The 72089-nt window shown below is 32.9% G+C and overlaps 2 protein-coding genes and 1 long non-coding RNA gene across 3 annotated transcripts; all 3 read right to left on the reverse strand.

The window, feature by feature from the left end:
* Positions 1-9558: 9558 nt before the first annotated feature.
* Positions 9559-12443, reverse strand: LOC141707105 (uncharacterized). The gene is made up of 2 exons (XM_074510099.1): positions 10793-12443; positions 9559-10166 (listed from the first exon to the last, which is right to left on the reverse strand). The coding sequence occupies exons 1-2, from the start codon at positions 12441-12443 to the stop codon at positions 9559-9561; spliced, it is 2259 nt and encodes a 752-aa protein (XP_074366200.1).
* Positions 12444-28658: 16215 nt separating this feature from the next.
* LOC141720900 (uncharacterized) lies at positions 28659-29645 on the reverse strand. Its single transcript, XR_012574586.1, has 3 exons — positions 29559-29645; positions 28955-29039; positions 28659-28878 (listed from the first exon to the last, which is right to left on the reverse strand). It is a non-coding gene; the product is annotated as an uncharacterized LOC141720900 (long non-coding RNA).
* Positions 29646-32455: 2810 nt separating this feature from the next.
* LOC141707117 (secreted RxLR effector protein 161-like) lies at positions 32456-33208 on the reverse strand. Its single transcript, XM_074510115.1, has one exon. It carries the CDS (start codon positions 33206-33208, stop codon positions 32456-32458), a length of 753 nt encoding a protein of 250 aa, XP_074366216.1.
* Between the last annotated feature and the right edge of the window lie 38881 nt (positions 33209-72089).

Genomic DNA, 72089 nt, shown 5'->3' on the forward strand with positions numbered 1-72089 from the left:
ATCATTATTATGACTTATATCTGTAAGTTAGTATATAGATTATGTGCTGCTTTATGTTGTTATGAGTAATATTCGTAAGTTAACGCAATTAACGTCTGTATGAAGTCTACAAAACCAACAAATAGATATTACGAGTTATATTTTTAACTTAATCTACATGTTATGTCCTCATCAATGTGATAATCTAGTTGACGCTATTAATATTCGTGTAACGTCTAATCCGAATAGGTAAAAGAATTCAAAAAATCTATGAAAAAGATGATTTCAAATCTTAATAAACACAAATTAATCTGGTGTAAGTTATCGGTTACTCGTATAAATTAATAAACGCTGGGATGTAATTATTCCGAAATTTTTTTAAAACTAGTAAAAGTATAGACAACGGTTTTTTCTAAAATCATGTTGTGGTAAGTTACTTTACATAAGTGTTTTTTCGGAAATACCGTTGTTGGAATTCTACAACGGTTTTTTCTTTAAGATTGTTGTAGTATTATAAATTTTACAACAGATTATAAATCTCGATAACGGTTGTCTGAATGTTACAAGTGTTTTATTTTAAAAATACTTGTATAAGGTAGATTAATACAACATACTTTTTTGAAAAATACTTGTGTGAATTAAACAATTAACAATGTAAATTTGAAGTGTAATTATTAGGTATATTTGTAAGTTAGCACACATATGTTAGGCCAAATAATATTATAACGAGTTATATCTGAAAAGTAGCACTATTAACATTCGTAGATAATGTCAACTAAATCCTAATATCGTTATTATGACTTATATCTGTAAGTTAGTATATAGATTATGTGTTGCTTTATGTTATTATGAGTAATATTCGTAAGTTAACGCTATTAACGTCCGTACGAAGTCCACAAAACCAACAAATAAATATTATGAGTTATATTTTTAACTTAATCTACACGTTATGTCCTCATCAATGTGATTATCTGTTGACGCTATTAGTATTCGTCTAACGTCTAAAACTAATAGGTAAAAGAATTCAAAATTCTATGAAAAAGGTGATTTCAAATCTTAATAAACACAAATTAATTTGGTGTAAGTTATTGGTTACTCGTATAAATTAATAAACGGTGGCATATAATTATTCCGAAAAAAATAAAAACTAGTAAAAGTATAGACAACGGTTTTTCCTAAAATCTTGTTATGGTAAGTTACTTTACATAAGCGTTTTTTAGGAAATACCGTTGTTGGAATTCTACAACGATTTTTTCTTTAAGATTGTTGCAGTATTATAAATTTTACAACAGATTATAAATATCGATAACGGTTGTCTGACTGTTACAAGTGTTTTATTTTAAAAAAACTAGTATAAGGTAGATTAATACAACGTGTTTAGTCGAAAAACACTTGTTTGAATTGAACAATTAACAATATAAATTTGAAGTACTTGTGATTATTTTTTTTGTTAATTATAAAGTAGATAATTAAACTATTTTGAAATATAAAATTTAAATATTTAATCTGGAGGAAAGTGGATTTAATTAGAATTTGTAGTTTTAAAAAAATTTAAAATTAATTGTTTGGAATTGTTTACTATTTTTACTATAATAAATCAGACTACGGTTTATTTGAACATTTTGTTATGCCACGTGTTTTTAAATTTGGTAAGAAAGACAACTGTTTTAAGAATTTGACCATTGTCTGATATAGGTGGTATACAATATAGGTAAAACACTTGTCTATGAGGTATCATTTAGACAACACCTAATTTGTACATTTTGCGATTCAAGCTTAAATAACCAATAGTAAAAACACTTGTCTCATTTCCACAACTGTTAAACTAGACGTTATCTCAATCATTTTCAGACAATGCATTCTAAAACTCGTTGTGCAAACTTTCTCATTTGCACAACATCACTTTAGAAAGGATTGTTTGTCTCCATCAACTAGATAATGGATTTTAAAGCGTTGTATTAATGCTAAAGCCTTCCCATTCGCACAACACCTTGATTTCGAAAACACTTGTCTGATTTGTTTTACTAGACAACATTTTTTAATTGCTTGTAGTAATCAACGCGAGACAACACCAGGTTTTTGGTTGCAGAACAACCGTTGTATGAAAAATTCGGGCAACACTTTTTTGGTCGAGTGTTGTCTGATCGGTGTTGTCTGATTGCGTTTTTCTTGTAGTGATATAAAAGAATTTACTTAAATATTATCATTTCCAAAAAAATAAAAACCCTTCATGTATTTTAATTTTTGTGGTAAAAAAAAAGACTTCATTAATTTTTTGGGAGATGGACCTATACTCTATATTCTATTTAAATTACTCATAATAAACAAATATATAGTATAATTTATATATTTTTTAAAATTCTAGTATATGATATATTCAAAATTTCTTGTATGTGAAACACTAACACTAGTGTATTCAATTAAGATTTTAAAAGATTATCTTGGATTCTTGAAATCAAGAGGTATTCAATTTAGATTTTAAGAAGTTCTTTGAAATCTATGGTATTAAATAAAGATTTGAAAAACTTTTTTAAAATCTTAGTGTATTCAATTTTGATTAGTAAAAGTATACTGAAATCAAATCACGTATTCAATTTGGATTTTTAAAAGTTCATGAAAATGTGATGGTATTCAAAAGTCATGAATTTTTTTTTATTTGAAAAAGTTGTCGATTTTAATGGATTTGCTACTTATTTTTAATCTTTTGAAATCTATTTAAAATTCACTAGATTTTGATGAATTTTTGAAAAATTTAACAAAATCAGCAACACTGTGCAAGATTTTTTTTCATCAACTCGGTTAAAAATTCACTAACAATTAAAATCAACTAAAATCTAAGATTCTATATTTTCAAAACTTCTAAAGATACCTGATGGAGAGAGGGAGTAGTGGCAAAAATAATTGATAGAGTCGAGTAACATAGACATTGATAGCTTCTTATACCTTTCTTAAAAATGCAAATGTGTAAGCCTATCAGCTATCTTTAGTCTAACTCATTTCCCCACATCAGCAATCCCAGTGAAATATTTATAACCTATCACGTGGTGCCACCTCCTGGTGCCCATTAAAATTCTAAAATAACTATTTGAGACAAAGCAATGCTGGAACCTTATCAATGATCTGGAATCTCTAGTAGCTAGAGAACTCAAAGCTAGGTATTATCCCAATTGTCATTTTCTTCAAGCTAGTTGAAAAGGAGGATTGAGCTACACTTGGTCTGGCGTCTGGGAAGCTAAAGAAAACATGAAGCCTGGGGTTTAATGTGGGTTCTTGGGGATGGCCAATCGATTAACATTAAATCTGATAGATGTTTAAGAAGCAAGGCTGACTTACCTGTGAATCAGGAACAAACAAGTGTGAACAATAACACAAAGGTCAGTGATTTTTTTCCAAAACAACATGAACAAATGGGATGAGGAAAAAGTGAGATTGCAGTACAACAGTGAAGATGCAAATGCTATTCTTAACACTCATATACCAAATTTGTGCATTAAAGACAGGATTGTCTGGTCCCATTCTCACAATGGGCAATACACAGTAAAGTCGGGATATCAGGAGTGGCATAAAAATCATATTCTGGTAACTGGACTACATTAATCTAGAGGATGGAGCAAGATATGGTCTCTCGAAATTCTTCACAAAATAAGTATCTTTTTGTGGAGAGTCTGTCGAAACAATCTTCCTGTTAGGAATTTGCTCAGAGATAAAGGAATCATAATCCCACACTATTGCCGGATGTGCACTAGGGACATTGAGCACCCATTACACTTGTCTTTTGAATGCAATTTTGCCAAGGAATGTTGGAAGAGTATAGGGTTGACTTTTGATATGAGGGAAGTAGAAAGTGCAGCTGACTGGTTGCTTCAGAAGCTCAGTGCTGAATCAAGTGAGAATCTGGTAAAAATTGTAATAGTCTTATGGGCAGTTTGGTTTGCGAGAAACAAGAAATTTTTTGAAGATAGATTCATGACACAAGCTTTTATTATGGACTGAAGTAGAAAGCAAGTACAGGAATGGAGAGAAGCACATAAAAACCACTAAGCATCTCCAAGACAGAACTCAACAGTCCTACAGCAGAATAGTAAATGGCAACCTCCGAGCCAGGGCTCGTTCAAGATAAATGTAGATGCTGCAGTGAAGGTCAAGATTCGTTTGCAGTTGGTATGGTAGAAATAGTCAGGGTCAGTTTTTAGAAGAAAGAAAAATGAGGTTTGCAGGTAGCAGGCATATAGTGGAGGAAGAAATGGTAGGGATTGTCGAGGCTCTTTCATGGTTGGATTATCTTCCAGTTTCCAGTGTCAACAGTAACCATTGAGAACGATTCACAACTATATGTCAAAGCAATAAGAGGAGAAAACACTAATTTGCTCAAGCTGGGTAACCTGGTGTAACAGTAAATCTATGCTTAATAGTAGGGGAGGAGTGTTGGTAGATTTTGTTAGAAAGCAAGCAAAAATAGGGTGGCACATGAGATTGCAAAATTCCATGTACACTTAATTGCTTCTTGGATTTTAGGTCTCCTCCATCATTTTTGTTGGAGACAATATTGTGGCATAAATTGCTGATTTAATGTAGAACAACTTTTACTAGAGGGTTAATTGCATAGTGCACCCCTTTGGTTTGAACCATTATCACTTTGGTATCAATAGTTTCAATAATTGCACTTCACACCCAGACAAGTTTGGGCGCTGCACTTTGCACCTCTTCCGTCAATTTCCGCCGTTACCGTTAAATAGGTCAGGGGTAAAAAAGTAATTTGACAATGTTTAATTGCATTTTGACCCCTAAACTTCAACATATTTTTCATATTAACCCCTGAACAATTTTTTTTAACAATTTCGACATTTAACTATAAAAATATCCATTTTAACCCTTTTATTAAAAAAAATTATACTACTTTTGAAATATAATTGAATAAAAATACAAAATAAAAAAAATACAGATTTTTATTATCGAATAAATACAATTTTTTATTATCGAAAAAATACGAAAAATATGTTTTTTTTTAAAAATATTATCGTAATAATTTTCCGTTGAGTGTGTCATTACAATTCCATTTTTAATGAGGCTAATCGTTTCATAAACGATAATTTTATTATCTAGCACTTTGATTTTTTACAAATTTTCAGAAAATATCATTTAAGGGGGTTATTGTCAAAACAAATAAAAAATTTCAAATTAATTTCGAAAACAAAAAAAATTCAAATTTTCAAAAAACAAAAAATACTATCAAATTATTTTTTTTCAAATTATTTTTTTCGAAATTTCGAAAAAAAAAATTCAGAAAAAAAAATTTCGAAAAAAATATTATCCAATTAATTTTCAGAAAATAATTTTTTTAATAAAATGATTAAAATATATATTTTTTATAGTTGAATATCGAAATTGTTAAAAAAAATGTTCAAGGGTTAATATGAAAAATCTGTTAAACTTTAGGGGTCAAAATACAATTAAACATCGTTAAATTACTTTTTTTACCCCTGACCTATTTGACGGTAACGGCGGAAATTGACAGAAGGGGTGCAAAGTGCAGCGTCCAAACTTGTCTGGGGTGCGAAGTGCAATTATTCAAACTATTGGTACCAAAGTGACAATGGTCCAAATAAAAGGGGTGTACTATGGAATTAACCCTTTACTAAAAAAAATTACCGATGAGGTGATACCATATAGACAACTATTTTCGTCCGGTATTTGATGTTTGGTAAGACAACCTTTATAAAAAACAGTTGTTTGAATTATAAACAACATAATGTACAAAATTGTTGTCTCAAGTCACTATAAGTTAACATAGTAACAACGATTTTTAAGCGTTGTGTTAATGATTTAAAACAACAATGCACTTTAAAAACTGTTGTACGACATGATAAACATGATAAGGTGAAACCACGTAGACAAGCGTTTGAAAAAAGATAAATAACAGTTGTCTGTTGTGGAGCTCACACAAAAGTATTTGTTATTGGTATGATGTATTAATGGTATTGGTAATACTTGTGATTATCAATCGATACAAAAAGTATTATATGATTGAGGGGAAAAGTATAAGATTTGTTCGGGTCTTCCTCTAAATCCTAAGATTTTAGAGTCATTGATAACTTAACAAGAACAAAGATGATGAATTAGACCTCGGTGTTTGGAGGGAATACACGAACAATCTCCTCACATACTCTTAATGCCTCAGTTGTAACTTTGTAATAACGGTCACGAACAACTAATAAAGTAGGAAAGGAGGATCATAAAATATACTTCTTGTGTCCCTCCATTTGGTTTACATTTTTTCTTTTAGGTATGTCTCTTCCAATTGTTTATATTATAAAAAATTTCAAAAATAATAAAGTTTTATAATTTTTAAAATAACTACATCCATTAATTTTCCTCACTATACCCACTTTGTACATATAATATTAATCGGTCCCACTATTTTACTCACTTTTTTAAATTTCCTCCACTGCTTTATCATTTTTCTTAAACTCCGTGCCAAACCCAAATATAAACATTTAAAAGGGACGGAGTATGATCAAACACTATAGCTATGGCAAACACGTCACTACATTCGGGAGAGATGGAGGAAGTATGATCAAGCACAACAGTCTGGCAAATACGTCATAATAACCAGTTTCTTTTATAAATAATTGATGAAGAGATATGATATTTACATGAGATTAGCTTAGATTTGGAAGAAGATTATGCATGTTCTATGTGACTGTGACATTATCACATCATTTTATTCAGTGGGGACAACCAGCTTTATATTTAGCATAAAAATATAAATTTACAAAAAAGGCATCATTTTTTAAGTTCGCTTAGGATGCTCAAATTTTTAGGGCCGATCCTAACTACATGTATCATATTGCAGATATAATCTTCATTCTATAAATGCAACTCTTACCATTAGAAATGGAAAAAAAATGTAGCATAAATGATGACATGTTCCCTGGGATAAGATGATGTTAGCATGAGATCCGCCAGATCATTCTCTTAATAACTAAAGGCAATTTTCGAAAATTTATGGTCCTAACCTTGCCTTGTATAAAAAATAATGGCAGGCAATTATAGGAATTGGGTGTTAATGATTAACTAATTTTAATCAAACTACAGATAATTCATAAATTATAACCTAACTTGTGGGAAAATTATGGCACATAAGTTTGAAAACTTTTTGGGGGAAGGAGGTTACTTCTAGTATTTTATATTAATAATCAAACACTTAATATAAGATCCAGAAAAGGCTCGTCTAACAGTTATTTAATATAAGATATTCATGGGAAGGCACATAAGTTTGAGAATAAGATAGTTTACAATTTGAAATTGAATCCAAACTTAATATTTAAGTAATCATAAACATAATAAGGAAAAGTTTAAATATACCTCAATGGGTAAAACACGGTAAGAAAATTTGAAGCTAACACTAATCTTGTCAATATAAGAGCCTCAAGCTTCAAAGCTGAGGTAGAGGACTTGTCCTGGTAAAGATAACAGAAAAAATAACAAGCTAAGAAGTTGGATAATATAAAAATTTGCAAGCTGAAGGTAGATTAGTAAAACGTGGAATAATACTTACACACAAGGCATTTTGTATCTCTGGAAGGAGAATTTTAAAATTGTCTGCCACGCAGTCCGACAAGACAACCGCAAGTTCTTTCAAAACTGAAAGTGCGGCACTGTTGGAAACGTAGATGGGCTTTACACAAAAAATATTTCAATAATATTTTTACACCTTGTTGGAAACGTAGATGGGCTTTACACAAAAAATATTTCAATAATATTTTTACACCAGCACAATAATAACAGATTACTTTTATTTCTTAATAATAGAAATACAACTTATACATATATATAAGTGTTTACACACTGCAATCTTTTTCCTCTCACAAGAGCTTCAGCTCTTTTCTTTCTCTCTGTGAACCTCACTATTGGTGTTGTATACAAGAATGCAGGAATGCCTTATTTATAGGCTCTGAGATGATGACCTAATTGCTTAAGTAATATTGTTGCTGACCTAATTGCTTACATAGACATACATTTAATACAAGCATATCAAATTTCAATATCTAGGTTCCTGCATCTGTGTTTTGTGCAATCTTCAACTCAGCCTACCTTATTTGCAGGGCTTCATTTAAGATCTTACAGATGACAAGCAGCTTCCATCCTTCTAGACAATATGAATAGTTTGACATCTTGCTGGACTCTTCCTCATTCAACTCTTATCCTGAAAATATATAGTTATGCTGCTGCAATTACATTTCACGTACTCTTCCTTATTATCTGGTACACACAGTTGGATACTTATTTAATAGCTGACTTTTTATTTTGCAAATTCTAGATGCCAGCTTTTACTTATACATATGAGGGTTTGAATTCTAACACTCCCCCTCAAACCCGATTCTGCATTCTGAGTTTCTTTTTCATTTTCAGAAATATCTCTGGCTTCAATGGCTTTGTGAAAATATCGGCTAAATTTTCTTCTGTTCCGCAGTGCACCAATTCCACAATTTTATCGTTTACCTTTTCTCGAAGAAAATGATATTTAATATTAATGTGCTTGCTTCGACTGTGGGATACTGGATTTTTCGCGAGTGAAATAGCGGATTTATTATCCACATAAATAGTAACCGGATCAACCTTTGCAAGATTTAACTCGCCCAATATGTAGCCTAGCCACATAGCTTGACATGCGCATGCTGCTGCTGCCATATACTCCGCCTCACATGTTGAGAGAGCAACTGTTTGTTGCTTCTTTGATGACCATGAAAATATTGCTGAACCAATATGAAAAGCATAACCTGAAGTGCTTTTCCCGTCATCCAAATCTCCACCATAATCACAGTCTGAGTAGCCAACTAATTTTGAATCTTGAGAATGAGTGTAAAATAAACCATGATCAAGTGTACCTTTAATGTATCTCAAAATTCTTTTAGCTGCCATGAAGTGATCTTGCTTCGGCTTCTCCATGTATCTACTAACCAGTCCAACCGCATACATGATATCCGGACGAGTAAAAGTTAGGTACCTCAGACTTCCGACCAAACTTTTGAACAATGTCGGATTTACCGACTCCCTCGTTGAATCAATTCTGAGCTTTATGCTTGCTTCTGCTGGTGTGCTCACCGGCTTGCATTCCTCCATTTTGAACTTCTTTAAAATTTGCTCCGCATATTTTTTCTGAGACATAAAAATCCCATCTTTCTTTTGCTTCACCTCGACTCCAAGAAAGTATGACATTTGACCAATATCTGTCATCTCAAATTCGTTAGTCATAACTTTCTTAAAATCATCAAACATACCAGGGTTGTTTCCTGTAAAGATGATGTCATCCACGTACAAGCACACGATCATAATATCTCCCCCTGAATTTGTCTTTGTATAGAGGGCATGCTCATATGGACTCTTCACGAAACCTTTTTTCTGAAAATATTCATCAACCCTTGTATTCCATGCTCGCGGAGCTTGCTTCAAACCATATAATGCTTTTCTCAGCCGATAGACTTTATCTTCCTTGCCTTTATGAACATATCCGGGAGGCTGCTCAATATAGACTTCTTCTTCAAGATAACCATTCAGAAATGCCGACTTCACGTCCATCTAAAAAATCTTCCATTGATTTTGAGCTGCAATTGCTGTAAGCAGTCTTATGGTATCAACTCTTGCAACTGGAGCAAATACCTCATCATAGTCAATGCCATATCGCTGCTTGTAGCCTTTAGCCACTAGCCTCGCCTTGTGCTTTTCCACTTCACCATCCTGATTTGTCTTTGTCTTGTAGACCCACTTGACACCAATTGCTTTGTGTCCTTCTGGAAGATCTGTGAGCTCCCATGTATCATTTTTCTTGATTGCGCCAATTTCTTCATCCATGGCTTTATTCCATTTGCTTTCTTCAGAAGCTTCCTCAAATGTAACTGGATCACACTCAGCCATTAAGCAAAACAATGAATAATCAAAGGTAGTTTGTACCGGACTTGTTGCTTCATATATATTATCCAAACTCCGCATTTTCCTTGGCGCTCCCCCTGAACTGCTGCTTCCTCCCATGGATGGTGTTGATCCAAAAGTTTGTTGATTTGGACTTGGTGGAGGAGTTTGATCATCGTCTCCGTCATCTTCAATGTTCCGGTTATCACCGTCATCGTCATCACCATTGAAAAATAAACCAGCAACTTTTCTTTCATCCTCGCTCCATCTCCAGTAATCTGATTCATCGAACTCGACATCTCGAGAAATGATTAATTTCTTCGTCAGGGGATTGTAGAGTCTGTACGCCTTGCTTCTTTTGTCATATCCGGTAAAAATACACTATTCGCCTTTGTCATCCAGCTTCTTTCTTTTCTGATCAGGAACGTGGCCATAAGCAATACACCCAAAAATTTTGAGATGTCCAACTGATGGTTTGCTCCCGCTCCATGCTTCATTTGGAGTTTTATTTCTGACACTTTTTGTTGGACAGCGATTCAACAAATAAACTGCACATAGAACAGCTTCGGCCCAAAAAGTTCTCGGTATGTGCTTTGCTTTCACCATGCTCCTTGCCATGTCAAGAATAGTGCGATTTTTTCTTTCTGCAACGCCATTTTGTTGAGGAGTATAGGCTGTTGTCAACTGATGATTGATTCCATGTATTTTACAAAAACTTCTGAACAGATTAGAAGTATACTCGCCTCCTCTATCTGATCTGAGTACCTTCAAATAATGACCACTTTGCTTTTCTGCCAGTGCTTTGAACTCCTTGAATTTATCAAGAGCTTCTGACTTTTCTTTGATGATATACACCCAATTTTCCTGCTAAAATCATCAATAAAAGTTAGGTAATACCTATTACCTTCAAGTGATGGGATATCAAATGGACCAGCTATATCTGTGTGAACTATCTCCAATGGCCTCCTGGCTCTCCATGATTTTCCAACGGGAAAACTTTGTCTGTGTTGCTTCCCCTTAACACATGCTTCACACAAATTTTCTGGTTCATTGATTTCTGGCAAGCCGTCCACCATCTTCGTCTTTGACAATAATTTTAAACCAGAAAAACCAAGATGACCATATCTTAAATGCCATAACCACAAGTCATTTTTAATTACCGTCTTCAAACACCTCTGCATCTTCGTCTGTATATCAAGTGTAAACAAACGATTCTTTGACATCTCCACATCTGCAATTAATTCTTGATCCCGATTCCTGATGACGAGAGAATTATCCTGCATCTGTATATAATATCCTTTCTCCACAAGTTGGCCAAGACTGATGATGTTACTTTTCAAAGCAGGTATATGGTATACATCATTAATAAACTTTTTCTCACCATTCTTCAATACAATCGTAATTGTACCTTTACCTTTGACTGGAATCTTCGATGAATCACCAAACGTAACTTCTCCGCTGATGGTCTCGTCTATCTCCGTAAATAAATCCTTGTGGCCCGTCATGTGGTTGCTCGCACCAGAGTCAAGATACCAAACATTTTTCTTGCTCTCCTCGTCGCCTTTATAAGTGAGGAACATAGCAGTGCCAATATCTTTGTCTTCTTTTGCTGCTGCAAAATGACTTCTTTCTTCCACTTTCGGTGATCTACATTCATAACTGAAATGGCCAAATTTATTGCAATTATAGCACTGAAATTGAGACTTGTCACCTCGTTGAAATCCTCCTCGTCCTCGTCCTCTAAAATTCTGACCATGGCCAGATGGACAATAACCTTCAGTGTTCTGGCTTCTGTTGAAGGACTGTCTTCCACGTCCTCTTCCACCACGGTAGCCACCTCTGAAGCCACCTCTTCCACGACCAGAACTGCTACTGCTTGAACTTTCACCAATGGACACCTTACTTTGCAACGCCTTTTCTAAATGGCTTGTATCATCATACTGGTTCATCCGCTGCTCATGCGCTTGAAGTGAACTAACTAGCTCATCAATGGAAATTGTGGAGAAATCTTTTGACTCCTCGATAGAAGTAACCACGTAATCAAATTTTCTCATCAATGAACGGAGTAATTTTTCCATGACCCGAACATCATCGAGACTTTCTCCATTTCTCTTCATCTCATTTGTCACTGTTTTTAAACGAGTAACATATTCACCAATATTTTCTGAGGCCTTCATTTTAATATTTTCGAACTCGCCACGAAGAACTTGGAGCCGCACCTTTTTTACTTTCTCCACGCCTTGGAATGATTTCTGCAAAATCTCCCACGCATCTTTTGCTGTTTTTGCTTCTGAAATTTTTTCAAAGGTAGATTCATCAACACCTTGAAAAATTGTGTACAACGCCTTTTTGTCCTTTTTACGGGACTCCTTTAACGCCGTCTTCTCGGCATTTGGAAGTGCTGCTTCAGCGGTTGCATCTGCGGGCTCATTAAACCCACTTTCGACAATATCCCAATTGTCGTAGGAACCGAGTAACACCTTCATTTGGATACTCCAATTCCCGTAATTTGTCGCCGTCAACTTCGGAATGTTGGGCTGCACCATATTCGCCATTTTCTTGAACGGAACGCTGGCTCGGATACCACTTGTTGGAAACGTAGATGGGCTTTACACAAAAAATATTTCAATAATATTTTTACACCTTGTTGGAAACGTAGATGGGCTTTACACAAAAAATATTTCAATAATATTTTTACACCAGCACAATAATAACAGATTACTTTTATTTCTTAATAATAGAAATACAACTTATACATATATATAAGTGTTTACACACACTGCAATCTTTTTCCTCTCACAAGAGCTTCAGCTCTTTTCTTTCTCTCTGTGAACCTCACTATTGGTGTTGTATACAAGAATGCAGGAATGCCTTATTTATAGGCTCTGAGATGATGACCTAATTGCTTAAGTAATATTGTTGCTGACCTAATTGCTTACATAGACATACATTTAATACAAGCATATCAAATTTCAATATCTAGGTTCCTGCATCTGTGTTTTGTGCAATCTTCAACTCAGCCTACCTTATTTGCAGGGCTTCATTTAAGATCTTACAGATGACAAGCAGCTTCCATCCTTCTAGACAATATGAATAGTTTGACATCTTGCTGGACTCTTCCTCATTCAACTCTTATCCTGAAAATATATAGTTGTGCTGCTGCAATTACATTTCACGTACTCTTCCTTATTATCTGGTACACACAGCTGGATACTTATTTAATAGCTGACTTTTTATTTTACAAATTCTAGATGCCAGCTTTTACTTATACATATGAGGGTTTGAATTTTAACAGGCACCCTGCAGAAATTTAAGGCATGTTGAAACCCTGATAATTATTGAAAATTAGAGAACTAAGATTTCAGAAGGTTTCGACCTTTGTGTTGACATATATCCCTCGCAGCTGCCTGTGAACCAATTTAACAATCTTTGGTACTTCTTGTTTCAGTAAACATATGGGACTGCTGGACAAATAGAGACAAAAAATTCAATAAGCAATCATATTCATATACCTTAAGTAAGTATATTATTTTCTCAAGGAATGAAGGACAAGAAACTTCTTGAGAGATGCTAGATAGACCCGCTAAGGTGGAGCAAGAAATCGATAATCAGTTAATACATTTGCATCAGACCTGGCGATATGGACAAAAAACTATATAACTGATAAAACAAAACCAAAATAAATAACATGATTCAACTGAAAATCATAAATTTTAAAAAGGTTTGGATTGGTTCCAAAACCACTTATAACCAGCTCTCAAATATGTGATAACCATATTTTGTATATAACTCTAAATTAGCATAACCATACATAAAATATTTTCCCAAAAAACTTCTTGAGTTTAACACTCACCGAAATGTATCTACAGGTTTTAACACACACTGATATGTATTTACCTTGTACACATAATCGGATTTTGAAAGTATTTTAAGATGATAAGGCAAATGATCAGAAATATATAAATACAGTGCAAATTTACATGGGCCCATCTTCATTCTGCCCTTTCCTGGCATTTCCTGTCTGGCATAGTAGCTCAATAAAAGTATTGAACACATCCATCTACATTAGGAAGATCGGAGAATTAGATCAGCTAGTATTCGAGAAAAGAGGAAAAAACATACAGTTTCTCGGTCCTAACCATAACAACTTCTTCTCTTTCTCCGAATCTGTCCATCAATTTCGGGCAAGCCTGCAAGTACAGTAGTTCATAACCATTTAGGGTGACTTACTTTTCTTTTGTTGGAAACACAGCAGGTACAAACTTGCATGCCCTTTCTTTGTACTTTCATATACCTCTGTTTTCTTTTCTATGTTATTACAACCCTCTTGCAACTTGCACATGTTTTTCATGTACCTATTAAGATTAATTACTTTGTAAAATGTCTAAGGCAAAATTATCGACTAATGAGTTAAACATCAACAACAGCTTCTACAAACTCAAAAATAAAATGAAAAATAAGACTTTTAGCACACCGGAGTTTGAAGCCATCTAACAATTGACATTACCTCCACAAACAGCTTTGGGAGCATCTTCGGACGAGAAATAATTAAAGCTGCTAAACATTTTGCAGCAGCCCTCCGGACTTTCCAGCTAACATCCACATCATCTATGTATTCATAATTGCTATCGCTACAAATACTCAAAAGTAGATAAAGTTAAGTAGTAGATATAACACTTCAATATTATTACACAAGAAACACAGGGCATACAGAAAACACCATACTTGTCCTCCTCTTCCTCGTAAATTTCATTGTCAGTATCCTCCTCCATGTCATCCGAAACATCATGATCATATCTGAGAAATTTCAGAGTAAAATGCAAAATTTTCTCGCAGTAGGAAGATACATCCATGGAGCACACAAGTAAGAAGCTCTCCATTTCCTGTACTCAATAAAACAAATACTACCGAACATGTAAGCGTAACGTAAAAAACACGAGGAAAGTGTTCACTACAAATATGTCAGTACTACCTGCAAGATGCATTCACCCGTTCCGCGTGTTGGAAACGTAGATGGACTCAACTATATGATTTTAACTTAAACATGATACATAATAAGGATACACACTTTTATTTCACACAGAAGAGTTTTTACAACTTCAAGCTACAACTTGATTTTCTTTTACTAGGCTTCAGCCTTTTGATTCCTTATCTCTCTAGAGCTACAGCTCTCTTTTTTCTCCTGATTCACTTCTATGTGATCTTATACTAACAAAGCAGCATGCCTATTTATAGGCCTCAACATAGCACCTTACCTCGTGACTTACATCATATATTTTATTATACACTTGGACTTTTACAAGCCTACAAACTCTGACTGTAATAAATATTATGTATGTGGAGTTGCATCCTTCATTTCCGATGCATGTGTACGCAAACTTGGCTCTTTTATCCCACCTTTCTAGACTCTCTTATGCTAAGCTGAAATTATCCATTCCTTCTTTTATGTTATCATATGTGAACTCTAGACTATACCCCAACTTCTGGGCATCCACCACCCTGCATGCATGTAGATATTTTAATATATCATACCCTACCAAATTTTCTGCTTTACTCGAGCCTCCTGCTCTTATTTTCTTACTCTATCTATATTCAACCCAGCTGTTATTACTAATACAAATTCCAACAAGTTTGAAATTCTAACACTCCCCCTCAAACTCGAATTTGTATTTGGAGTTTATCTTTGGCTTTGTGAAATACACCCCACTTTAGTAACTTCATAAATATATCTACCAGAATTTCTTTAATACTATAGTGCAGCTGTTTTAGAATTTTGTGATGTACCAGTTCAGGACTTTTGTTACTTTCTCCGCTTGCTTTTAGACAAAACAACAAGTACTCAAAAATCGTCTGCACCGCACTTGTTGGTTTATAGAAATTATCTCGACTTGTCATTTTTTTGGAGCTTCTCTTTTACCGTTCCTTTTGATCTGATTAGTCACTGTTTTCAAACTACAAACTTGCTGCGCAATATTTCCAGAACACTTCGTTTTGATATTTTCAAACTCGCCACGAATAACTTGGAGCGACATCTTTTTGACTATGTCCACGTCTTGGAACGATTTCTGCATAATCTCCCAAACGTCTTTTGCCTTTTTTTATATCTGCAATTTTATCAAAGGTGGATTCATCGACACCTTGATAAATCATGAAATATGCCTTGCTATTTTTACTCCGGCATTCTTTTAACACCGTCTTCTCAGCATCTGAAAGTGCTGCTTCAGCGGCTGATGTGAGATGTTCATACCCGTTTTCGATAATATCCCAAATTTCGTATGAACTGAGTAGTGTCTTCATTTGGATAGTCCAGTCCTCGTAATTTATGTCCGTCAATATCGGAACCTGGGCATGCATCATATGCACCATTTTTCCACGAATAAAACCTAGCTCTGATACCACTTGTTGGAAACATGATAGACTTTTTATATATTAAGTAATAAAAACTGTGTGGTATAAACTTTGCAAATAAACACACGACTTATATATTTAATAAAACAAACAACTACAATTTTCAACCAGGCTTCTGCCTTTTGTTTTTTCTCACAACACAAAACTTCAGTGCTTTTTTCATTTCTCTTTAACTTATGTATTTTCACTCTTGGTGTTTTTGTTAATGAAATGCAATAGAGCCTTTTTTATAGGCCCCAGATTTTCTTACATCATTCCTTACATAAGATTTATTTATTACAAGCCTACATTTGTTGAATGGACCAGGTGTCTTCTACATTTTCTTCAATTCATACTTGAGTAATTCTTTCTATTTTCACTGCCTACCTTTATTTTCTGCACCTCATTTAGTATCCCAGCTGGCTAGCCACCTTTTCCATTGTAACTTATAAATAGCCAAGACATCTAGGTCTTCATCTTTTACTCCCAGATTCATGCATGTAAATTTGACCTTAGCTGTATTTTACAAACTTCTATATATATATTGCCCACCATAATTCAAGGATGTACTTATTTCATTCTTCCAGAGAGTTTGAATTCTAACACTCCCCCTCAAACTCGACTTCGCATTCCGAGTTTCTCTTTTATTTTATAAAACACATCCGGCTTCAAAGGCTTCGTGAAAATATCTGCAAAATTTTCTTCTGTGTTGCAGTGCATCAACTCCACAATTTTCTCATTCACCTGTTCTCGAATAAAATGATATTTAATGTTGATGTGCTTGCTTTGACTGTGTGACAATGGATTTTTCGCGAGAGAAATAGCGGATTTATTATCCACGTAAATAGTAACCGGATCTTCCTTGATAAAATTTAACTCACTTAATATGTAGCCTAACCACATAGCCTGACATGCACATGCTGCTGCTGCGATGTATTCTGCTTCACATGTTGAAAGTGCCACTGTTGGCTGCTTCTTTGATGACCACGAGAATATTGTTGAACCGATATGAAAAACATAGCCTGAAGTGCTTTTCCCGTCATCCAAGTCACCGCCATAGTCACTGTCTGAGTAGCCAATAATTTTGAATTTTGAGAATGCGTGTAAAACAGACCTTAATCAAGTGTACCTTTTATGTACCTCAAAATCCTTTTAGCTGCCATGAAGTGATCTTGCTTCGGTTTTTCCATGTACCAACTAACCAGTCCAACTGCATACATATTATCTGGACGAGTGAAAGTTAGGTACCTCAGACTACCAACCAAACTTTTGAACAATGTCGGATTTACCAACTCCCTTGTTGAATCAATTCTGAGCTTTATGCTTGCTTCTGCTGGCGTGCTCACTGACCTCCACTCTTCCATTCTGAACTTCTTTAAAATCTGTTTAGCATATTTTTTCTAAGACATAAAAATCACATCTTTCCTTCGCTTCACCTCACCTCGACTCCAAGAAAGTATGATATTTGACCAATATCTGTCATCTCAAATTCATTAGTCATAACTTTCTTAAAATCATCAAACATACCAGGATTGTTTCCGGTAAATATCATGTCATCCACGTATAAGCAAACGATCATAATATCTCCCCCTGAATTTATTTTTGTGTAGAGTGCATGCTCGTATGGACTCTTCACGAAACCATTTCTCTGAAAATATTCATCAACCCTTGTATTACATGCTCGTGGAGCTTGCTTCAAATCATATAAGGCTTTCCTCAGTCTGTAGACTTTGTTTTCCCGGCCTTTCTGAACATATCCGGGAGGCTGCTCAATATAGACTTCTTCTTCAAGATAACCGTTTAGGAATGCTGACTTCACGTCCATCTGAAAAATCTTCCATTGATTTTGAGCTGAAATTGCTGTAAGAAGTCTGATGGTGTCAACTCGTGCAACTGGAGCAAACACCTCATCATAGTCAATGTCATATCGCTGCATGTAGCCTTTAGCCACTAGCCTCGCCTTGTATTTCTCCACTTCTCCATCCTGATTTGTCTTGGTCTTGTAGACCCACTTGACACCAATTGCTTTGTGTCCTTCTGGAAGATTTGTGAGCTCCCAAGTATCATTTTTCTTTATTGCACCAATTTCCTTATCCAAGGCTTTATTCCATTTGCTTTCTTCAGAAGCCTCTTCAAATGTAACTAGATCACATTCAGCCATTAAACAAAATAAAGAATAATCAAAGGTTGTTTGTACCGGACTTGTAGCTTCGTAGATATTATCCAGACTCCGCATCTTTCGTGGTGCTCCCCCTGAGCTGCTGCTTCCTCCCGTGGATGGTGTCGATCCAAGAGTTTGTTGATTTGGACTTGGTGGATGAGTTTGATCATCATCTCCGTCATCTTCAATGTTCTGGTTATCACCGTCATCGTCATCGCCATTGAAAAATAAACCAGCAACTTTTTTTTCATCCTCGCTCCATCTCCAGTAATCTGATTCATCGAACTCAACATCTCGAGAAATGATTAATTTCTTCGTAAGGGGATTGTAAAGTCTGTACGCCTTGCTCATTTTGTCATATCCGGTAAATATGCACTTCTCGCCTTTATCATCCAACTTCTTTCTTTTCTGATCAAGAACATGGGCATATGCAATACACCCAAAAATTCTGAGATGTCCCACTGATGGTTTGCTACCACTCCATGCTTCATTTGGAGTTTTGTTTCTGACACTTTTTGTTGGAAATGTAGATGTAATCAACTATATGATTGTAACTTAAACATAATATATAATAAGGATACACAATTTTATTTCACACAGAAGAGTTTTTACAACTTCAAGCTACAACTTGATTTTCTTTTACTAGGCTTCAGCCTTTTAATTCCTATCTTTCTAGAGTTACAGCTCTCTTTTTTCTCCTGATTCACTTCTTATGTAATCTGATACTAACAAAGCAGCATGCCTATTTATAGGCCTCAACATAGCACCTTACCTCGTGACTTACATCATATATTTTATTATACACTTGGACTTTTACAAGCCTACAAACTGTGACCGTAATAAATATTATGTAGGTAGAGTTGCATCCTTCATTTCCCATGCATGTGCACGCAAACTTGGCTCTTTTATCCGACCTTTCTAGACTCTCTCATGCTAAGCTCAAATTATCCATTCCTTATTTTATGTTATCATATGTGAACTCTAGACTATACCCCAACTTGTGGGCATCCACCACCGCATGCATGTAGATAATTTAATATATCATAGCCTACCATATTTTCTGCTTTACTCGAGCCTCCTGCTCTTATTTTCTTACTCTATCTATATTCAACCCATATTCAACCCAGCTGTTATTACTAATGCAAATTCCAACGAGTTGGAAATTCTAACACCTCCCATTTCTCTGCTACACTCGTATAACTCATTAATAGAGGAATCGTTACTCCAAGATAGGTACCGAAGCGGTCTCCAAGATAACAGCTGGAAAACCAACATTAATAATTAGACAATATAAATAATTTGCAAAAATATATAATTTTTCAATATAAGTGTTGAATGTAAAACTAAAAACCCATAAAAAGTTTTGTAACGAAGCTGTGCAAAGCCGGGTGATTGTATGAAACTATGCAACTGTGCATTTTACATCAATGCTACAACAAATTTATTAATATGTTACTCCTTCATACCATTCATTTTTATCACATTTCCTATTTTTCATTGTGAAAACTGTTGTCTGTATTCAGTTATAGGTAATTGAAGTGTTAATTATGTTAAATTATTTGTGCAATGTGGTTGAATAAAATGTTGAAATTTGATTAGGAAAAATAAGTGGGACAGAGAAGCAGAGCCGTGCTTGAGATTTTACGTTCCCTGTTCATAATCTAAAAAAGTGCCCTACTATTTTTTTTTTTAAAAAAATTACATGAAATAATAAAATCTGAAGTTTATAAACAAAATATAATAATTAAAATATAAAAAGTAATTTTATTACATAATCAAAATTAAATAAAAAACAGTTATACATGTAAATTTTAATATGTTATACTATATTTTAGAAATTAAATATTTATGTTTAATAGATAAGTTATACATGTGACTTATGATATATTATTTTATAAAAAAGTAAGATATAATATTGATAAAAAAAATATTCAAATAAAAATTAATTTATACATAAACTTATAATTTAGATCTCTTCAACCCATTATTTAATTTATTTTATATTAAATTGACTTGTTTCATAAAATATATACATTAAAATTGGATATTTTATGATGAATAATATACCTAAAATTTGAATCATTATTTGAATGCATAATAATAATATATATATTGTTACTAATAAAAAATAACTATATATAAATATATTAGATAACTATAAACTTTTCACTAAATAGCTTTCCTAGTCAAACTAGAGCATTAATGGTGATTTACAATGCAACTTTGGTTTTTAAATAATTTTTATATAAGTATTTTTAGAATTAATATGACTTATTCAAGATAATAATTTAATATTATTTAATTGTATAATATTTTTATAATTATTTTTCATTTATAAATTTTTAAAATTAAAAAAGTTATATTTTTTACTAAACATTCTTTTTCCTATTTTAGTAAACATATATATACATATGTAAATAGAAAAAAAATGTGCCCCTCATATTTTGATGGCCCTGTGCGGTGGCACCACTTGCAGAGAAGTTTATTTTAATGCCAATTAACAACTATCTAGATAGCTAGATTTACTACTAACTATTTTATTAGGGCCAATTTGTTTAAGGCTGTGATAGAAAAGGAATATTATTAAATACATACATTAATTTTCTAATTACAGATTTGATAATTGGGAAAACACACTTTTACTTAATTACAATATTCAGAATAGACAATATTTGGAAAGATAGTTTCTTGCATGGAAACACAAAAGTTCATAACATCTGGATGTTAGTACAAGCAATTTTAGGTTTTACTGTATTTCCCAGAAGCCTAACAACTTCCCGCATAGCTTTTTCCAACATATTGTCTGACAAGTATGTAGCCAAAGAGGCTGGGTAGAATAAGGTAGTTAGTTTTTATAAAATATATCCCACATGTACATAATAATCTACTACATCACAATCATGAACAACTAGGTAAGCTTATATCCATCTCACTAATGCATGAAACAGCCTTATTCCTGACACTGGTATGATTGCAATTTAATCTGTTGGAAAAATAACTTAGAGAAAAAAAAGACATCTACATTTTGCAGAGAACTTGTACTGCTATATTTACTTAATAAGATTACACGCATATATATAAGGTAACTAGGAGATATGGACTCCTAAAAACCAGCAACTACTTACCAAACAGCACTACACTACCTCCATGATCCTGCAAATACTGAAAACTCCTAAAAACCAGCAACTACTTACCAAACAGCACTACACTACCTCCACGATCCTGCAAATACTGAAACTAGTTCTATGACTAAGTCTTTGTTGTTTACATGGGATGACAGCTGAGTTATTCAAATTTAAAACATAAATACTGAACTAAAAAACAAATAATTAATAACTAAATTTAAGATTATTCCAACATTCACCCCGTAATCTTAAATTTACGAAGCACTTTCTCTTCGCCTGTGATGCACTTCTCACCACCATCAATTTTGATGCACTTTCTCATCAAAAACACTTTGGAGCACTTCTCTCCAAAAACACTTTGGAGCACTTTCTCTCCACAACTCTAAAGGAGTGGTTCTCCGTCGATCAATTGTGTCATCCTTTCTTCATCATTCTGAAATATACAATTCTTTGCCAGATGCCCATTTTTTTTTCATTTGTAGCATTGTGGCTTTCCTTTGTACCAGCAGTCTTTTTCATCTTGTCCCATCTTATGACAATGGTTGTATTTAACTTTGTTGCCTGTGCCTTTTGAGGATGAAGCTTTAGCTAATAGCAGTCCCTCATTTTTTCCTCCAATTTCTTTCTCCCTTATTGATCTCCTTTGGTCCACGGCGTGAAGTGAATTGATCAATTCTGAAACAGTTAATTTCGAAAGATCTTTAATATCTTCAAGTGAGGAAATTTTAGTTTCATAACTCTCAGGAAGAGTCACTAAAAGTTTGTCCACAACTCTTTGACTTGAGAAATCTCCACCAAGTAGTTTGATTTCGTTAACAATGGACATCAACCTACTCCCATATTCCTTGACGCCTTCCTTATTTTTCATTCTCATCATCTCAAACTCTCTCTTCAGATTCAGAATTTGCATCAGTTTGGTTTGTTGGTTGCCTTCAAATTCTTCCTTAATTTTTGTCCATGCTTCTTTAGGAGTATCACAACTCATAATAGTTGTAAAGATCTCTTCCGACACAGCCGAATGTAGACATGAAAGTGCGTTTGCTTCTCTTGCCACTTCTTCATCACGTTTTTTGATTTGGGCTGCTGTTGGATTTTATGGAAGATGGGTTGGCTCAACATCACTCTCAATTGCTTCCCACAAACTCATAGCTTTCAAATATGATTTCATTTTGATAGCCCATGAATTATAATGATCTCTTTTGAATAATGGAATAGAGACGGAGAAATTGTTTGATGCCATGAAAAATATTAAGTATAATATATATATATATATATATGTGTTTTTTTATAAGAGTTTTATAAGTCGTGGATCATATGGCTCTGATACCAGTGTTGGAAAAATAACTTAGAGAAAAAAAAAGACACCTACATTTTGCAGAGAACTTGTACTGCTATATTTACTTAATAAGATTACACGCATATATATAAGGTAACTAGGAGATATGGACTCCTAAAAACCAGCAACTACTTACCAAACAGCACTACACTACCTCCACGATCCTGCAAATACCGAAACTACTTCTACGACTAAGTCTTTGCTATTTACTTCGGATGACAACTGAGTTATTCAAATTTAAAACATATATACTGAACTAAAAAAAACAAAGAATTAATAACGAAATTTAAGATTATTCCAACATATAACCAAAGCGGCACATATTTTATGTACTCCAATTCCCACATATAACCAAAGCGGCACATAAAATATCAGACAGACGCACTTCATATCTATATACAAATGAGATAAAGTTGTTGTCACAGAATTCCCAGCATATCATTACCAAGATTCAACTTTCTTATATCTAGACGCACTTCATATTTGACATTATCAATATTAACTCAGGTAGACAATAAAGTTTCGTAATTTTGGTGCAGTGTGAATTAATTCATGTAGATAAAAGAGTTTTGTATTTAAGACATAAGTTTAGACAACTCATCAGTAATCAGTATAACAAACTGCAAGATGCGTAACTTAAAACTCAAAGTCTTGGATTTCATATAAAGTTCTGATCGAACAATATTTAACTTTTGAGGTCAGTATATTGCCACTCATCATCACCGGAACAGTTATTCCCTCTACCAGCTTTTCTTTGAGAGTTGAAAAAATATTTAGTGCTTGGAATAGTCTTGAGCGCGAAACACGCAATATCACGATGTTGCTCCCTATTGTTAATCACTCTGTCACATAGTTGAACTGCCATAAGCCCAACATGTATGTTGACTGATATTCGCTTCATAGGTGGAGAGACACTGAAAAACTCACAGGAAAATCAAAATTAGTAAGGTTAAAGCAGAATAATCATATTTGCAATAAAGGCAAAGAAGAACAATCATATTTGCAAAGCGCTTTGCTTTTAGATTTTACAAAGTTTGAAATATAGAAAAAGGGAACCGGTCTTCTTAGCAAATTAAATTAAAGAACTAATAAATTATTTTTTTTATTTTTGTTATTTTAATCATATATATTAAATAAAATTAATAATTGATATTATTGGGGTTCTACAATTTAAAAATGAGTATAAATAATTTTAGAAACCACTACAAAAAACAAGGCTAAATAAAACCGAACAAATTCAACCACGAGTACATTTGATCGTGTTCGGTCATTTTTATGGGCACGGCTAAATTCAACCAAACACGGTCGCAAAAAATCCGATCGTATTTTTTCGGTTGAATTTTGTATCTATTTACAACCGTATTCGGTTTAATTTAGCCCTGCCCTTAAATAATTGACCGAACACAGTCAAATTTAGCCTCTCAATAAATTGAAGGAAATTTTCCCACCAATGAATTTATTTGGCACTCCCAAATTCACCGAATTTGGTCGGATTTAGTATTGTAAAATGGTGGGAAATTTTTAAAAAAATTCGGTACATAATAGAGGGAAATTTCCCGCCCTTTTGAAAATAATATTTCGATTCCAAGTTTTTATTAAAATATTGAGTTGTAAAAAAGGGTTTGTTCTTACAAAAAAATAATATGATAAAGGAAATTTTCAAATTTCTGTACACATAGTAATTATTGTATTAATAGTTAAATGTAGTGATATATGTTTGACATTATTGTTGTTACATAGACTGATTCAAGGTGATAATTGTGAGATAGGAAGTTATGTTGTAATGGATGTGTTTAATATGTAATAACTTTGTATTAATTTTTAGTAATTTTTACAATATTAATTAGTGATTTTTATAGCACATATTAGTGATTTGTGTAAATAAATTAGTTATTTTAGCATTAACCAGTTTTAGTAGTTTTTAGTAAATAAAATAGTATTTTAGTTCAATCTCAAAAGAGTTGGTGAATATTTTGTGTAAATCGATGATTTATGATAATGTTTTAGTGATAAAAATATGAAGGAGTAGCTGATTAGTTTTGTGTGATTAAAATTTATTTAATTTTTTATTCTATGTACTTTCGTCATGTGTCGTGTACCTATTTCGAAAAACCAAACCCGATATTAGTTATGTTTATATTTTTTTGTGTTTGTGTACTTTCTTATCCGTGTACCAAAATTGTCGGTCGGGTCTAGTTACAATGCACATTATTTATGTGTAATTGAAACCATTCAACTCCTCAAATTTATTTTGACCTCATTGTTTACCCCTCTCTAACTTCACAATTTAAACTAATAAATTTTTATTTTTCATATAATAATAATTTAAAACTAAATGAATTTATTCATTTTCCTTTTTATTTACTTAGAAATCATTATACACCAATAACTAATCATTCACCCAAGAAGGCCTGATTATAAGCCCAAATTGTAACCCAATTTAAAGCTCAGCAAACCCAATGATCAAAACCCTATATTTTCATTCTTATATAACACCCATCTCTCTCTCTCACTCTGTCTCTACACCGAGGTAAGCCATTGCTCCCCGAGCTAAGCCATTTCCTGATTAGTGTGTATATGGGTGTATATATGATCATATGGAAGTAGACACGCTTCATCACTGATAGCATTAGTAGAGCAAATTTCATCAATAGCGCATTCAAAGTGTTTGATGAAATTCTTAGCAGAAAAAGATATGGGTTCGTTGTTTAATAATTGTATTCATCGGATTGTTCGAGCCACCAAAACTGGTTATATTAACATTTTGGTGTTATTCATTTATGTTTTACCGATTTATGTCGTTTAAATTTCCTATGATATTGTAATATATTACCACATCAACGTGCTTTCTCAACATCTCAATACCAAAATCTAGATGGCATGAACGGTGAGCTGGTTTTCATTAATTCAATTGAATACAGTCGAATATAGAATCATATTTTTAACTATATACGGTCGAATTAAGTTACGGGAGGGCCTTTTAAATTTTTTAAGAATATTCAATTTTTTAGGCGGGATTTTCAAATTTCAAGTGAATATTTTGACCGCATTTAGCCAAATTTACCCGGTCAAATTTAAGTGGTTGTATTTATCCGGTCATAATTAACCAGTCGAACTTAGTATAAAAATGACCAAAATCCTAAATATGACTCCCGTAAAAATAACCGTTTCAAAATCGGTCAAATTTAGTTAAAAACGACCATTTTCTGTCGCATTTAGCTAAATACGACCGATCTTTTTCGGTCGAATTTCGCCTTGTTTATTGTAGTGAACATTAAGAAATACTGAAAAAATAATAATATTAAGAAATACTTAAATATGGTGATTTATGCTCAGTTGGTTGAAGAGGTGATAACTATTATTTTGGTCATAGGTGCGTATCCCACGGGAGGAGAATTTATGATTATGGCTCTTGAACCAGAGCCTGTCGCTTAAATACGATTTTCCTTGGTTTATGTGGTTTGCAGTCTATTGCGTGAGACCGCGGGGTTTACCCAGTACACACCCGAATGATAGCGGATGTAGCTTCCCTACGATAAAAAAGAGAGAACAAATACTAATACGAATGCACGTATTCGAAAAACTCTCAGAAATTGTTTGTTATTAATATTATTGTACCATCATAATAGTGTTTAATCAAGGATAAAACCCTCGAAGATAATAAAATAAATTTTAATGAAAAATAAAATAGTACATATAAGTAACATGATCTTGCAGTTTTCAGCATATTCATGCACCACAATCTCAATCCACTGTTTTGGCATGATGAGGGAGCCCGTAAGCATAATAATATTGTTAATTTATTGCTTCTTTTCATACATTCCTTTGTCAAGTTTTTCTTCAATACCCAATACCTCTTGTTCTCCATCAGTTCGTCTCATCTTTAACAAAATTCGACGTCGAATTAACATTTGGATATAAAGGAACGTCATCATGGAAATCATGTAGGTCTTTTACATTGAAAGTTTTTTAAATAATAGTATCTTCAGAAAGATCAACCAAACAAACACTATAATTAATTTATTTCACCATATTTACTTGGATTTAATATTTTGAATATCTCTAAAATAAACCTAGCATTCCTTTGAAAATCATCACAGGGTCCCTTTTTTGAACAATTTTTGACGTCAGTTCAGGGGTAACTACGTAGTGTCACGTGCATTGGTATTATTCACTACAAGAAATTCGTCCGAATTTTTTTGGTCGAATTTAGCAAAATTCGACCGATTTTGGTCTAAAATAACTATTTTCGACCAACCAGTTGTTGGTCGAACAAAAGCTAGTCGAAAATAAGGGGTGCGGTCCAATTTAGCTAAATTCAGCCGAATAAATTCGACTAACTAAATTCGACCAAAATTGGTTAAAAAATTCAGCCCCAATTTTTTTGACAAAAGTTTAAATTTTTCATAAAATTCAAAAATCCCGCCCACAATTACTAATTCGACAAAATCTGGTCGAAATTACTATGCTAAATTCGACCAAATCTGGTCGAAATAAGTATGCCAAATTCTAACAAAGTTGGTAGAAATTAATAAGCTCCATATTTTTAAAAAACAGCAACAAAATGCATTTTGGAATTTATTTACTAGTTTTTCCATAATGTAATTTCATAAGACAATAACGGACACAATAGGGTTTTTTGTTTACTAATATTAAAATTACATAAATAAATAATATAGATTTTAGAATACAACTATTTATATCATTTAGTAACATATCGGAAATCAAATATTATAAGATTAACTCACCCAAATGATAAACAAATATGAAAAAATAAAAAATAAACTTAAATTGGTTCATATAAATGAAATATTTGATACAAGTCTTATTTTACTTCTATGTTTCCGAAAATGAATTTTCCCGAGGTGATGGCATAAACTCTCGTCGGAGGTGATGCAGATGAACTCGCCGTAATTGTTCTGAAATGGTGAACTCGCCGAAATTAGTGTGAATCAGATGAATTCACCGGAATTAGTTTAAATTAATTTGCCATTTGGAAAAATATAATTAGAAGAGATTTAGTATGAGAGATGTGTATGTGTATATTATTGGGAGTATACAAAATATGTATGAGTGTGTATGTAGTTAGAGAGTCAAGTTAGGTATGAGTATAATTTTTTTATAAGAGAATGAAATTGAATGAGGAATATAATGAGAAAGAGATGAGGGTGAAAGATTGAATTGATGGGATGAAAGGATTGAAAAATAAATGAATGATCAAGATTAATTCAAGTTGGCATTCCATGGTCCTACCCTTGCCTTTTATAAAAAATAATGGCAGGAAATTATAGGAATTGGGTGTTAATGATTAACTAATTTTAATCCAACTACAGATAATTTATGAATTATAACCTAACTTGTGGGAAAATTATGGCACATAAGTTTGAAAACTTTTTGGGGGAAGGAGGTTACTTCTAGTATTTTATATTAATAATCAAACACTTAATATAAGATCCCGAAAAGGCTCGTCCAACAGTTATTTAATATAAGATATTCATGGGAAGGCACATAAGTTTGAGAATAAGATAGTTTACAATTTGAAATTGAATCCAAACTTAATATTTAAGTAATCATAAACATAATAAGGAAAAGTTTAAATTTACCTCAATGTAAGGGTAAAAATACACATAATAAGGAAAAGTTTAAATTTACCCCAATGTAAGGGTAAAACACGGTGAGAAAATTTGAAGCTAACACTAATCTTGTCAAGATAAGAGCCTCAAGCTTCAAATCTGACGTAGAGGACTTGTGCGGTAAAGATAACATAAAAAATATCTACCCAAGAAGATAGAGAGTCCCAAATATAACAAGCTAAGAAGTTGGATATTATAAAATTTGCAAGCTGAAGGTAGATTAGTAAAACGTGGAATAATACTTACACACAAGGCATTTTGTATCTCTGGAAGGAGAATTTTAAAATTGTCTGCCACGCAGTCCGGCAAGACAACCGCAAGTTCTTTCAAAACTGAAAGTGCGGCAACCTACAGAAATTTAAGGCATGTTGAAACCCTGATAATTATTGAAAATTAGAGAACTAAGATTTCAGAAGGTTTCGACCTTTGTGTTGACAGATATCCCTCGCAGCTGCCTGTGAACCAATTTAACAATCTTTGGTACTTCTTGTTTCAGTAAACATATGGGACTACTGGACAAATAGAGACAAAAAATTCAATAAGCAATCATATTCATATACCTTAAGTAAGTATATTATTTTCTCAAGGAATGAAGGACAAGAAACTTCTTGAGAGATTCTAGATAGACCCGCTAAGGTGGAGCAAGAAATCGATAATCAGTTAATACATTTGCATCAAACCTGGCAATATGGGCAGAAAACTATATAACTGACAAAACAAAACCAAAATAAATAACATGATTCAACTGAAAATCAAAAAATTTAAAAAGGTTTGGATTGGTTCCAAAACCACTTATAACCAGCTCTCAAATATGTGATAACCATATTTTGTATATAACTCTAAATTAGCATAACCATACATAAAATATTTTCCCAAAAAACTTCTTGAGTTTAACACTCACCGAAATGTATCTACAGGTTTTAACACACACTGATATGTATTTACCTTGTACACATAATCGGATTTTGAAAGTATTTTAAGTTGATAAGGCAAATGATCAGAAATATATAAATACAGTGCAAATTTACCTGGGCCCATCTTCATTCTGCCCCTTCCTGGCATTTCCTGTCTGGCATAGTAGCTCAATAAAAGTATTGAACACATCCATCTACATTAGGAAGATCGGAGAATTAGATCAGCTAGCATTCGAGAAAAGAGGAAAAAATATACAGTTTCTCGGTCCTAACCATAACAACTTCTTCTCTTTCTCCGAATCTGTCCATCAATTTCGGGCAAGCCTGCATGTACAGTAGTTCATAACCATTTAGGGTGACTTACTTTTCTTTTGTTGGAAACACAGCAGGTACAAACTTGCATGCCCTTTCTTTGTACTTTCATATACCTCTGTTTTCTTTTCTATGTTATTACAACCCTCTTGCAACTTGCACATGTTTTTCATGTACCTATTAAGATTAATTACTTTGTAAAATGTCTAAGGCAAAATTATCGACTAATGAGTTAAACATCAACAACAGCTTCTACAAACTCAAAAATAAAATGAAAAATAAGACTTTTAGCACACCAGAGTTTGAAGCCATCTAACAATTGACATTACCTCCACAAACAGCTTTGGGAGCATCTTCAGACGAGAAATAATTAAAGCTGCTAAACATTTTGCAGCAGCCCTCCGGACTTTCCAGCTAACATCCACATCATCTATGTATTCATAATTGCTATCGCTACAAATACTCAAAAGTAGATAAAGTTAAGTAGTAGATATAACACTTCAATATTATTACACAAGAAACGCAGGGCATACAGAAAACACCATACTTGTCCTCCTCTTCCTCGTAAATTTCATTGTTAGTATCCTCCTCCATGTCATCCGAAACATCATGATCATATCTGAGAAATTTCAGAGTAAAATGCAAAATTTTCTCGCAGTAGGAAGATACATCCCTGGAGCACACAAGTAAGAAGCTCTCCATTGCCTGTACTCAATAAAACAAATACTACCGAACATGTAAGCGTAACGTAAACACAAACGTAAAAACACGAGGAAAATGTTGACTACAAATATGTTAGTACTACCTGCAAGACGCATTCACCTGTTCGGCGTGTTGGAAACGTAGATGGACTCAACTATATGATTTTAACTTAAACATAATATATAATAAGGATACACACTTTTATTTCACAGAGAAGAGTTTTTACAACTTCAAGCAGCATGCCTATTAATAGGGCTCAACATAGCACCTTACCTCGTGACTTACATCATTTATTTTATTATACACTTGGACTTTTACAAGCCTACAAACTCTGACTGTAATAAATATTATGTAGGTGGAGTTGCATCCTTCATTTCCCATGCATGTGTACACAAACTTGGCTCTTTTATCCAATCTTTCTAGACTCTCTTATGCTAAGCTGAAATTATCCATTCCTTATTTTATGTTATCATATGTGAACTCTAGACTATACCCCAACGTCTGGGCATCCACCACCCTGCATGCATGTAGATAATTTAATATATCATAGCCTACCATATTTTCTGCTTTACTCGAGCCTCCTGCTCTTATTTTCTTACTCTATCTATATTCAACCCAGTTGTTATTACTAATGCAAATTCCAACGAGTTTGAAATTCTAGCACTCCCCCTCAAACTCGAATTTGTATTTGGAGTTTATCTTTGGCTTTGTGAAACACACCCCACTTTAGCAACTTCATAAATATATCTACCAGAATTTCTTTAATCCTGTAGTGCAGCTGTTTTACAATTTTGTGATGTACCAGTTCGGGACTTTTGCTTTTAGACAAAACAACAAGTACTCAAAAATCGTCTGCACCGCACTTGTTGCTTTATAAAAATTATCTCGACTCGTCATTTTCTTTGGCGCTTCTCTTTCACCGTTCTCTTTGATCTGATTAGTCACTGTTTTCAAAATAGAAACTTGCTGCGCAATATTTCCAGAACACTTCATTTTGATATTTTGAAACTCGCCACGAATAACTTGGAGCGACACCTTTTTGACTATGTCCACGTCCTGGAACGATTTCTACATAATCTCCCAAACGTCTTTTGCCTTTTTTATATCTGCAATTTTATCAAAGGTGGATTCATCGACACCTTGATAAATCATGAAATATGCCTTGCTATTTTTACTCCGGCATTCTTTTAACACCGTGTTCTCAGCATCTGAAAGTGCTGCTTCAGCTGCTGATGTGAGATCTTCATACCCGTTTTCGATAATATCCCAAATTTTGTATGAACTGAGTAGTGTCTTCATTTGGATACTCCAGTCCTTGTAATTTATGTCCGTCAATATCGGAACCTGGGCATGCATCATATCCACCATTTTTCCACGAATGAAACCTAGCTCTGATACCACTTGTTGGAAACATGATAGACTTTTTATATATTAAGTAATAAAAACTGTGTGGTATAAACTTTGCAAATAAACACACGACTTATATATTTAATAAAACAAACAACTACAATTTTCAACCAGGCTTCTGCCTTTTGTTTTTTCTCATAACATAAAGCTTCTGTGCTTTTTTCTTTTCTCTCTAACATATTTTCACTCTTGGTGTTGTTGTTAATGAAATGCAATAGAGCCTTTTTTATAGGCCCCAGATTTTCTTACATCATTCCTTACATAAAAATTATTTATTACAAGCCTACATTTGTTGAATGGACCAGGTGTCTTCTACATTTTCTTCAATTCATACTTGAGTAATTCTTTCTATTTTCACTGCCTACCTTTATTTTCTGCACCTCATTTAGTATCCCAGCTGGCTAGCCACCTTTTCCATTGTAACTTATAAATAGTCAAGACATCTAGGTCTTCATCTTTTACACCCAGATTCATGCATGTAAATTTGACCTTAGCTGTATTTTACAAACTTCTATATATATTTTACCCACCATAATTCAAGGATGTACTTATTTCATTCTTCCAGAGAGTTTGAATTCTAACACTCCCCCTCAAACTCGACTTCGCATTCCGAGTTTCTCTTTGATTTTATAAAACACATCCGGCTTCAAAGGCTTCGTGAAAATATCTGCAAAATTTTCTTCTGTGTTGCAGTGCATCAACTTCAAAATTTTCTCATTCACCTGTTCTCGAATAAAATGATATTTAATGTTGATGTGCTTGCTTCGACTGTGTGACAATGGATTTTTCGCGAGAGAAATAGCGGATTTTTTATCCACGTAAATTGTAACCGAATCTTCCTTGATAAGATTTAACTCGCTTAATATGTAGCCTAACCACTTAGCCTGACATGCACATGTTGCTGCTGCGATGTATTCTGCTTCACATGTTGAAAGTGCCACTGTTGGCTGCTTCTTTGATGACCACGAGAATATTGCTGAACCGATATGAAAAACATAGCCTGAAGTGCTTTTCCCGTCATCCAAGTCACCGCCATAGTCACTGTCTGAGTAGCCAACTAATTTTGAATTTTGAGAATGCATGTAAAACAGACCTTGATCAAGTGTACCTTTTATGTACCTCAAAATCCTTTTAGCTGCCATGAAGTGATCTTGCTTCGGTTTTTCCATGTACCTACTAACCATTCCAACTGCATACATATTATCTGGACGAGTGAAAGTTAGGTACCTCAGACTACCAATCAAACTTTTGAACAATGTCGGATTTACCAACTCCCTTGTTGAATCAATTCTGAGCTTTATGCTTGCTTCTGCTGGCGTGCTCACTGACCTGCACTCTTCCATTCTGAACTTCTTTAAAATAGGTTCCGCATATTTTTTCTAAGACATAAAAATCCCATCTTTGCTTTGCTTCACCTCGACTCCAAGAAAGTATGATATTTTACCAATATCTGTCATCTCAAATTCATTAGTCATAACATTCTTAAAATCATCAAACATACCAGGATTATTTCCGGTAAATATCATGTCATCCACGTATAGGTAAACGATCATAATATCTCCCCCTGAATTTATTTTCGTGTAGAGTGCATGCTCGTATGGACTCTTCACGAAACCATTTCACTGAAAATATTCATCAACCCTTGTATTCCATGCTCGCGGAGCTTGCTTCAAACCATATAAGGCTTTCTTCAGTCTGTAGACTTTGTTTTCCCGGCTTTTCTGAATATATCCGAGAGGCTGCTCAATATAGACTTCTTCTTCAAGATAACCGTTTAGGAATGCTGACTTCACGTCCATCTGAAAAATCTTCCATTGATTTTGAGCGGAAATTGCTGTAAGAAGTCTGATGGTGTCAACTCGTGCAACTGGAGCAAACACCTCATCATAGTCAATGCCATATCGCTGCTTGTAGCCTTTAGCCACTAGCCTTACCTTGTATTTCTCCACTTCTCCATCCTGATTCGTCTTGGTCTTGTAGACCCACTTGACACAAATTGCTTTCTGTCCTTCTGGAAGATTTGTGAGCTCCCAAGTATCATTTTTCTTTATTGCACCAATTTCCTCATCCATGGCTTTATTCCATTTGCTTTCTTCAGAAGCCTCTTCAAATGTAACTGGATCACATTCAGCCATTAAACAAAATAAAGAATAATCAAAGGTTGTTTGTACCGGACTTGTAGCTTCGTAGATATTATCCAGACTCCGCATCTTTCGTGGTGCTCCCGCTGAGTTGCTGATTCCTCCCGTGGATGGTGTCGATCCAAGAGTTTATTGATTTGGACTTGGTGGATGAGTTTGATCATCATCTACGTCATCTTCAATGTTCTGGTTATCACAGTCATCGTCATCGCCATTGAAAAATAAACCAGCAAATTTTTTTTCATCCTCGCTCCATCTCCAGTAATCTGATTCATCGAACTCAACATCTCGAGAAATGATTAATTTCTTCGTTAGGGGATTGTCATATCCGATAAATATGCACTTCTCGCCTTTATCATCCAACTTCTTTCTTTTCTGATCAGGAACATGGGCATATGCAATACACCCAAAAATTCTGAGATATACCACTGATGGTTTGCTACCACTCCATGCTTCATTTGGAGTTTTATTTCTAACACTTTTTGTTGGACAGCGATTCAACAAATAAACTGCACATAAAATGGTTTCGGCCCAAAACGTTCTCGGCAAGTGCTTTGCTTTCACCATGCTCCTTGCCATGTCAAGAATAGTGCGATTCTTTCTTTCTGCAACGCCATTTTGTTGAGGAGTATAGGCTGTTGTCAACTGATGATTGATTCCATGTGCTCTACAAAAGCTTCTAAACAGATTAGAAGTATAATCGCCTTTAGAAGTATAATGGACAACTTACTTTGCAACGCCTTTTCCAAATGGCTTACATCATCTTAGTGGTTCATTCGCTGCTCATGGGCTTGAAGTGAACCAACCAGCTCATCAATCGAAATTGTGGACAAGTCTTTTGACTCTTCGATAGAAGTAACAACATAATCAAATTTTCTTGTTAATGAACGGAGCAACTTTTCCATGACCCGAACATCATCGAGACTTTCCCCATTTCTTTTCATCTCATTTGTCACTGTTTTCAAATGCGTAACAAATTCACCAGTATCTGAAAGTGCTGCTTCAGCGGATGATGTGAGATCGTCATGCCCGTTTTCGATAATATCTCAAATTTCGTATGAACTGAGTAGTGTTTTCATTTGGATACTCCAGTCCACGTAATTTGTGTCCGTCAATATCGGAAGCTGGGCATGCATCATATGCACCATTTTTCCACGAATGAAACGTAGCTCTCATGCCACTTGTTGGAAATGTAGATGTACTCAACTATATGATTTTAACTTAAACATAATATATAATAAGGATACACACTTTTATTTCACACAGAAGAGTTTTTACAACTTCAAGCAACAACTTGATTTTCTTTTACTAGGCTTCAACCTTTTGATTCCTATCTCTCTAGAGGTACACCTCTCTTTTTTCTCGTGATTCACTTCTATGTAATCTGATACTAACAAAACAGCATGCCTATTTATAGGCCTCAACATAGCACCTTACCTCGTGACTTACATCATATATATTATTATACACTTGGACTTTTACAAGCCTACAAACTCTGACTGTAATAAATATTATGTAGGTGGAGTTGCATCCTTCATTTTCCATGCATGTGTACGCAAACTTGGCTGTTTTATCCAACCTTTCTAGACTCACTCATGCTAAGCTCAAATTATCCATTCCTTATTTTATGTTATCATATGTGAACTCTAGACTATACCCCAACTTCTGGGCATCCACCACCGCATGCATGTAGATAATTTAATATATCATAGCCTACCATATTTTCTGCTTTACTCGAGCCTCCTGCTCTTATTTTCTTACTCTATCTATATTCAACCCATATTCAACCCAGCTGTTATTACTAATGCAAATTCCAACGAGTTGGAAATTCTAACACCTCCCATTTCTCTGCTACACTCGTATAACTCATTAATAGAGGAATCGTTACTCCAAGATAGGTACCGAAGCGGTCTCCAAGAGAACAGCTGGAAAACCAACATTAATAATTAGACAATATAAATAAGTTGCAAAAATATATAATTTTTCAATATAAGTGTTGAATGTAAAACTAAAAACCCATAAAAAGTTTTGTAATGAAGCTATGCAAAGCCGGGTGATTGTATGAAACTATGCAAGTGTGCATTTTACATCAATGCTACAACAAATTTATTAATATGTTACTCCTTCATCCCATTCATTTTGACCACATTTCCTATTTTGTCATTGTGAAAACTGTTGTCTGTATTCAGTTATAGGTAATTGAAGTGTTAATTATGTTAATTTATTTGTGCAATGTGGTTGAATAAACTGTTGAAATTTGATTAGGCAAAATGAGTGGGCCAGAGAAGCAGAGTGCTTGAGATTTAAGTTCCGTGTTCATAATCTAAAAAAGTGCCCTACTAATTTTTTTTACAAAAAATTGCATGAAATAATAAAATCTGAAGTTTATAAACAAAATATAATAATTAAAATATAAAAATTAATTTTATTACATAATCAAAATTAAATAAAAAACAGTTATACATGTAAATTTTAATATGTTATACTATATTTTAGAAATTAAATATTTATGTTTAATAGATAAGTTATACATGTGACTTATGATATATTATTTTATAAAAAAGTAAGATATAATATTGATAAACAAAAAATATTCAAATAAAAATTAATTTATACATAAACTTATAATTTAGATCTCTTCAACCCATTATTTAATTTATTTTATATTAAATTAACTTGTTTCATAAAATATATACATTAAAATTGGATATTTTAAGATGAATAATATACCTAAAATTTGAATCATTATTTGAATGCATAATAATATATATATTGTTACTAATAAAAAATAACTATATACAAATATATTAGATAACTATAAACTTTTCAGTAAAAATAGTAGCTTTCCTAGTCAAACTAGAGCATTAATGGTGATTTACAATGCAACTTTCGTTTTTAAATAATTTTTATATAAGTATTTTTAGAATTAATATGACTTATTCAAGATAATAATTTAATATTATTTAAATGTATAATATTTTTATAATTATTTTTCATTTATAAATTTTTAAAATTTAAAAAATTATATTTTTTTACTAAACATTCTTTTTCCTATTTTAGTAAACATATATATACATATGTAAATAAAAAAAAATGTGCCCCTCATATTTTGATGGCCCTGTGCGGTGGCACCACTCGCACACCCTCAAGCACGGCTCTGCACAGAAGTTTATTTTAATGCCAATTAACAGCTATCTAGATAGCTAGATTTATTACTAACTATTTTATTAGGGCCAATTTGTTTAAGGCTGTGATAGAAAAGGAATATTATTAATTACATACATTAATTTTCTAGTTACAGATTTGATAATTGGGAAAACACACTTTTACTTAATTACAATATTCACAATAGACAATATTTGGAAAGATAGTTTCTTGCAAGGAAACACAAAAGTTCATAACATCTGGATGTTAGTACAAGCAATTTCAGGTTTTACTGTATTTCCCAGAAGCCTAACAACTTCGCGCGTACCTTTTTCCAACATATTGTTTGACAAGTATGTAGCCAAAGAGGCTGGGTAGAATAGGGTAGTTAGTATTTATAAAATATATCCCACATGTACATAATAATCTACTACATCACAATCATGAACAACTAGGTAAGCTTATATCCATCTCACCAATGCATGAAACAGCCTTATTCCTGACACTGGTATGATTGCAACTTGATCTGTTGGAAAAATAACTTAGAAAAAAAAAGATACCTACATTTTGCAGAGAACTTTCTGCTATATTTACTTAATAAGATTATACCCATATATATAAGGTAACTAGGAGATATGGACTCCTAAAAACCAGCAACTACTTACCAAACAGTACTACAATACCTCCACGATCCTGCAAATACTGAAACTACTTCTACCACTAAGTCTTTGTTGTTTACATGGGATGACAACTGAGTTATTCAAATTTAAAACATAAATACTGAACTAAAAAAAACAAATAATTAATAACTAAATTTAAGATTATTCCAACATTCACCCCCATAATCTTAAATTTACGAAGCACTTTCTCTTCGCCTGTGATGCACTTCTCACCACCATCAATTTTGATGCACTTTCTCATCAAAAACACTTTGGAGCAGTTCTCTCCAAAAACACTTTGGAGCACTTTCTCTCCACAACTCTAAAGGAGTGATTCTCCCTCGATCAATTGTGCCATCCTTTCTTCATCATTTTGAAATCTACAATTCTTTTCCAGATGCCCATATTTTTTGCATTTGTAGCATTGTGGCTTTCCTTTGTACCAGCAGTCTTTCTTTTCATGTCCCATCTTATGACAATGGTTGCATTGAACTTTGTTGCCTGTGCCTTTTGAGGATGAAGCTTTAGCTAATAGAAGTCCCTCATTTTTTCCTCCAATTTCTTCCTCCCTCATTGATCTCCTTTGGTCCACGGTGTGGAGTGAATTGATCAATTCTGAAACAGTTAATTTCGAAAGATCTTTAATATCTTCAAGTGAGGAAATTTTAGTTTCATAACTCTCAGGAAGAGCCACTAAAAGGTTGTCCACAACTCTTTGACTTGAGAAATCTCCACCAAGTAGTTTGATTTGGTTAACAATGGACATCAACCTACTCCCATATTCCTTGACGCCTTCCTTATATTTCATTCTCATCATCTCAAACTCTCTCTTGAGATTCAGAATTTACATCAGTTTGGTTTGTTGGTTGCCTTCAAATTCTTCCTTAATTTTTGTCCATGCTTCTTTAGGAGTATCACAACCCATAATAGTTGTAAAGATCTCTTCCGACACAGCCGAATGTAGACATGAAAGTGCGTTTGCTTCTCTTGCCACTTCTTCATCATGTTTTTTGATTTGGGCTGCTGTTGGATTTTGTGAAAGAAGGGTTGGCTCAACATCACTCTCAATTGCTTCCCACAAACTCATAGCTTTCAAATATGATTTCATTTTGATAGCCCATGAATTATATGATCTCCTTTGAATAATGGAATAGAGACGGAGAAATTGTTTGATGCTATGGAAAATATTAAGGATAATATATATATGTATATGTGTATTTTTATCAGAGTTTTATAAGCCCCGGATCATATGGCTCTGATACCAGCGTTGGAAAAAGAACTTAGAGAAAAAAAAGAGACACCTACATTTTGCAGAGAACTTGTACTGCTATATTTACTTCTACGACTAAGTCTTTGCTGTTTACACGGGATGACAGCTGAGTTATTCAAATTTAAAACATAAATACTGAACTAAAAAAACAAATAATTAATAACTAAATTTAAGATTATTCCAACATAATCTCCCAAGAAGGACATCTAGTATGTGATGATGGTATCTGCTCCAATTCCCACATATAACCAAAGCGGCACATAAAATATCAGACAGACGCACTTCATATCTGTATACAAATGAGATAAAGTTGTTGTCACAGAATTCCGAGCATATCATTACCAAGATTCAACTTTCTTAAATCTAGACGCACTTCATATTTGACATTATCAATATTAACTCAGGAAGACAATAAAGTTTCGTAATTTTGGTGCAGTGTGAATTAATTCAGGTAGATAAAAAAGTTTTGTATTTAAGACATAAGTTTAGACAACTCATCAGTAATCAGTATAACAAACTGCAAGATGCGTAACTTAAAACTCAAAGTCTTGGATTTTATATAAAGTTCTGATCGAACAATATTTAACTTTTGAGGTCAGTATATTGCCACTCATTATCACCGGAACAGTTATTCCCTCTACCAGCTTTTCTTTGAGAGTTGAAAAAATATTTAGTGCTTGGAATAGTCTTGAGCACGAAACACGCAATATCACGATGTTGCTCCCTATTGTTAATCACTCTGTCACATAGTTGAACTGCCATAAGCCCAACATGTATGTTGACTGATATTCGCTTCATAGGTGGAGAGACACTGAAAAACTCACAGGAAAATCAAAATTAGTAAGGTTAAAGCAGAATAATCATATTTGCAATAAAGGCAAAGAAGAACAATCATATTTGCAAAGCGCTTTGCTTTTAGATTTTACAAAGTTTGAAATATAGTAAAAGGGAACCGGTCTTCTTAGCAAATTAAATTAAACAACTAATAAATTATTTTTTTTATTTTTGTTATTTTAATCATATATAATAAATAAAATTAATAATTGATATTATTGGGGTTCTACAATTTAAAAATGAGTATAAAAATTTTAGAAACCACTTAAAAAAACAAGGCTAAATAAAACCGAATAAATTCAACCGCGAGTACATTTGATCGTGTTCGGTCATTTTTATGGGCACGGCTAAATTCAACCAAACACGGTCGCAAAAAATCCGATCGCATTTATTCGGTTGAATTTTGTATCTATTTACAACCGTATTCGGTTTAATTTAGCCCTGCCCTTAAATAATTGACCGAACACAGTCAAATTTAGCCTCCCAATAAATTGGAGGAAATTTTCCCACCAATGAATTTATTTGGCACTCCCAAATTCACCGAATTTGGTCGGATTTAGTATTGTAAAATGGTGGGAAATTTTGAAAAAATTTCGGTACATAATAGAGGGAAATTTCCCGCCCTTTTGAAAATAATATTTCGATTCCAAGTTTTTATTAAAATATTGAGTTGTAAAAAAGGGTTTGTTCTTACAAAAAAATAATATGATAAAGGAAATTTTCAAATTTCTGTACACATAGTAATTATTGTATTAATAGTTAAATTTAGTGATTTATGTTTGACATTATTGTTGTTACATAGTCACAGTGATGAACTGATTCAAGGTGATAATTGTGAGATAGGAAGTTATGTTGTAATGGATGTGTTTAATATGTAATAACTTTGTATTAATTTTTACTAATTTTTACAATATTAATTAGTGATTTTTATAGCACATATTAGTGATTTCTGTAAATAAATTAGTTATTTTAGCATTAACCGGTTTTTAGTAGTTTTTAGTAATTAAAATAGTATTTCAGTTCAATCTCAAAAGAGTTAGTGAATATTTTATGTAAATCGATGATTTATGATTATTTTTTAGTGATAAAAATATGGAGGAGTAGCTGATTAGTTTTGTGTGATTAAAATTTATTTAATTTTTTATTCTATGTATTTTTATCATGTGTCGTGTACCTATTTCGAAAAACCAAACCCGATATTAGTTATGTTTATATTTTTTTTGTGTTTGTGTACTTTCTTATCCGTGTACCAAAATTGTCGGCCGGATCTAGTTACAATGCACATTATTTATGTGTAATTGAAACCATTCAACTCCTCAAATTTATTTTCACCTCATTGTTTACCCCTCTCTAACTTCACAATTTAAACTAATAAATTTTTATTTTTCATATAATAATAATTTAAAACTAAATTAATTTATTCATTTTCCTTTTTATTTACTTAGAAATCATTATACACCAATAACTGATCATTCACCAAAGCAGTTCTGATTATAAGCCCAAATTATAACCCAATTTAAAGCTCAGCAAACCCAAATATCAAAACCCTATATTTTCATTCTTATATAACACCCATCTCTCTCTCTCTCTCACTCTTTCTCTACACCGAGGTAAGCCATTGCTCCCCGAGCTAAGCCATTTCCTGATTAGTGTGTATATGGGTGTATATATGATCATATGGAAGTAGACATGCTTCATCAATGATAGCATTAGTAAAGCAAATTTCATCAATAGCGCATTCAAAGTGTTTGATGAAATTCTTAGCAGAAAAAGATATGGTTTCGTTGTTTAATAATTGTATTCATCGGATTGTTCGAGCCACCAAAACTGGTTATATTAACATTTTGTTGTTATTCATTTATGTTTTACCGATTTATGTCATTTCAATTTCCTATGATATTGTAATATATTACCACATCAACGTGCTTTCTCAACATCTCAATACCAAAATCTAGATGGCATGAACGGTGAGCTGGTTTTGATTAATTCAATTGAATACAGTCGAATTTAGAATCATATTTTTAACTATATACGGTCGAATTAAGTTACGGGAGGGCCTTTCAAATTTTTTAAGAAAAATCAAAGTTTTGGGCGGGATTTTGAAATTTCAAGTGAATATTTTGACCGCATTTGGCCAAAATTATCCGGTCAAATTTAAGCGGTTGTATTTATCCGGTCGTAATTAACCAGTCGAACTTATTATAAAAGTGACCAAAATCTTAAATATGACTCCCTTAAAAATAACCGTTTAGGAATGCTGACTTCACGTCCATCTGAAAAATCTTCCATTGATTTTGAGCGGAAATTGCTGTAAGAAGTCTGATGGTGTCAACTCGTGCAACTGGAGCAAACACCTCATCATAGTCAATGCCATATCGCTGCTTGTAGCCTTTAGCCACTAGCCTTGCCTTGTATTTATGCACTTCTCCATCCTGATTCGTCTTGGTCTTCTAGACCCACTTGACATAAATTGCTTTCTGTCCTTCTGGAAGATTTGTGAGCTCCCAAGTATCATTTTTTTGTATTGCACCAATTTCCTCATCCATGGCTTTATTCCATTTACTTTCTTCAGAAGCCTCTTCAAATATAACTGGATCACATTCAGCCATTAAACAAAATAAAGAATAATCAAAGGTTGTTTGTACCGGACTTGTAGCTTCGTAGATATTATCCAGGCTCCGCATCTTTCGTGGTGCTCCCCCTGAGTTGCTGCTTCCTCCCGTGGATGGTGTCGATCCAAGAGTTTGTTGATTTGGACTTGGTGGATGAGTTTGATCATCATCTCCGTCATCTTCAATGTTCTGGTTATCACCGTCATCGTCATCGCCATTGAAAAATAAACCAGCAAATTTTTTTTCATCCTCGCTCCATCTCCAGTAATCTGATTCATCGAACTCAACATCTCGAGAAATGATTAATTTCTTCGTTAGGGGATTGTAAAGTCTGTACGCCTTGTTCATTTTGTCATATCCGGTAAATATGCACTTCTCGCCTTTATCATCCAACTTCTTTCTTTTCTGATCAGGAACATGGGCATATGCAATACACCCAAAAATTCTGAGATGTCCCACTGATGGTTTGCTACCACTCCATGCTTCATTTAGAGTTTTATTTCTAACACTTTTTGTTGGACAGCGATTCAACAAATAAACTGCACATAAAATGGTTTCGGCCCAAAACATTCTCGGCAAGTGCTTTGCTTTCACCATGCTCCTTGCCATGTCAAGAATAGTGCGATTCTTTCTTTCTGCAACGCCATTTTGTTGAGGAGTATAGGCTGTTGTCAACTGATGATTGATTCCATGTGCTCTACAAAAGCTTCTAAACAGATTAGAAGTATAATCGCCTTTAGAAGTATAATGGACAACTTACTTTGCAACGCCTTTTCCAAATGGCTTACATCATCTTACTAGTTCATTCGCTGCTCATGGGCTTGAAGTGAACCAACCAGCTCATCAATCGAAATTGTGGACAAGTCTTTTGACTCTTCGATAGAAGTAACAACATAATCAAATTTTCTTGTTAATGAACGGAGCAACTTTTCCATGACCCGAACATCATCGAGACTTTCCCCATTTCTTTTCATCTCATTTGTCACCGTTTTCAAATGCGTAACAAATTCACCAGTATCTGAAAGTGCTGCTTCAGCGGCTGATGTGAGATCGTCATACCCGTTTTCGATAATATCCCAAATTTCGTATGAACTGAGTAGTGTCTTCATTTGGATACTCCAGTCCACGTAATTTGTGTCCGTCAATATCGGAAGCTGGGCATGCATCATATGCACCATTTTTCCACGAATGAAACGTAGCTCTCATGCCACTTGTTGGAAATGTAGATGTACTCAACTATATGATTTTAACTTAAACATAATATATAATAAGGATACACATTTTTATTTCACACAGAAGAGTTTTTACAACTTCAAGCTACAACTTGATTTTCTTTTACTAGGCTTCAGCCTTTTGATTCCTATCTCTCTAGAGCTACAACTCTCTTTTTTCTCCTGATTCACTTCTATGTAATCTGATACTAACAAAGCAGCATGCCTATTTATAGGCCTCAACATAGCACCTTACCTCGTGACTTACATCATATATATTATTATACACTTGGACTTTTACAAGCCTACAAACTCTGACTGTAATAAATATTATGTAGGTGGAGTTGCATCCTTCATTTTCCATGCATGTGTACGCAAACTTGGCTCTTTTATCCAACCTTTCTAGACTCTCTCATGCTAAGCTCAAATTATCCATTCCTTATTTTATGTTATCATATGTGAACTCTAGACTATACCCCAACTTGTGGGCATCCACCACCGCATGCATGTAGATAATTTAATATATCATAGCCTACCATATTTTCTGCTTTACTCGAGCCTCCTGCTCTTATTTTCTTACTCTATCTATATTCAACCCATATTCAACCCAGGTGTTATTACTAATGTAAATTCCAACGAGTTGGAAATTCTAACACCTCCCATTTCTCTGCTACACTCGTATAACTCATTAATATAGGAATCGTTACTCCAAGATAGGTACCGAAGCGGTCTCCAAGAGAACAGCTGGAAAACCAACATTAATAATTAGACAATATAAATAATTTGCAAAAATATATAATTTTTCAATATAAGTGTTGAATGTAAAACTAAAAACCCATAAAAAGTTTTGTAATGAAGCTATGCAAAGCCGGGTGATTGTATGAAACTATGCAACTGTGCATTTTACATCAATGCTACAACAAATTTATTAATATGTTACTCCTTCATCCCATTCATTTTGACCACATTTCCTATTTTGTCATTGTGAAAACTGTTGTCTGTATTCAGTCATAGGTAATTGAAGTGTTAATTATGTTAATTTATTTGTGCAATGTGGTTGAATAAAATGTTGAAATTTGATTAGGCAAAATGAGTGGGACAGACAAGCAGAGTGCTTGAGATTTTAAGTCCCTGTTCATAATCTAAAAAAGTGCACTACTAATTTTTTTTACAAAAAATTACATGAAATAATAAAATCTGAAGTTTATAAACAAAATATAATAATTAAAATATAAAAATTAATTTTATTACATAATCAAAATTAAATAAAAAACAGTTATACATGTAAATTTTAATATGTTATACTATATTTTAGAAATTAAATATTTATGTTTAATAGATAAGTTATACATGTGACTTATGATATATTATTTTATAAAAAAGTAAGATATAATATTGATAAACAAAAAATATTCAAATAAAAATTAATTTATACATAAACTTATAATTTAGATCTCTTCAACCCATTATTTAATTATTTTATATTAAATTAACTTGTTTCATAAAATATATACATTAAAATTGGATATTTTAAGATGAATAATATACCTAAAATTTGAATCATTATTTGAATGCATAATAATATATATATTGTTACTAATAAAAAATAACTATATACAAATATATTAGATAACTATAAACTTTTCATTAAAAATAGTAGCTTTCCTAGTCAAACTAGAGCATTAATGGTGATTTACAATGCAACTTTCGTTTTTAAATAATTTTTATATAAGTATTTTTAGAATTAATATGACTTATTCAAGATAATAATTTAATATTATTTAAATGTATAATATTTTTATAATTATTTTTCATTTATAAATTTTTAAAATTAAAAAAATTATAGTTTTTTACTAAACATTCTTTTTCCTATTTTAGTAAACATATATATACATATGTAAATAAAAAAAAATGTGCCCCTCATATTTTGATGGCCCTGTGCGGTGGCACCACTCGCACACCCTCAAGCACGGCTCTGCAGAGAAGTTTATTTTAATGCCAATTAACAGCTATCTAGATAGCTAGATTTACTACTAACTATTTTATTAGGGCCAATTTGTTTAAGGCTGTGATAGAAAAGGAATATTATTAATTACATACATTAATTTTCTAGTTACAGATTTGATAATTGGGAAAACACACTTTTACTTAATTACAATATTCACAATAGACAATATTTGGAAAGATAGTTTCTTGCATGGAAACACAAAAGTTCATAACATCTGGATGTTAGTACAAGCAATTTCAGGTTTTACTGTATTTCCCAAAAGCCTAACAACTTCCCGCGTAGCTTTTTCCAACATATTGTTTGACAAGTATGTAGCCAAAGAGGCTGGGTAGAATAGGGTAGTTAGTTTTTATAAAATATATCCCACATGTACATAATAATCTACTACATCACAATCATGAACAACTAGGTAAGCTTATATCCATCTCACCAATGCATGAAACAGCCTTATTCCTGACACTGGTATGATTGCAACCTGATCTGTTGGAAAAATAACTTAGAGAAAAAAAGATACCTACATTTTGAAGAGAACTTTGTGCTATATTTATTTAATAAGATTATACGCATATATATAAGGTAACTACGAGATATGGACTCCTAAAAACCAGCAACTACTTACCAAACAGTACTACACTACCTCCACGATCCTGCAAATACTGAAACTACTTCTACCACTAAGTCTTTGTTGTTTACATGGGATGACAGCTGAGTTATTCAAATTTAAAACATAAATACTGAACTAAAAAAACAAATAATTAATAACTAAATTTAAGATTATTCCAACATTCACCCCCATAATCTTAAATTTACGAAACACTTTCTTTTCGCCTGTGATGCACTTCTCACCACCATCAATTTTAGATGCACTTTCTCATCAAAAACACTTTGGAGCACTTCTCTCAAAAAACACTTTGGAGCACTTTCTCTCCACAACTCTAAAGGAGTGGTTCTCCCTCGATCAATTGGGCCATCCTTTCTTCATCATTCTGAAATCTACAATTCTTTTCCAGATGCCCATATTTTTTGCATTTGTAGCATTGTGGCTTTCCTTTGTACCACCAGTCTTTTTTTTCATGTCCCATCTTATGACAATGGTTGCATTGAACTTTGTTGCCTGTGCCTTCTGAGGATGAAGCTTTAGCTAATAGTAGTCACTCATTTTTTCCTCTAATTTCTTCCTCCCTCATTGATCTCCTTTGGTTCACGTCGTGGAGTGAATTGATCAATTCTGAAATAGTTAATTTCAAAAAATCTTTAATATCTTCAAGTGAGGAAATTTTAGTTTCATAACTCTCAGGAAGAGTCACTAAAAGTTTGTCCACAACTCTTTGACTTGAGAAATCTCCACCAAGTAGTTTGATTTGGTTAACAATGGACATCAACCTACTCCCATATTCCTTGACGCCTTCCTTATATTTCATTCTCATAATCTCAAACTCTCTCTTGAGATTCAGAATTTACATCAGTTTGGTTTGTTTGTTGCCTTCAAATTCTTCCTTAATTTTTGTCCATGCTTCTTTAGGAGTATCATAACCCATAATAGTTGTAAAGATCTCTTCCGACACAGCCGAATATAGACATGAAAGTGCGTTTGCTTCTCTTGCCACTTCTTTATCACGTTTTTTGATTTGGGCTGCTGTTGGATTTTGTGAAAGAAGGGTTGGCTCAACATCACTCTCAATTGCTTCCCACAAAATCATAGCTTTCAAATATGATTTCATTTTGATAGCCCATGAATTATAATGATCTCCTTTGAATAATGGAATAGAGACGGAGAAATTGTTTGATGCCATGGAAAATATTAAGGATAATATATATATGTATATGTGTATTTTTATCAGAGTTTTATAAGCCCTGGATCATATGGCTCTGATACCAGCGTTGGAAAAATAACTTAGAGAAAAAAAAAGATACCTATATTTTGCAGAGAACTTGTACTCCTATATTTACTTCTACGACTAAGTCTTTGTTGTTTACACGGGATGACAGCTGAGTTATTCAAATTTAAAACATAAATACTGAACTAAAAAAAACAAATAATTAATAACTAAATTTAAGATTATTCCATCATAATCTCCCAAGAAGGACATCTAGTATGTGATGATGGTATCTGCTCCAATTCCCACATATAACCAAAGCGGCACATAAAATATCAGACAGACGCACTTTATATCTGTATATAAATGAGATAAAGTTGTTGTCACAGAATTCGGAGCATATCATTACCAAGATTCAACTTTCTTATATCTAGACGCACTTCATATTTGACATTATCAATATTAACTCAGGAAGACAATAAAGTTTCGTAATTTTGGTGCAGTGTAAATTAATTCAGGTAGATAAAAAAGTTTTGTATTTAAGACATAAGTTTAGACAACTCATCAGTAATCAGTATAACAAACTGCAAGATGCGTAACTTAAAACTCAAAGTCTTGGATTTCATATAAAGTTCTGATCGAACAATATTTAACTTTTGAGGTCAGTATATTGCCACTCATTATCACCGGAACAGTTATTTCCTCTACCAGCTTTTCTTTGAGAGTTGAAAAAATATTTAGTGCTTGGAATAGTCTTGAGCACAAAACACGCAATATCACGATGTTGCTCCATATTGTTAATCACTCTGTCACATAGTTGAACTGCCATAAGCCCAACATGTATGTTGACTGATATTCGCATCATAAGTGGAGAGACACTGAAAAACTCACAGGAAAATCAAAATTATTAAGGTTAAAGCAGAATAATCATATTTGCAATAAAGGCAAAGAAGAACAATCATATTTGCAAAGCGCTTTGCTTTTAGATTTTACAAAGTTTGAAATATAGTAAAAGGGAACCGGTCTTCTTAGCAAATTAAATTAAAGAACTAATAAATTATTTTTTTTATTTTTGTTATTTTAATCATATATAATAAATAAAATTAATAATTGATATTATTGGGGTTCTACAATTTAAAAATCAGTATAAAAATTTTAGAAACCACTATAAAAAAAAGGCTAAATAAAACCGAACAAATTCAACCGCGAGTACATTTGATCGTGTTCGGTCATTTTTATGGGCACGGCTAAATTCATCCATTACAACATAACACGGTCGCAAAAAATCCGATCGCATTTATTCGGTTGAATTTTGTATCTATTTACAACCGTATTCGGTTTAATTTAGCCCTGCCCTTAAATAATTGACCGAACACAGTCAAATTTAGCCTCCCAATAAATTGGAGGAAATTTTCTCACCAATGAATTTATTTGGCACTCCCAAATTCACCGAATTTGGTCGGATTTAGTATTGTAAAATGGTGGGAAATTTTTAAAAAATTCGGTACATAATAGAGGGAAATTTCCCGCCCTTTTGAAAATAATATTTCGATTCCAAGTTTTTATTAAAATATTGAGTTGTAAAAAAGGGTTTGTTCTTACAAAAAAATAATATGATAAAGGAAATTTTCAAATTTCTGTACATATAGTAATTATTGTATTAATAGTTAAATTTAATAATTTATGTTTGACATTATTGTTGTTACATAGTCACAGTGATGAACTGATTCAAGGTGATAATTGTGAGATAGGAAGTTATGTTGTAATGGATGTGTTTAATACGTAATAACTTTGTATTAATTTTTAGTAATTTTTACAGTATTAATTAGTGATTTTTATAGCACATATTAGTGATTTCTGTAAATAAATTAGTTATTTTAGCATTAACCGGTTTTTAGTAGTTTTTAGTAATTAAAATAGTATTTCAGTTCAATCTCAAAAGAGTTAGTGAATATTTTATGTAAATCGATGATTTATGATAATTTTTTAGTGATAAAAATATGGAGGAGTAGCTGATTAGTTTTGTGTGATTAAAATTTATTTAATTTTTTATTCTATGTATTTTTATCATGTGTCGTGTACCTATTTCGAAAAACCAAACCCGATATTAGTTATGTTTATATTTTTTTGTGTTTGTGTAGTTTCTTATCCGTGTACCAAAATTGTCGGCCGGGTCTAGTTACAATGCACATTATTTATGTGTAATTGAAACCATTCAACTCCTCAAATTTATTTTCACCTCATTGTTTACCCCTCTCTAACTTCACAATTTAAACTAATAAATTTTTATTTTTCATATAATAATAATTTAAAACTAAATTAATTTATTCATTTTCCTTTTTATTTACTTAGAAATCATTATACACCAATAACTGATCATTCACCAAAGCAGGCCTGATTATAAGCCCAAATTGTAACCCAATTTAAAGCTCAGCAAACCCAAATATCAAAACCCTATATTTTCATTCTTATATAACACCCATCTCTCTCTCTCTCACTCTTTCTCTACACCGAGGTAAGCCATTGCTCCCCAAGCTAAGCCATTTCCTGATTAGTGTGTATATGGGTGTATATATGATCATATGGAAGTAGACATGCTTCATCAATGATAGCATTAGTAAAGCAAATTTCATCAATAGCGCATTCAAAGTGTTTGATGAAATTCTTAGCAGAAAAAGATATGGTTTCGTTGTTTAATAATTGTATTCATCGGATTGTTCAAGCCACCAAAACTGGTTATATTAACATTTTGTTGTTATTCATTTATGTTTTACCGATTTATGTCGTTTCAATTTCCTATGATATTGTAATATATTACCACATCAACGTGCTTTCTTAACATCTCAATACCAAAATCTAGATGGCATGAACGGTGAGCTGGTTTTCATTAATTCAATTGAATACAGTCGAATTTAGAATCATATTTTTAACTATATACGGTCGAATTAAGTTACCGGAGGGCCTTTCAAATTTTTTAAGAAAAATCAATTTTTTGGCCGGGATTTTCAAATTTCAAGTGAATATTTTGACCGCATTTGGCCAAAATTATCCGGTCAAATTTAGGCGGTTGTATTTATCCGGTCGTAATTAACCAGTCGAACTTAGTATAAAAATGACCAAAATCTTAAATATGACTCCCTTAAAAATAACCGTTTCAAAATCGGTCAAATTTAGTTCAAAACGACCATTTTCTGTCGAATTTAGCTAAATACGACCGATCTTTTTCGGTCAAATTTTGCCTTGTTTATTGTAGTGAACATTAAGAAATACTGAAAATATAATAATACTAAAAAATACTTAAATATGGTGATTTATGCTCAGTTGGTTGAAGAGGTGATAACTATTATTTTGGTCATAGGTGCGTATCCCACGGGAGGAGAATTTATGATTATGACTCTTGAACCAGAGCCTGTCGCTTAAATACGATTTACCTTGGTTTATGTGGTTTGCAGTCTATTGCGTGAGACCGCGGGGTTTACCCAGTACACACCCGAAGGATAGCGGCTGCACCTTCCCTACGATAAAAAAGAGAGAACAAATACTAATACGCATGCACGAATTCGAAAAACTCTCAGGAATTGTTTGTTATTAATATTAGTGTACCATCATAATATTATTTACTCAAAGATAAAACCCTCGAAGATAATAAAATAAATTTTAATGAAAAATAAAATAGTAAATATAAGTAACATGATAATGCAGTTTTCAGCATATTCATGCACCACAATCTCAATCCACTGTTTTGGCATGATGAGGGATCCCGTAAGCATAATAATATTGTTAATTATTGCTTCTTTTCATACATTCCTTTGTCAAGTTTTTCTTCAAAACCTAATACCTCTTGTTCTCCATCAGTTCGTCTCATCTTTAACAAAATTCGACCTCGAATTAACATTTGGATATAAAGGAACGTCATCATGGAACTCATGTAGGTCATTTACATTGAAAGTTTTATAAATAATCGTATCTTCAAAAAGATCAACCAAACAAACACTATAATTAATTTATTTCAGCATATTTACTTGGATTTAATATTTTGAATATCTCTAAAATAAACCTCGCATTCCTTTGAAAATCATCACAGGGTCCCTTTTTGGAACAATTTTTGGCGTCAGTTCAGGGGTAACTATGTAGTGTCACGTGCATTGGTATTATTCACTACAAGAAATTCGTCCGAATTTTTTTGGTCGAATTTATCTAAATTCGACCGATTTTGGTCTAAAATAACTATTTTCGACCAACTAGTTGTTGGTCGAACAAAAGCTAGTCGAAAATAAGGGGTGCGGTCCAATTTAGCAAAGTTCGGCCGAATAACTTCGACTAACTAAATTCGACCAAAACTGGTTAAAAAATTCAGCCCCAATTTTTTTTTTGACAAAAGTTTAATTTTTTCATAAAATTCAAAAATCCCGCCCACAAATACTAAATTAGACCAAATCTGGTCGAAATTACTATGATAAATTTGACCAAATCTGGTCGAAATAAGTATGCCAAATTCGAACAAAGTTGGTACAAATTAATAAGCTCCATATTTTTAAGAAACAGCAGCAAAATGCATTTCGGAACTTATTTACTAGTTTTTCCATAATGTAATTTCATAAGACAATAACGGACACAATAGGGTTTTTTGTTTACTAATATTAAAATTACATAAATAAATAATATAGATTTTAGAATACAACTATTTCTATCATTTAGTAACATATCGAAAATCAAATATTATAAGATTAACTCACCCAAATGATAAACAAATATGAAAAAAATAAAGAATAAACTTAAATTGGTTCATATAAATGAAATATTTGATACAAGTCTTATTTTACTTCTATATTTTCGAAAATGAATTTTCCCGAGGTGATGGCATAAACTCTCGTCGGAGGTGATGGAGATGAACTCGCCGTAATATAATTAGATGAAATTTAGTATGAGAGATGTGTATCTGTATATTATTGGGAGTATACAAAATATGTTTGAGTGTGTATGTAGTTAGAGAGTAAAGTTAGGTATGAGTATAATTTTTTTATAAGAGAATGAAATTGAATGAGGAATATAATGAGAAAGAGATGAGGGTGAAAGATTGAATGGATGGGATGAAAATATTGAAAAATAAATGAATGATCAAGATTAATTCAAGTTGGCATTCCATGTGCTTTCTTCTCAGCCAATAGAAGCGTGAGAAATGGCAATTCTGAAATGATCTAAATTCGACCAATAAGGGTCAAATTTACAATTTTCAACTAAATTTAGTCGAAAATAAAACACGGGTAAATTCTACCTTTTTTGGTCGAATTTAGCAGTTAAATTTGAATAATTTTGGTCGAACTTAGCAGCTAAATTTGACCAATTTTGATAGAATTTAGAAGTTAAATTGAACAACTACGGGTTGTGGTAGTATTAAATGCATGTGACACATATATTTGTTAAAATATTTAAGATTTTAATATTTAAATAGATTGAATTTTCACATACACTCTTAATTTAAATATATTTTTGGTGATATGACAAAATTTTAGAAAAAGAAATTTATTTGGTTTTTTATTTTGACAGCCAACATGTAGTTTGATCGGTATTTGTTACTAGTGTCTAACCCTATATTGATATTTTAATTTTTTTTAAAAAATATTTATGAATAATCCAAACATACGGATGTCAAGATCTATATATTTTAGTGATATGACAAAAAATTTAGAAACAAAATAAATTGATATTATTTGTTATTTTAACAATCAACTAATAGTTTGAATATTACTTCTAACTAATGTTTAGTGCTATATTAATGTTTTAATTTTTTTTTAAAAATATATGGCTAATTCAACCGTATGAATGTTAAGATCTACATATTTAATGATACCACAATAATTTTTGAAAAATATAAATTTATTTAGTTTTCTATTTTAACCGTTAACAAGTAGTATCACCGGTATTTCTTACCCGTGTTTAATCCTATATTGATGTTTCGAATTTAAAAAAAAATTAATGAATGATCCAACAGTACAGATGTCAAGATATATTTATTTTGGTGATATGATAAAAGTTTTAGAAAAGAATAAATTGATTTTTCTTGTTATTTTAACAATCAACCAATAGTTTGAATAGTATATATATATATTGATGATATCAAAATTTTTTTAGAAAAGTATAAATTTATTTAGTTTGCTATTTTAACAGTTAACAAGTAGTCTCACCTCTATTTCTTACTGGTTTTTAGTTATATATTGTTATTTTCTATTTTAAAAAATATATTTATGAATGATCCAATTATAGGGATGACAAGATATATATAATTTGGTGATGTGATATATGTTTTAGAAATCAATAAATTGATTTTGCTTGTTATTTTAACGATCAACCAATAGTTTGAATAATACTTCTAACTAGTGTTTAGTATCGTATTGATGTTGCAATTTTTAAAAAATATATATGAATAATCTAACGATACGGATGCTAATATCTATATATTTTAATGATATCACAAAATTTGTAGAAAAATATAAATTTATTTAGTTTCCTATTTTAATAGTCAACATGTAGTTTGACCGGTATTTCTTACTAGTGTTTAATCCTTTATTGATATTTAATTTTTTTTTAAGAAAATTATTATGAAAGATCCAACTATACGGATGTTAAGATCTATATATTTTGGTAATATGACAAAATTTTTAGAAAAGAAATGATTTGCTTTGCTATTTTAACAGTTAAACAGTAGTTTGACTAGTACTTCTTACTAGTGTTTAGTCTCATATCAATGTTTTGATTTTTTTTAAATATTTATGAATGATCCAATCATATGGATGTCAAGATCTATATATTCCGGTGATATGACAAAAATTTGAGAAAAGAATTAATTTATTTTGTTTGTTAGTTTAATAATCAACAGATAGTTTGAATAATAGTTCGAACCAGTGTTTATGAATAATCTAACTGTACTGATGTTAAGATCCATATATTTTAGTGGTATGCCAAAAATTTTAGAAAAAAATAAATATTTTTAATTTGCTATTTTAACAACCAATCGTTTGACCAGTATTTCTTACTAAATGTTTAATATGTAAGTATATTATTTTTTATGTAAACTCTTCATTTTTGACAATCTTTTCATTCGTATGGTTGATTCACTTAAAACAATTTTTTTTAAATAAATAATACAACCATAGTTCATACCCTAAACTTTATGTTTCATTATGAAAACTTGTTCTTCATAATTATTTAATCAGAAGATTTTTTTTTCACATTGAGAACAAGTTTTGTAAATTTATAATTAATTATATGTCTTCTTGTTATAAATATTTTTTTGTATTTGTTCTAAATAATTAATATTTTTAAATTTTTTTATCAAATATAACACAAATAGAAATTCAACATACATATATATATATATATATTTCTATATACATTTTTGTAAACAATGAAAGTATCTTTAAATTTAAATTTTTTCATTACATGATATGTATTAACCATTTATAAAATGAAATCAATTTTTTTTAAAAAAAATAGAAATTTTCAATTGATTTCGGTCTCTTTTAGGAAATTTACCATTTTTGGTCGAATTTAGTAAAAAAAAAATTGGTACATTTTCTTGAGCTGCAAATTTGTTATTTTCATTCATTCTGAAAAAAAGGCGAGATATTTCCCGCCCAACCCGTTTACTAAATTCGACCAAAAATGGTCGAATTTATCTTCAAAAATTCAAGTTATTAGCGGGAAGTTTCCCCCCTTTTTGGTAGAGTATTCAACCGAATAAAAAAATTGGTTGAATTTAGTTGCTAAATTTGACCGATTAAAAATGACTCCTCCTTAATTCGACTGTAAATGGTCGAATTTACCTGTGCCCCTTAAATTTGACAAAATATGGTAGAATTTAGCCGCAGTCGTTTATAGTTGGTCGAAAATATCTAGACTTTCTTGTACTGCATTTTTCCTCCACTACATGCGTGCTACCTGCAAACCTCATTTTTCTTCCTGCTAAGAATTGACCCTGACTATTTCTAAGTACCATACTAAATGCAAACGAATCTTCACCCTCATTCACTGCATCATCTACATTTATCTTGAAGGAGCCCTGGCCGGGAGGTTGCCATTTACTGTTCTGTTGTAGGACTGTTGAGTTCTGTCTTGGAGATGCTTGGTGCTTTTTATTTTGCTTCTCTCCATTCTTTTACTTGCTTTCTGCTCCAATCCATAATAAAAGCCTGTGTCATTGTTCTATCTTCAAAAAATTTCTTGTTTCCCGTGAACCAAACTATACATAACACTATTGCAATTTTTACCAAATTCTCACTTTATTCAGCACTAAGCTTGTCCAGCAACCAGTCAGCTACACTTTCTTCTTCCCTCATATCAAAAGTCAAACCTATATTCTGCCAACATTTTTTGGCAAAATTGCATTCAAAAAACAAGTGTAATCGGTGCTCAATATCCCCAGTGCACATCGGGCAACAGTGTGGGATTGTGATTCCTTTATCTCTGAGCAAATTCCTAAATTGTTTCGACAGACTCTCCACAAAAAGCTTCTTATTTTGTGAGGAAATTCGAGAGACCATATCTTGCTCCATCCTCTAGATTAATGTACTCTAGTTACCACAATGTGATATTTATGCCACTCTTGATATCCCGACTATTGCCCATTGTGAGAATGGGACCAGACAATCTTGTCTTTAATACACATATTTGGTATACGGGTGTTAGAATAGCAATTGCATCTTCCCTGTTGAAGTGCAATCTCATTTTTTCCTCATCCCATTTCTTCAGGTTGTTCTGAAAAAAAAACACTGACCTTTATGTTATTGTTCACACTTGTTTGTTCCTGATTCACCGGTAAGTTGCTTCTTAACCATCTGTCAGATATAATGTCAATTGATTGGCCATCACCCAGTACCCACCTTAAAACATGCTTCATGTTTTCTTTAGCTTTCGAGTGGCCAGACCAAGTGTATCTCGATCCTTCTTTTCTACTAGCTTGAAGAAAATGACAGTTGGGATAATACCGAGCTTTGAGTACTCTAGCTACTCGAGATTCCAGATCATTGATAAGGTTCCAGCATTGCTTTATCTCAAATAGTTATTTTATAATTTTAATGGACACTAGGAGGTGGCATCACATAGAGTTGTTACGAACCAAGCTGAGCCGAGTTTTTATCCAACCGAGTCGAACTTTAATTTTTTCTGAAAAGCCAAGATGAGCTTACTTAACGAACAGAAAATTGTGTTTCAGCTCGAGCTCGTTAAAGAACGACCCGAACACGAGCTTTTATCGAACAAAATCGATCCGAGTCTAACCGAGCCGAACTCGAGCTTTCTCCATCAAAATGAGCAGAACCGAGCCGAGCCGAGCTGAAGTAAAAAATTTTGGTAAAAACACTTGTTGACTATTAAATAACAAACCAAATACTTTTATTTTTCTCTAAATTTTTTTTCATATCACTAAAATATATCGATCTTAACATCCGTACGGTTGGATCATTCATAAATATTTTTAAAAAAATCGAAATATGAATATAAGACTAAACACTAGTTGCAAGTACAGGTCAAAACATTGGTTGACAGTTAAAATAACAAACCAAATACACCTATTTTTTCTAATTTTTTTGTCATATCACTAAAATATATCGATCTTAACATCCGTACGGTTGAATCATCTATTAATATTTTAAAAAAATTGAAACATTAATACGAGACTAAACACCATGTACAAGTACATGTCAAAACACCGGTTGATTGTTAGAATAACGAACCAAATATATTTATTTTTTTCTAAAAATTTTGACCTGTCACTAAAATATATATATATCTTAACATCCGTACTGTTGGATCATTCATAAATATTTTTTAAGAAAATTAAAAATTTAATATGAGAGTAAATACTAGTTACAAGTACTGTTCAAGCCATTTGTTGATTGTCAAAATAACAAACAAAATAAATTTATTTTTTCAAATTTTTTTATCATTTCACTAAAATATATAGATCTTCACATTCGTATGGTTGGATCATTCATAAATATTTTTAAAAAATTGAAACATTAATGTTGTGCAAGACATGCCTGTATCTGAACAAGACCAAGTCAAATGGACAACCCTAAGTAAGTTGTATTGTTATCTTAGTTTGTATTTGTACTTATAACATTTTAAAGGCTGTAAAAATGCAAAGGAGCAGACTCGGGTCTTTTTCGTTCAACAATATCAAGCCTAAGAATTCTATGTGGAAAAAAAAATCAAGAAGATCATGCCTCAGATGAATTTTGAAGAAGCTTGGAGTTGAATAAATCTGTTTGGATAAAAATACTCTAAGTGAAGATCTCTACATGTCATAGATTTAGTGTTATAGAGAAGTCACTCGAGAATTCCAAATGATTTATCGAGAAGTCAGGAAAACTACTAGAGAACAGAGAGAGATAACGATAAGTCAATTGAAGACATGAAGTTTGCAGATATCGACAAGTCATTTCTTTACTAGAGAACTCAGAGTTTTCGACAAGTCTACATTTATTAGAGAACTCTGAGTTATCGATAAGTCAAAGTTCACTAGGTAACTCAGAGATATCGATAAGTCAAAGTTCACTAGAGAACTCTAAGTTATCGACAAGTCAAAGTGAAGACATGAAGTTGAGAGACCTCGACAAGCCAAAGTCTCTTATAGAGAACACAATGACCTCTACAAGTCAAATTCACTATGGAGCATTAGAAATCTCGATAAGTAAATATACTTATCGAGATATCAAGATCTCTACATGCCTAACTGGAGATCTCGAGGTAAATTCTCAAAGTACAAAATGCAGACCAGTTCAATATCCAAGATCTACAATCAATAAATAATCCAACCAGTTGGATTGACAAGTCTACAAAAAGCAGCTTGAAGGGTGTGCAAGATTAATGCTGAAGATTAACTGACAAAGGAAGATCAAAGTAATCACATGATGCTAAAGATATGTTAATCCAGAAATAGAAGATTCACTTTTCCTAAAATGGAAATGACAAGTGACAGTTTACTAAAGGTTAATAGCATGTCTTATTGTACACTGTGTAAACTAGTAGTTAACTGATTTATAAACTTAACACTGGTCCTTTATTAATGGTAACAATTTAGATAGAAAAATCTTGTAACACTCTCAAGAAGAAGATAAACTCTTTATCAATAAAGAGCCTAGAAATTTTGTAGCAAAACATTCTTAATTTTAATATAAAATTAATTAAGTTTTGAAAGATTTGTGTTCTTCATTATTGCTTACTTATATTGTGCATTAACACATTTCTCCACAAGATTTAATTTACTCTCTTCAACCATAAAGATTCAAGAAAAGCACAAAAACAACTAAAACAAATTCACCCCCTCTGTGTGTTATTCATTTCCTAACAATTAATATGAGATTAAACACTAGTTACCACTACAGGTCAAAACATCGGTTGACTCTTAAAATAACAAATCAAACACTTTTGTTTTTTTCTAAATCTTTTGTCATATCACTAAAATATATAGATCTTAACATCTGTAAGATTGGATCATTGATATATGACTTTTTTTTAAAATGGAACATTAAAATGTGACTAAACACTATCTACAAGTAATATTCAAGCATTGGTTGATTGTCAAATAACCAACAAAATAATTTTTTTTTATATTTTTTTGTTATATCACTAAAATATATAAATTTTAGCATCTGTATAATTGGATCATTTATAAATATTTTTAAAAAAATTGAAACATTAATACGAGACTAAACACTAGCATAAATACTAGTCAAAACACAGGTTGGCTATTAAAATAGCAAAACAAAGATATTTATGTTTTTCTAAATTTTTTGTCATATCATTAAAATATATAGATCCTAACATCCGTACGGTGGGATCATTCATAAATATTTTTTTAAAAAATTAAAACATTAATATAAGAATAAACACTAATGACAAGTACTATCCGAACCATCGATTGATTGCCAAAATAACCAACAAAATAAATTTTTTTTTTCTAAAATTTTGTCATATCACTAAAATATATAGATATTAGCATCTGTATGGTTGGATCAATTTAAAAAATTGAAACATTAATCTCAGACTAAACACCAGCAAAAGTACTCGTCAAAACACAGGTTGACTGTTAAAATATCAAAACAAATATATTTATTTTTTTAACTTTTTTTTATCTCATTAAAATATTAGATCTTAATGTTTGTATGGTTAGATCATTCATTAATAATTATAATAAAATTGAAATATTAATATTAGACTAAACACTAGTTACAAATATTGTTCAAACCAATATATATAAGTTTTTTTCAATTAAAAAACTAATATATTTAATTTTGAAAATAAATAAAATTTTTATTTAAAATAAATTTATTTTAGCAAATCTATTTTTTTGCTATTTTATTTTAACAAAGTCAATTGAGACCATAATACTCATGTGCCTCCCTCCACAATTTATTTTGTTAACAAGAACTCACTCAACAACATGTGCATAAAGCTAATAAGAAGCATGCGGACCCGCCACGTCACCTATCCGTGCACCTCTCAATCCGTAATCCCCACCGCCCATTAGTATCCATCAACACTCATAAATCATTTTCACAAACTCGCACAGATAGAACAGAAAACTAGCACACCATATATGCATAACTTCATATCCACTTCTTTCTCATTCTTCTTTAATCACTCGCAAATCGCCATCACAATTTTCAGGTTTTGGTTCATTTTTTTAATTGTATATACTTGATTTTCAATTTTCATTCTTCCTATGAATAATATTCATAATAATTAAATATATAAAAATTAAAATATTTTTTTAAAATTTTTTTGAGCCGAACCGAGACTAGCTCGAGCTCGTTTCTTAACGAACATATTTTTATGTTCGAGTTCGAACTCGTTCCCTTAACGAACTGAGCCGAACATGCCAGAAGCTCGGCTCGAGCTCATTTTCTTAACGAACACATTTTTGTTCGAACTCAAGCTTGATCCCTTACCAACCCGAGGCGAACCGAGCCCTTAACGAGTCAAGCTCGAATTTTTTCGCGAACCGCTTGGTTCGCGAACAGCTCTAGTACCACATGATAACTGATAATTATTTCACTCACATTGGTGATGTGGACAAATGAGTGAGATTAAAGATAGCTCATAGGGCTACACATTTGCATTTTTTAGAAAGGTATAAGAAGGTGTAAATGTCTATATTATTCAATTCTATAAATTATTTTAGCTATTACTCTGTATCTCAATTAGGTAATTTTAAGAGTTTTGAAAAAAAGCCTGTTAGTGTTGGATATACAAGAAATTTTGAATATACTGAAAGGAATATGTCCTAAGTCCAATCATGTATTAGGATTTAGGAATAACTTTTTATGTAATATGTTTTAATTTCATTGATATTAATAAAAGACTTGTTTTGTTTTTATTACGGGCTCTATCTATTTAAGTGTTTAAATAAGATATACCGTAGTTTAGAGTAAAGCTTTTTATGGATTATGATGAGATCATAATAGTGAGACCTAAAAGACGATAACTCTAAACTTAAATAGTTTCTGGTTATAGGATTACTAACTGGTAATTAATAATCCGTAAAGATCGGTACATACTATGCTTGCTTCATTATGAAGGATGTATGTTCTCATAGTCATTTGTGTAGTGACCCTATAGCTAGTATGCATGTGCTTATTATGGAATAAGTTCACTGAACATGACTCGTACAGCTGAACAACTGATGGAGTTCACTCACGTGTCAGCAGTTGTTCACATAGTGATAGTTGTACAAGTATCCTTAGACTTGAGGTCATCATAGTCATCTTGTGTACACTGAACTATGCTTTGGTTTAGTTCTTAGTCTCCAGGGACAATTATTAGGGCTCTTCTGGGTATAGGAATTTGTACACGAAGATAGTGTATGATCAATAAAGGATCTACCCCGTCCAGTGAAGGAAGCGAATGTTCAAGGCTGATCCACTTATGCTAGTTCAGGAATCTCTAGCCAGAGTAAATGAAATTAGAAAGGAGTTTATAATTTGCATAGAACTACGCATAGTAAATGGTAAGCAAAGTGATTGAATTAGATAGGCTTGACACGAGATCCATGCCTTGTATTTAATCGGGACATTGTAGGGTAGAAGGAGTTTATTGTACGGTAACTATTCACTGAATAGGTTCTTGGTATTCTAAGCAGTGAATTCATATTATCTGGATAGTCGCGATATGCTGAGAAGTATCCCTCACGATGTAGAATAAATGTGATTAATTAATTAATCATATTTAATAAATTAGAGAATTTATATAAATAATGATAAAATAGTTTTATTATTATTTATTTCTACTACCGGCTTAATATTGAACCTACAGGGTCACCCCATAAAAAGAGAATGATTTAATGGTGGAGGAATTAATTAATAATGGCTAATAATTATTTATTTGTGAAATAAATAATTAATTGGTAAATTTAATAATTGATTAAATGAGATTTAATTGATTATAAATTAATTAAGAAAAGTTCTTAATATTATTAATTAAGGATTTAAGTTTTGGAAATTAAATCAAGAGAGAGAATTATTTCTAAAGTGTTTAGAAAAAGGATTAATAATTAAAAGTTGTTTTAATTATTAATGAGAATAATAAATGGGATAATAATAATATTATTTATGGGAAAATTTTAGCTGAAAATTTTGCCTATAAATACACTATTATAGACCCTATTTTATTCTAACCCACATCAAACCCGAAAACCCAAAAAGTTTGGAAAACCCAATTCTCTCCACCTCCTTCCTCCTCCTTAACATCATTTTCTTGGTGGATACCGGTGGAGTGCTTCACACTTGAGGAGCAACTGCTAAGGATCTCTGATTGTTGTCTCCGAATTATTATAAAAGGTTAGATTCGATCCCTCGAATTTTTATTCATGATTTATATGCTTTTATTTGGATTTTGTATGTGTAAAAGTGTTTTGACATGCCCCCGCTGCGTTAAAAATCCAACAATGGTATCAGAGCATAGGTTGTATGCATATAGATCTGTGGTAAAAATTTCAGAATTTTATGTACTTGTATGAATTAATTATGATTTTTACAAGTTATATTATGGATTAATTTTGTCTGATGAGAAATCGTTTCTCATAATAATTTTGAATGTTAATCTGGGTTCTACAAGTGTTGTAGATCGTTTGGGTATTTTTTTCATAATTTTATGATGTATAGATTTTTTATTATGAATTTTTGAAGTTCTTGTAATTAAATTCGTAAATAAATAAGTATAAATATATGTATATAAAGTATATATATATGTTTGTATATATCTGTACTATTGTCTGCTATATACATCTGCTCTGTTGCGGCACGGAAAGAACAGCAGGAAAGAGACAGAGAAGTCAGATGCACGGCGTTCGAGAAGAATAAGCTGTCGGCTGCTGAAAAAAAAATAGGGGTGTAACGCATTCCGGGAATGCGTTACACACCTGTGGCGCATTCAAGGAATGCGTTACACCCTTTAATGGCTTAAAAGGGGTGTAACGCATCACCGGAATGCGTTACAGGGCTTGTAACACGTTCCTGTAATGCGTTACAGTCCGTCTGTTGATTTTAAAATTGATTTTCTAGGAGTTTCGTAACTCCGTTTTAGGCGTACAATATACCGTTGGATTCGTTTTTTCGAGACGTATCTAATGGAGTGATCAATTTTAGTTTGTATAAAAGTTTTGAACTGTTTATATCTCCATGAAGTGTTTTAAAGTTGTTTTTGACTGTTTTAATTGCTTTTAAATGCTTCATGTGATACATAGAGATGTATAATGCTTAGACTAATGTGCTAGATGTTGTAACATGCCTACCTTGATGTTTATTCATGTTGATATATATGATATATGCTTAGTTTATCATGCGATGATAGATTTAGGTGAACTTAAATGAACATAAGGCGTTTGTTAGACAACCTAGTATAGTGAAATTGTTTCATAACCTTAATAACAATATTATGAATGCAATCATGAGATTCTTGTGTTTGTGAAACACGTAATTGAATATGAATTTTCGATATGAGAGAAAGGATGATTCTGTCAACAATAGATTTCTATCTGTAAGAAAGGGTTATTAAGTGACGCCTCTTGACAATGCTCCACCCGATCTGGGAATCATCTGATTATTGATTATTGATTTGAAATATTTAATTTAAAAGGAAGAATTTCTTTATAATATGATTATGATTGTAACGTAATATAATCCCTCTAAAATTAAATAATATCAAGTAGTAATTGGCCAATGACACAACGGGCTTGTGTCGGTCATAGCCTTCCAACATGATAGAAAAGTAGTTCTTATTTTCGAATCATTGTCGGTTCGTGCTACAGCTGAGGGCTTTGATTTCGAAATAAGAAATACTTGTCTATTACATAGAGATGTGTACATTGAATAAGAATCTAAAGGTCGGTACGTGCTACAGCCGTGGGCCTTTGGGGACTGATTCAACTGTACGGAATGTTGGGTTAGACTTGACTTAGAATATTGAGTTTGTCGTGCTACAGCCGAGACTCAATTATTCAAGAGGCTAAAGTTTGATTAGGGAATAACATGAGATATAATTAACAAGAGTTGTCTGCCTATTGAACATTACATGGAGGTTCGTGCTACAGCCGGGGTCGTGTAATGGAATGTAGGATCCCTATTCCCACTAGCATTATGAATGCTTAATTTTTCACGTAGGGGGTTGAATAAATTAAGAAAACTAGTGGGAGCCACTTAATAATAAAGACCCGATTCATATAGTGTTTTAAAATGAAATCGAATATTTGCTAAGTGTTGTTATGTGTTTATCATTTACAGATTTACTTTGTACGTTATGTCTTCTACACTATCACTCGGGAGCATACTAGATGCTCACAAGTTGACTGATCCTAATTTAGCTGTATGCTTTCACTGTAACAAGTTAGGGCACTGGAAGAGAAACTGCAAGGTTTACCTTGCAGAATTGAAGAAGAAGAAGGGTAGTAAGACTACCGCTTCTGATTCAGGCATGTTCATGATCGAAGTTAATATGTCACTAGGTCAAATTTCTACTTGGATATTAGATACCGCCTGTGGTTCTCATATTTGCAATTCGTTGCGAGGACTAAAGGGAAGTAGGAATCTTGAAAAAGATGAGGTGATTCTACGTATGGGCAATGGAGCAAGGGTTGCGGCCATAGCTGTAGGATCATTTAGTTTACATATGCCTACGGGCAAGACTTTATTTTGAATAATTGTTATTACGTTCCCTCTATCGTGAGGAATATTGTTTCTATCCTTATGTTGGATTTGGATGGTTTTTCATTTATTATTAAGAATAATGAATGTTCTATCCTTAGAGATAATGTTCTTTATGGACGTGGAATTTTAAATAATGGTCTGTATGTATGTGACGTAGATCATGATTTACTTCAGATTGAACAAACTAATAAAAGAAAATGAGATGATGAAAATCTGACCTATTTATGGCACTGTAGGCTAGGTCATATTAGTGAAAATAGACTTCGGACAATGCATAAGGAAGGGTTACTAGACCCCTTTGATTTTGAATCATATCCTACATGTGAGTCTTGTCTATTGGGTAAAATGACCAAATCTCCATTTAGTGGACATGGAGAGAGAGCTGCAGATTTGCTAGGATTGGTACACACAGATGTATGTGGACCAATGTCTACGCAAGCCATGGGAGGATTTTCGTACTTCATTACTTTCATAGATAATAGATCTAGATTCAGATATGTGTATTTGATGAAACACAAGTCTGAAGCCTTTGAAAAGTTCAAGGAATATAAACATGAAGTGGAGAAATAAACCAAACACAGTATTATAACTCTTCGATCAGATCGAGGTGGTGAATACTTGAATGGAGAGTTTCTAGATTATCTCAAAGAAAATGGTATAGTCTCCCAGTGGACTCCTCCATATACTCCACAGTTGAATGGGGTATCTGAAAGGAGAAATCGAACTCTGTTAGACATGGTTCGGTCCATGATGAGCTATGCGAATCTTCCAGTATTCCTATGGGGTTACGCATTGGAAACCTCAGCATATTTACTGAATAAGGTGCCTTCCAAATCTGTTCCTCAAACTCCGTATGAGATATGGAAAGAAAGGAAACCGAGTCTTAAACATGTTAAGATTTGGGGATGTCCAGCTTATGTCAAGAAAGTTGACCCAGATAAGCAGGAATCTCGATCCGTAAAATGTAGTTTTGTGGGATATCCTAAAGAGACTTCAGGGTATTACTTTTACACCGATCATCGGGTGTTTGTTTCCAGACATGCTACCTTCTTGGAAAAGGAGTTTATCCTTGAAGGAAACAGTGGGAGCAAAAGTTGAACTTGATAAAGTTCAAGAAGCACAAACTACTACGGTTCAAGTGGAAACACCTGTTCAGACTGAACAACCTTCTGTGGAATAGCACATTCGTAGGTCAGAGAGAGTGTCTCGCCAACCTGAGAGGTATTATGGCCTTGTCATTGAGAATGACAATGAGTTGTCAATCATTGATGAAGACGACCCTAAGACCTATAATGAGGCTATAAGTAGTATTGACTCAGAGAAATGGCATAGTGCCATGAAATCCGAAATGGAATCTATGTATACCAACCAAGTATGGACTCTGGTTGAAGCGCCTGAAGGTGTTAAGCCTATTGGGTGCAAGTGGGTATATAAGAGAAAGATTGGAGCAGATGGCCAGGTGGAGACCTATAAGGCTAGGCTAGTGGCAAAAGGATTTAATCAAAGACAAGGGATTGACTTTGATGAAACCTATTCGCCTGTAGCCCTGTTAAAATCAATTCGGATTTTGCGTGCGATTGCTGCTTACTACGACTATGAGATCTGGAAAATGGACGTGAAAACGGCCTTCCTCAATGGGGAACTTGAGGATGAAGTGTATATGACACATCCGGAAGGTTTTCTTTCCAAGGGAAATGAACACCTAGTGTGTAAGCTGCTGCGAACCATATATGGTTTAAGGCAAGCTTCTCGTAGATGGAACACCCATTTTGATGAGACAATCAAAGAGTTTGATTTTATCAAAAACATGGATGAACCATGTGTCTACAAGAAGGTTAGTGGGAGAGCGGTAACATTTCTTATATTGTATGTGGATGACATACTTCTTATAGGAAATGATATACCGATGCTGTAATCAGTCAAGGTATGGCTATCAAAGAACTTCACCATGAAGGACTTGGGAGAAGCATCCTACATTCTCGGTATGAAGATCTATAGAGATAGATCTAGAAGAATGATAGGTCTTACCCAGGGTACATACATCCAGAAAGTGCTTAAAAGGTTTAGCATGGAAAACTCCAAAAGAGGTCTCATACCGATGAGTCATGGAGTGTCCCTTTCCGAAAAAATGTCTCCTAAGACACCTGAGGAAAGAGAGCGTATGAGTAAGATTCCTTATGCTTCAGCAATAGGATCTATCATGTACGCGATGTTGTGTACAAGGCCTGATGTTGCTTATTCAATTAGTGTGAAGAGCAGATATCCGTCCAATCCAGGCGAAGACCACTGGAAAGCAGTGAAAAATATCCTTAAGTACTTGCGAAGGACTCAGGACATTTTTCTTGTTTTTGGCGGTGAATCTGAGTTGAAAATAGAGGGTTATACTGCCTCTAGTTTTCAATCAGAGAGTGATAGAAAATCCATGTCAGGGTACGTGTTTACTCTAAATGGTGGTGCGATAAGTTGGAAGAGTTCCAAACAGTCGACAACGGCTGACTCCACAGCAGAAGCAGAATATATAGCTGGAAGTGAGGTTGCAAAAGAAGCTGTTTGGATGAGGAAATTTGTTTCTGAGTTAGGAGTTGTTCCTAGCGTCGAAGAGCCTATTGTGTTGTATTGTGATAACAACGCAGCAATAACACAAGCCAAGGAACCTAGGTCTCATAAAAATTCCAAACATGTCCTGCGGCGCTTTCATCTGATTAGGGAGATTGTTGAAAGAGGAGATGTCAACGTCGAGAGAGTTGACACACATAATAACGTAGCAGACCCACTCACAAAGCCACTTTCTCAGAGTCACTTTGATCGTCATAAAGAGAAGCTGGGTATTAGATACCAGAGTGACTGGCTTTAGTACAAGTGGGAGATTGAAAGGAATATGTCCTAAGTCCAATCATGTATTAGGATTTATGAATAACTTTTTATGTAATCTGTTTTAATTTCATTGATATTAATAAAAGACTTGTTTTGTTTTTATTACGGGCTCTATCTATTTAAGTATTTAAATAAGATATACCATAGTTTAGAGTAAAGCTTTTTATGGATTATGATGAGATCATAATAGTGAGACCTAAAAGATGATAACTCTAAACTTAAATAGTTCCTGGTCATAGGATTACTAACTGGTAATTAATAATCCGCAAAGATCGGTACATACTATGTTTGCTTCATTATGAAGGATGTTTGTTCTCATAGACATTTGTGTGGTGACACTATAGCTAGTATGTAGGTGCTTATTATGGAATAAGTTCACTGAACATGACTCGCACAGCTGAACAACTGATGGAGTTCACTCACGTGTCAGCAGTTGTTCACATGGTGATAGTTGTACAAGTATCGTTAGATTTGAGGTCGTCATAGTCATCTTGTGTACACTGAACTATGCTTTGGTTTAGTTCTTAGTCTCCAGGGATAATTATTAGGGCTCTTCTGGGTATAGGAATTTGTATACGAAGATAGTGTATGATCAATAAAGGATCTACCCCTTCCAGTGAAGGAAGCGAATGTTCAAGGCTGATCCACTTATGCTAGTTCAGGAATCTCTGGCCAGAGTAAATGAAATTAGAAAAGAGTTTCTAATTTGCATAGAACTACGCATAGTAAATGGTAAGCAAAGTGATTGAATTAGATAGGTTTGACACGAGATCCATGCCTTGTATTTAATCGGGACATTGTAGGGTAGAAGGAGTTTATTGTACGGTAACTATTCACTGAATAGGTTCTTGGTATTCTAAGCAGTGAATTCATATTATCCGGATAGTCGCGATATGCTGAGAAGTATCCCTCACGATGTAGAATAAATGTGATTAATTAATTAATCATATTTAATAAATTAGAGAATTTATATAAATAATGATAAAATAGTTTTATTATTATTTATTTCTACTACCGGTTTAATATTGAACCTACAGGGTCACACCATAAAAAGAGAATGATTTAATGGTGGAGGAATTAATTAATAATGGCTAATAATTATTTATTTGTGAAATAAATAATTAATTGGTAAATTTAATAATTGATTAAATGAGATTTAATTGATTATAAATTAATTAAGAAAAGTTCATAATATTATTAATTAAGGATTTTATTTTTGGAAATTAAATCAAGAGAGAGAATTATTTCTAAAGAGTTTAGAAAAAGGATTAATAATTAAAAGGTGTTTTAATTATTAATGAGAATAATAAATGGGATAATAATAATATTATTTATGAGAAAATTTCAGCTGAAAATTTTGCCTATAAATACACTATTATAGACCCTATTTTATTCTTACCCACATCAAACCCGAAATCCAAAAAGTTTGTAAAACCCAATTCTCTCCACCTCCTTCCTCCTCCTTAACATCCTTTTCTTCGTGGATACCGGTGGAGTGCTTCACACTTGAGGAGCAACTGCTAAGGATTTTTGATCGTTGTCTCCGAATTATTATAAAAGGTTAGATTCGATCCCTCGAATTTTTATTCACGATTTATATGCTTTTATTTGGATTTTGTATGTGTAAAAGTGTTTTGCCATGCCCCCACTGCGTTAAAAATCCAACATATACAAGATACTATAATTTTAAAAAAATATATAAATTATACTATATATTTGTTTATTATGAGTAATTTAAATAGAATATAGAGTATAGATCAATCTCCCAAAAAAATGAATGAAGTCTTTTTTTTTACAAAAATAAAAATACTTGAAGGGTTTTTATTTTTTTGGAAACGATAATACTTAAGTAAATTCTTTTATATTACTGCGCCTTCCTAAAAACACCTGTTTATTTCGGTCAACTTTCATTAAAATTTAACTGGAATTTACACATATCATATAATCGAAAAAAATAATTATAAAAATATCATGAAAAATATATTTAGTCTATTCTAAAATGTAACTTTAATATTTTAAAAATAGATAATTTATAAATATTTAATATTAAGTCAAAAATTGATTAATTTGACTCCTAAAACATATGTAATTACGGACTCAGAATATTAATAATTGGAGGAAAAAAACAGCTGGGTGAAATTTTTTGACTAAGTCGGCCACTGTATGGTCAAACGCCTAAAATATCTTTTTTTTCTATGAAAATGTTGATCTGGGTTCAGTATTGGAATACAGGATAATCAAGCGTAGAGAGAGGCAACAATTAAAACACATGATACACTAGTTAAGGGTCACGGTGTTAAAACAGGTTCAGCTGCTCCTCAAGTGAAGATTGCCCCAGGAAGTCCTAAGAAAAATAGATGAAATAAAAATGATTTTGTGGAAAAAAAAACGGGGCAGTCAAAGAGCAGAAGTATTCATCCAACTCAGCAAGCTGCGACTTTCAGCTAGAGTTGGGACTCCAAATCCTAAGTACCTGTCCTACAGCAATCTAATTTTTGAGATTATATATGTAAATAATAATTATTAGTGTGGAAGCAAGCAGATCAGTTTAAGAGGAGCTGCAAAGTTTAGAAAACAAGACAAAAAGTGATGTGATATGTATGGGAAATTACTGGCTCATGCCCTCCTATCATTTGCCATGGCTTTTCATAATTCCGACAGACTGTAATATTTTTAAATATACTTTATGTATTTGAACAAATTAGAATTATTTCAACTTTCTTCTTTATTTTAAGAGAAAATTTTGGTTTTAAGATATAGCCATATTCATGTCAACATCATCATTAAATCATTATTTATTCCATCAATTAATATTTTTTAAATTTTCAACATAATATTCCATCAATTTATTCCATAATATTTTTAAAGCAAGTTAAAAATTTCGACATAAGAAAGTTAAAAAATAATTGTATACAAAGTTTTTTTTACCAAAAATGTTATACAAAGTTGAAACGCACATGTTTGAAGGTTAGAAATTTATTTTGAAAATAGACTCTTGAATGGGTAAGCGGGCACCCTTCTCCCCTCGCACATGTATTTGAAATATTCTGCCTTGGGGTATAACTTATTTACAACTTGCTTGTGTAAAATGCCAAGTCATTTGTGCCCGCATTTATCTTTATTGTGCTAGCTGGTTTTCTACATTTTGTGTCAACTTACCATGCCCCTACTAACCAAAAGATATCATAACCCTCGCCGCGTATGGCGGGTGTTACACCTTCACAGCGAGCCGAGCTCATCAGCTCGCATCATTGTTCAATCAAGTAAAATAAATGATAATTTTAAGTAGAACAGGCTCACATCATTTCTAACACAAAAGTGTTGAATGTGTACTTACATTAGAGAGTCGGGCCCAAGGGCTCGCATCTTGTTCCTGTGTCCTCTAATTTTTAAGTTAGTTAAGGGGTTTGTGGGCACGTCACACTATTTTCATAATTTTATCTTCATCTTTAATCCGCTTTGTGCTCATTACTTTTCCAAGCGGTCCGGGCCCCAACTCGTTTCATAGACTTGCTGTAAAGCGGGCCGGGGCCTGATTTTACTTATGATTTTAACATGGTAATAAAAAAAACTGTTTTATCCTCGCATGGGCTCCCAAGGATGGGCACCCCTGCTGGGTATCATAATCTATTAACAAGAGTTTAAATATCAAGGGCACAAATAAATATCAATCGTTCATTTATAGAAAATGGAAAGTGAAGGGAGTACATGCTTGTGGTCTCAGGGAGGCACCTATATGGCACTATAATTGAGGTGGTAGGTTCCATCCCAGAGCACTGATTTTACCTTTTAGGGGCCTTTCCAATTTGCCCCAAAGACTCCGTGGCTCACCACCTTGGTGTTTGGCATGACCCAGCGCAGAACCAAATCTCCCACCTTAAAAGTTCAGGCTCGAACCTTACTGTTGTAGTGGCTAGCTATCCTTTGCTAATATGCTGCTATCCAGATCTGAGCATCTTCCCGTATTTCTTCGATCATGTCCAAATAGAGTCGATGGTTAACCTCATTTGCCTCTAAGTCATAGTTGTCCCTCCGAAACAATCCTGCCCCTACTTCAACGGGCACCATAGCTTTACACCCATACACCAAAGAAAAAGGGGTCTCTCCAGTTGTAGTTCGTGGGGTCGTGTTGTAAGGCCACAAAACCTGTGCTTTGCCGTTACTTTGGGGGTCACACACCGCACTAAAACTCTTCTGAATTCCCAGCTGCTCATAAAATTCTCGTATATCCTTGCTATCGAACTGTTTCTCGTTATCAGATATCAACTTGTAAGGCATGCCATAGCGGCACACAATCGTCCTGTGCACAAATTCCTTGAGCTTTTTTGCAGTGTTAGTGGCTAGAGGCTTGGCCTCTGCCCACGTGGTGAAGTAAGCTACCGCAACAACCGCATACTTGACACTTCTCTTGGCCTTCAGGAGTTCTCCAATTATATCAATTCCCCATATAGCG

Source organism: Apium graveolens, chromosome 1 (assembly GCF_009905375.1).
Source record: "Apium graveolens cultivar Ventura chromosome 1, ASM990537v1, whole genome shotgun sequence".
NCBI lineage: Eukaryota > Viridiplantae > Streptophyta > Magnoliopsida > Apiales > Apiaceae > Apium > Apium graveolens.

Excerpts from the sequence above, each read along its gene's own strand:
- LOC141707105 (XM_074510099.1), bottom strand. The coding sequence starts at position 12,443 with ATGGCGAATATGGTGCAGCCCAACATTCCGAAGTTGACGGCGACAAAT. Across the intron at positions 10,167-10,792 it reads TGATATCCCATCACTTGAAG|ATTACTGGAGATGGAGCGAG; the intron begins GTAATAGGTATT and ends TCGATGAATCAG.
- LOC141707117 (XM_074510115.1), bottom strand. The coding sequence starts at position 33,208 with ATGGAAGAGTGCAGGTCAGTGAGCACGCCAGCAGAAGCAAGCATAAAG.